Source organism: Protopterus annectens, chromosome 2.part1, assembly GCF_019279795.1.
Source record: "Protopterus annectens isolate FY-2018-M chromosome 2.part1, PAN1.0, whole genome shotgun sequence".
NCBI classification, from domain to species: domain Eukaryota; kingdom Metazoa; phylum Chordata; order Ceratodontiformes; family Protopteridae; genus Protopterus; species Protopterus annectens.
In genome coordinates, this window is record NC_056729.1 from 1,102,514,886 (window position 1) to 1,102,586,974 (window position 72,089).

Consider the following 72,089-nt stretch of genomic DNA (forward strand, 5'->3'; position numbering starts at 1 on the left):
CAGTCATCCCTCTGCACAAAGGTGAGCCATCTACAGATCCTGGAAACTGCAGACCCATAAGTCTCACTAGTCTCATATGCAAATCCCTGGAAAGAATTATCATGGAAATTATCAATAATGATATAGGAAACCTCCAGACACTGGACCCAACCCAATACGGTTTTGTCAAGGGCAGGTCATGCCTAATCAACCTGGTGGACTTCTTTGAGAAGCAATGGATGAGTGCAAAATGGTTCACACTGCCTAGACCTGGCCAAGGCATTTGACACAACACCCCACTCAGGCACAGCTGATAAACTCAAGAGGTTAGGTATAAACCCTTTTGTCACATGGTGGATAGCCAGCTAGCTCACAGACAGGACATAGAAATTTAGAATTGGGAAGTCCACCTCTATAAAGAAGCCAGTCGCAAGTGAAGTCCTTCAGGAATCAGTCCTAAGACCATTCCGTTTTGGTATTTAGTTCCCTAAAGTAATTTTTCCTATGATTATCTCTTTTAGGTATTTTTGTTACTTGATTACCCAAGATAAAAGTGAATATACATATATTTATAACTATAAATGTATTTACTGTCACTTCATTTACAGGTAATCTCTCTTTAATTTTTTGAGACTGTACAAAACAAAATAAAAGATTCTTGATACTGCTTGATTTTGTTTATGTTGTCCTAAGCTGGTCATATGGAATTCCTTGCAGTATCGATTGTAAAAGCATATCAACATCCGGCTTGCTATTGATCGTTGCAAACCTGGAACAAAAGAAAATCATATCATTCTCTTAGTTTTAACATCACAAGTTATTAACTTACGCTATTCTGCATTCATAGTTTTAATTTTGTTGATTCCATGCTTTCTGTCACATCTTTGTGCCATGATCATTGCTGTTTTAAAACAACAAAAGGTCCTTCACAGTTACAATCCTATGGCCCTTCCCTGTTAAAACTTTTAAGCATCAGCTTCTGTCCGTATTTTAACTGAACTGTCTGAGTAACATCAGGAGGCGATTTCAACATCTTATGCAGCAATTTACTCACACCTGCTAATGAATTCTGCCATTGTTTTAGTCAAGCATTATACTGAGCTATTGTCAGTGTAGGTCCACTGTGTTATAAGTTGGATCAAAAGGAAAATGTAATGATATTCTGTCTGTCATTGATTCCAAAGATGAAGTCCGCATCTTAGTACTAGGTGTTACTCTAATTGACCCCCTTTTTATGAAAGCTTTCTTTAGTCTTACCTTTATTATTATGTTTCTACATTTTACTATGCCATTATACGTTCATAGATTAGTACTAGGCTAACTGCCTTTGTTGACAGTTTTAAGCCTAGTGGATTACCCCATGTAAGAATCAAACCCTACACCTTGTGTCTGTAAGGTAAACACCTTAACCATTAGGCCAACCTCGTACCCCTAATTTTATAGATTAGTACTAGGCTAATTGCCCTTTTAGGGCATTTTAAGCCTAGCCAATAACCCTATATGAGGATCAAACCCTGCACCATGTGTTTGTAAGGTAAAAACCTTAACCATTATGCCAACCTCCCACCTAAATCATGGACCCCCAGATTAAAAGCCTGATGCTCTGTCAACTGAGCTATCCAGGCTAACTTAGACTGCAATTGGTAAGGTACATGAAGGTAAGGTACATGAAATCTTTGCTGAATATTAAGCAGGTTACACATTTCTTTCATTACCTGACTTTTGAATTGTGGCCCATTATCTGATTCTGTAATGTATGGCCATCCTCAATGAGAAAAAAAAAATGTGTGTCCACAAAGCTGTAGCTGAAGTCTTTACTGTAGAGTTCTTTGTAGGTATTGCTTCAGGCCATTTAGTAATGGTATTTACAACAACTAACAAATATCTGTACCCCACTTGCATATGCAATAGTCCTGCATAATCAATCTGTACACTGTACCAGGGTCCTACTGATGCTGGCACATGATGTAATTGTCTCTTTTTAATGAGATGATTCATTTGTAAACACACAGTTCACTCCATCACTATGCTTAAATATATGTATATTTATATACAATATTTGGATTCCAAAATGTATGTCTTACTATGGGTCTTATCTTTTTGTGACTCAATTGTCCCAGAATTTGATGGTTACATTTTAATACCTGTTTAGCGAAAGCAGTCAGTACATATGGTAAATGTTGTCTTTCTGGTGTCTCCAAAGTGTATACTTTAACATGATAGCATCTGTCCTAAAGGTACATTTAGTTATATCTTCTGCTGTTCCTTATGTATTCTGTATTTATCCTGCTTTATTCTTTGTTTGCTGGAATGTAGCTGCATATACTGGCATCTCTGAGATCCAAGGTATTTTTCTTTGTATGTTTTCCTTGCAGATGTGTCTAAATACAAAGGAATTTGTTCCTTAGCCACTTTTCTTGCAGCTGTCTGTGATAGCATTGGCTTTAAAATGTTCATTATGACCAATTGCCTGATAAGCGTTCACCTTACATAAGCTCTGTCTATCAAGAATGTCCTTGCCTAGCTGAAAATATGTTTTAGTACCTCTGTATGCTGTAGAGGCCTGTGGGAACCATTCACAAAACCTCTTCTAACTCAAACTGAAAGGTGAATTGTCAGTGGAGTAATGTATGAACTGTCACTGGTAATGTTAGCTTTACCCTCTGAGCTCTTAAGTGCGTACATAACTGCTTCTAGCTCTGCTCTTTGAGCTGACATGCTCCCTGGAAGTTTGATATAAAAATAAACTGTAAATCCAGTATTATACTGATCATTTTCCAAAATTCTAGCTCCATCTGCATAAATACATGGTGCTTTTGTACTGAAATAAGAAAAAAATTGAGATTTTGGAGCTTTCTTGATCTCATTTTTTACATTTATGAGGCGTGCCATGCAGCATTTGCTGTGATAAGTAGTGTTACTTACCTAGATCTACTGTTACCTTTCATTGTTCAAAGGTCAAAAGACACTTAGAAAAAAAACTAGTTTGACTAGCAGCTTTATGTTCTCTTGAGTACAATAGTGATGTGGAGTCTATATAATTACAAGTGTGAGCCAGAAATGTATAGTTTGTACTCACACTAGATCCAAGGATTTCAAATTTTGTTACAACATAAATAGGACATGTTGGTGAGGCAGATGTGTGTCTCAGAGGATCCCCATGCTCTTGAAAAGGCTTCCTCATCCACATGAAGCAGAGTTCATCCCTAAAAGTACAACCTTTACCAATGGATAGGAAATCAGAAGTTCACGCCAGGTCTAGCCCCCATGTCTCTGATAGACAGAGGCAGACAGTAACTATGCCCAAACTAACATACCCTCCCATAACCTTAAGAAAGTTCCTAACATACCTCCTCCTAATAAATGCCATGATACGCAGGGGCACAACTGGTTGGGGTTGCATGTCTAGGCTTATAAAGACCCTGGTGGTTGTTAGCATAGTATATACCTATGAACCTGTATCAACTTGAGGTACTGTAGTCTTCCATAAACCTAAACAAACCAATCCCCAGAACCCCAGCATTTCTTTTTGCTACTCTGAGAATTTGGCTCATGATCAAGCTCACTTACAAAATAGGCGCACACTTGAGAGTTTGTGTATGTCTAATTACTAGTCCATCACTGGCATTACTCTTACTACCTTGGTGATGAGCATCATGTGGAAAACTGCAGGTGCACTTATTTAATTCTATTGTTCAGCAGTACCACAGGGAAGCTTTTGGTTCACTTTGTGACCAACAAATGACTGGCAATAGGAGGGACCTCCATGAAACCCCAAGCATAAACAGGACCATCTTCATAAGGAAGTACACTTGAAGAGCAGCTTGAAGCCTCTTCCCCCTCTCTAGAAGGCAAGTCCATTGTTCATGTGGCTGTTTGGACCCTGCAAGTAGTGCAGCTGTTCTTTACTAGTGTCAGAGGTCAGAGTCTGTGCTAGTTCCTAGGTCAAAAAAAGAGGAAGTGCTTCACTGAGTCACATCTGAGAAGTGGGAATATATTCCAGAGTCCTTCTGTTGCATGATCCCTGGGATCTGTCCCTTTAGGCACTAATTCATGGATTGGGGATAAGTGGGACTGAGGTCTTCTCTCCTGGGATGACACCTTCAGCACAGTAGGTCTTAGTTAAGGAGAGTTTGTGGTTGTATTACATCACTCTTCTTGTTTCTAGGGTAAACTTCAAATGAATGTTTGATGTCTGGTGGCAGCTGGAATTGTGAGATTGTACCCTTGGGAGGTACAAGGTTTAATTCTCACCTTTGAAAGGCAAATTAGCTAAGCTTAAAATGGCCCACAAGGGCTGCTAGTCTAGTACTTATCTATGAACCTATGAACACTGAGTCTGTTGTAATGTCCAGGGAGAACTTTTAGTTTTATGACAGGCCATAATCCAGTCTTCTAAAACTTGATTTATTTATTTGTTTTATTTACATGTGAAGTCCATCTGGGAACTGAAATGTCTATTTTCAGCAGTGGCCCTGGGAGAAAGCTCCAAAAACAAGGACAGAAACACATTTTTGACAATTCAAATCAAAAACAGTCAACAAACGTTACTTGCAAAGTATTTCAAAGCAAACAGTCAACAAACAAGATTTACAAAGTGTATCACATTAAGGAATGTGTTTTCATGGTATTGTGATTAAAATCAAAACTACTATATTAATACACTTGTATAGTAATCATACTGGACAGAGTTAGGATTGCATACTTCAAACTGTAGGTGTGGTACAGTTGCATAGTTTATTAGTTGCCAGGTGATATTTTAGGGTAGATTTGAATTGTTGCAGGTTATTTAAAAACCTGATGTGGTTTGAAAGTTTGGTCCATGCCTTGGAGATGGCAACAGAGAATAGCAAGTCAATGTAATAATTATTTGATTTATTAGCAACAGTTAGTTTAAGCTCTGAGGATCTTAGGGTTATATTTGGTACATACCACTGGATAATATTTAACAGCAGGGGTATTCCAAGTGGATGATGAAGTATTTTGTGTGCTGTGGAAAGCTGGGAGAGGGTGATGTGTTGAGGAAGTTCAAACCAATTGAGAGTATTGAGCTCCATGCTGTGATGGGAGTGGTTTGGAGGCTGCAAGCAAATTTGTTAATTCTGCTGTAGGTACTTTCTAGTTTACACACTGTGTGTGCTTGTGCAGTCTAATCATAGCCGGCCTTAGGCATAGGCCAACTAGGCTGCTGCCTAGGGCGCCGGTCTACCAGGTTCACTTTTCCAGTATTTATTTGGTGTAGGTAGACCAGGATGGGGGCATTGGGTAATGTGGTGGGGGGCGCCATGGAGCCCCTTTGCCTAGGGCACCGGTTGACCTAGGGCCACTCCTGAGTCGAATATATGCACATGTACACATATGCACACAAACACAAACACTGTGTTTGTATCTCTGAGGTGTAGTTGTCATGCCATTCAAGTCTTTGTCATTCCACAATGATATTTTCAAGCATCTTTTTTTAGCCAATAAGAATGAAGTACTTCCCTTGCCGGGAAGTGGATATTTAAACAATGTATCTCACATCAGTAACATAATTCCTGATGAAGGATTCCTTTTAGCCCAAAAGCTCAAGTAATTGCAAAACCTATTTTGAAACAATAAAAAGTTTACATCATGTATATGTTCCATTGTCTTTGTATTCTCATATCTAGATTTTATATGTACCAACTATGACTTGCCAACAAATGATGAGGTTCAAAACTATGTTCACAAAGTATGAACTGGTTACAGACCAAGTTCCAACAATTTACTGATGAATATAGCTTTACCGTGTCAGTTCATCACTATTGTCAATTAAACAGATAGTGAGAGAGTTGTTTAAACAGTGAAAAAAGACTTAGAGACAATCAGATCCTCACAAACCTCTCATGTCATACAAGCTATTGCACACAGTGCTATAAAAGGAAGCCCATGCCCTCTAATGCATGAAAGACAGAAACTAACATACCAATGTTAGAATTCAAACTTCAGCCAAAAACTATTCCTTATAAGTCAATAAAATGAAATGGCCAAAATGCTAAAGCTTCGTACAAGAGATTCTACAACAAACACTATTCAACTCAGCCAGTACCACTCCTTCAGCAAGGCCAATCAGTGCACCTAAAGTTAAAAAGAGACAGGAAGTGGGAAGCAGCATCTGTTCTAGTAAAAAAAATGAACAAAGGTCATAAAGGTGCAAACCCACCTAAAGTTAAAAGGGGAGAAGAAGTGGGACCCAGCAGGTGTTCTAATGAAAAAAAATGATGAGCCAAGTTCATACAAGGTGCAAACCATAGTTAGATGCAATCAGAGTCATATTCATGATGGACATCAAGCTAGAGGATCAGCTTCTGCGACTAAGAAGTGTTTGAGCTGAGGATTACCAGGTCTACAGCTACACAGCGTAATCCTGTTTCCTCAAATCTGTTACCATTACACAATATCTGAGTCAAGTGGAAATGCCAAGTCCTCAATGTGTAAAGATCAACGATATGTGGATAAACCCTGTGTGACTGTTCCTGCCTTCTCCTGACTGTTTCAAAAAGTGATTCCAGAGAGAATGCAATTTGTTATAACGGTCTGTTTTCCTTTCATTGATCCCAGTTCCATCTGAGTGAAGCATAATAGAAGAGAAGTCAAGAATCCAATCAGATACCTTGATTGCAATTGAATAATTTGGACAAATAAGTGACAGTTTCAAATTTTTCCTTGTATAAGAAACTATTTCTGCAAAAAGTAGTGTCTTCCTCAAGTAAAGCTGTTTTGTAATTAGTAGTTAATAAAGCATGTATGAAAGAAAATAGCATTAATATAGTCAATAGCATTCCAGAATATTGAATATGTCCATTGTTTGTATATTTCCATAGTTCATATTACAGGGAGAATGTTTTCATTGGTCCATATTTCTATGTAATTAGTCAGAACTACTGTGTTATTGCTGACATGTCTGTATTTTTTGTTTGTGAAATGTATTGTTTTTCACCCAGGCTGAGCACAGGGTGAAATGTAAGCTAACAACCACTAGGCTAATGACCACTGGGGCCTTTTTAAACCTAGCAATGCATCCTAAATCTCTGACAAGTTTTGGTATCATTGATAAGTATAAGCAGGGGCTTGGGGGATGAAAACTGTACAAGAAGAGGCCTGGGGGATGAACCATTTACAGACTGCCTATGTCCATTAGAGATATAGCCACCAAGCCAGGTATGAATTTCCTGTTCCCCATTTAATTGTCAAAGTTACACATGAATTTGGGTTAGACAGGGACTCTGGTTCACATGGATGGAGAGCCTGTTTCAGAAAAGGGGTAGTCTCTGGGATACATACCTGTCTCTCCAGCAAGTCCTATTTATTATATTGCAGGCAAAGTTTAAGTCTATAGAATGGGTAAATCTAGCGCTGTTTGATTTGCAGATATGCAGAAGGTCCATCATGATCAGGGTCAGACAATACCTTGTATGCCAAGCATAGATATCCTCTCTGCACCCTGTGGGAGACAGAATACATGGATAGGTCTTTGAGGCAGTCTGCATAGGATGGGTTAGTTACACCTTGTATTCTTCTAGTGAGGAACCTCTGTGGATGTTCTAGTTGTTTAATGTGCCTGTTTAGGTGCATGTCACAAGGGGCATTGTACTCAGTCATTAATGTGACGAATGCTGAATACAGTTGAACAATGACCACACCATTGTTTATAAGCTGCACAGCATAGAATTGTTTCCTCGCTACTGTAGATATGTGATGGCCAAAGGCTAGATTATTGTCTACTTTTGTCCCCAAGTCCCTGACTATTGGGTTGACTCTTAGAGTTGAGTTACCAATATGATAGTACCAAGGGTGGATGATTTCCTGAAGGATACTTTATGCATTCTTGGCACTTAGTTTTAGTCCATGGCTCTAATCCAAGTTGTCTGTCAGCCCTTCCTGGAGAACATTAGTGTAAGTGGTGGATTTGATGAATGCTCCAAATTTGCCATGGTCTGCAAATTTGTTCAGCCAAAGACCCTTTATGTTGGCCTTGATTTCAGAGAAGTAGATGCCAAAAAGGAGTGGTCCTGGGACCAATCCTTGAGGGACTTTGCTTGTGACTGGCCTCTTTTTAAAAGAGGACTCCTCAATTCTAACTTCCTGGTCCTGTCTGTGAGCCAACTGTCTATCCACCAGGTGACACAATGGTTTATACCTAACCTCTTGAGTTTGTTAACAACAGCGAGTGGGTATTGTGTCATTTGCAGATAAAAAGCACTCAGACAGCTGCTGTTCACCCACAAACTCCTTTAATGACACAGCACACCACACCACATAGAAGATAACGCTGAACACAGTTCCCAGTACGTTTTCGTCCAAGACTTTCACAGAATGGTTACATGCATCACTCCCCCTATTTTATACAATAACCACTTCATCAATCAAGCAATAAAACAATTAAAGCCTAATTAACTCATTGGACATACCACAAATACAACCAAGAACTTGCAGTGAATAAAGTGCTTAAACTGAATAAAACTACTGTAAAAAACATTCCCTTGTATCACTACATGCCTTTAAAATCTAGTAGAAAATTAATACATGTAATAAAATATCTATTAAATTAAAAATGTGAATGCATATTAAAAGGTGAATGCATATAAAAGGCAATGCTTTTCTGCCATCTAGTGACCTAACAGTTTATTACATTAACACATTTATTAATTTAAAACTGTCAAATACTGAGGGATATATAAGGTTTAAATGTGAAAGATTATTTATATACATAATTAAATAAGGAAGGTGCTTAAACACCCTGTAACTTGGCCGCTCTTAATTTCAGTACAAGTGCAAGGGAGACTATCTCATTGAGCCCTGGACCAACTGCCTCAAGGATCAACTGCCAGTAAACTTCTCGATATTCAATTTGTGTCTCCCATGGTCACCCTCAAATATCCACCTGGACTTCTTCTAGCACAAAAAATAAAAACGTAGCCTCTTTACATGTCAGTGTATGCTTATATAGGACATTCCTATTATTGCCCTTTTTAATATCATAACTGTGCTCATATATTCGTCTTTTTAAACACCTTTCGGTCTTTCCTACATAAAAACCTCCATATTTTCCAGATGGGGCCAAGTAAACTAGCCCCTTAGAGTCACAGTTAGAATAACATTTTGCACTGATGCACCTATTCCTACTAGGAATGCAAACCTCTGATTTGTTAATAATAAAAGGGCATTGTGGGCAAGCATCACATTTATATGTCCCTTCCCTTCTAGATCTTTTTTATATGCCCCTCTTTTCCAAAATATTTGTAATGCTTTTACCTTTCCTAAAAACAAATTTTAGGGGATGGTTCAGTTCAATATGCAAATCTGATAACTTACTAAACCTATCCCACTCCTCCTTCAGAATCGTAGAAATGGTTCCTGCATCTCCACTATAATCCAACACAAAATGTTTTCAACCCTATCCTTGCCATCATTTACCTGTGGGTTAACACCTATCTCATTATTATCCCTCCCTAAAATGGGTGCAAACCTATCACTTTTGTTTTCTAGGATTTCATTAAAAATGTAATTAATTATTTTCTCTGGGTATCCCCTATCAAGGAACATACACTTCAATAGTTCACCTTCTTGTATAAAATCCATATCCTCTGATGTCATTCTACTACCCCTGATGTATTGACCTTTCACAATGCTCCTTTTTGTGTAAATGAGTGGGAGCTCGGAAAATGTAGAAAGAAATTAAAGTAGGTAGCTTTTCTATGTACTTTTGAAGTGAACCTATCACTGTCATAGTTCATCCCTATATTCACATCCAAGTAATCAATGGAACCCCATCCTATTTTATAGGTAAACCTTAAAAATTCTGTACTATTGGTAATATAGTTCAAACATTCACCAAATTTTTCCTCACTCTCTATCCAAAAAGGCAGATTGTTCCTGTACATTGCTTGATTTGTCAGTTGGTGGAGTGTGTTTGTGAGAGTGACTCCTTGAAGGCTTATATGAAGCTGAGGCACTAGAGTGCTTTTTGTATTACTGAAAGAATTTTGCTGTTTTATTAAATTTTGGCTTACACCTAGACGTATGTTGTTCTTGTAAATTGGTTCGAAGTGTTGTTTAAAGTAATGAACTATTAAAATTGTTTTTGCTGTGCTGCCATTTTGTTGTGCCTTACTGCAAATGCTGTTCATAGGTAGGTACTAGGATATTGGCCCTAGGGCCTATATAAGCCTAGCCAAAAAGGTACCTTGGATTTCGCCACCCAAGAAAATTATTTTCCTGTGTCCCTGTCGAGCAGAGCCCCAGAGGTGACCCCCGGGGTGAATTTCCTATTTCCCATCCAATCATCAAGATTTTTCATGAAGAGTGCTAATGAGGAGTTTTGTCTGATATAGATAGGTAGTTTGTTCCAGAGTATGGGAAGTCTCTGGGACAGGAATCTATCCCTCCAACATGTTCTGTTTATTGTTTTGACAAGGTTTAGGTCCCTAGAGCATGTAGCTTGGAGGGACTGGGATTTCTTTAAGTGGAGCATGTCCAACAGCTCTGGGTTTGACATAGCTTTGTATGTTAGGCAGAGATCGCCTCTGAGTAGGCGATATGCAACGGAGTAAAGCTGGAGTTTTCTGAGATGGTCTGTGTAGGGCATCTGTTTGAGGCTTGTAATCCTCTTTGTGAGGTATTGCTGTGGCCTTTCCAGTTGTTGCAGATGTCTTGTGAGGTACATACCAAAAGGGGAGTTGTACTTTATAATGCAGACGTGTGCCGCATGCGGCCCTCAGAGCTCTTCCATGCAGCCCCCAACCTCTAACTGCAACATCGATATATGCATGCCCCCAAAACACTTTTTTTTTGTTTTGTGTTGTTCACTCCCGTGACCTATAACTCTGTTGGTGTGCGCATGCACCAAAGCACCATTCTAGTTTGGATTTTTTTGTGCCAAAGAAGGATGTGTGTGTTCCCGCCATTATTTCGTGCCAAAGAATCAGTGCATGTGTGTTCTCACTGAAGAGGGACTCATGTATGGATTTGCCGTCATTGCCTTTGAAAGGGACAGCGCTTACCTGTATTAATAGGTAAGTACGGAGGGAGTGAATGAGTGAGTATATGCATGAAAGCAGAATGTTTGTGTATGTGAAAGTTGAAGAAGACTGTGTGTGTGTATGTGTGCATGACAGAGAGACAGAGAGATACATGCAAAGAGAGGCTAATGACGATCGATCTACCTACTGAACACAAATAAGTTAGGTCACAAATATATCATACATTAAAAGTATGCTTTCATTAAATTGTGGCTTTCCTGACAGAGAGAGTGTTGTATTAAATATGAAATCATACCTTTCAACTATATGGATTTTCGCTTCATCTTCCAATTTGTGTCTTTTGCTTAGGAAATAAAATTGGTCATCCAAGGTAATGCAGTTCCAGGGAGTAAGAATGAGACAGCAGCCTAGGGTTAATGGGTCAGTAGTGGATTGACTTTGTGGGACTGTAGCATATAAAGTTGCATTGTTTTTTTCTGACAAACAAAAAAGCACCCAGTACTGTTTTGTTATTAGTGGGTTTTAAGCAGTGGCAGATAGGAAAACAATAAGTATAGCTTTGGTGGATCATCAATACTAGCAAATCAGGTGGGCACAATGTCATTTTTTAAATGTTGCGGGTTTTAGTGTGTATGTGTGTGTTGGGAGGGCTGCAACAGTAGATGATTATTAAAGACAGGGACTTACAGACTGTGGAATATGTTTGTTTGTTTCAAAACCTGATACTTGGGTACTAGGCATGCCAAAAGTAGATTTTTTTTAAGACATAGCTTCTTGCCATTTGCAGTGGATGGATATTTATATTTAATGGACAATGCTAGCAGTATGAGTGTAGCCCTGTAGGGATCTGAAGGATGCCAAGTCTACCACTGCCAATGTTTTGTAAAGTGACCTGGAAATGGATATTGGGATGTTACTGAAAAATACAGTAAGTGATCTTAGAAATATAGTTTAAGTAAATAAAGTGCACTTGCAATTTGCAGGCCATAATTTAATTTAGTTCAGGTAGTCCAGATCCTGGTAGATTGTATCCTATTAGATTTAATTAGGGAGAGCTATCATTCCTGGGAAATAAGCAGCCCTAGTTTCAGTGAAAGCTCTGTGGATGTTTGCAGGTAGGAAGTTGCAGGATATGGATGCAATGTGTTTTATTTATTATTTTTAATGCATTTGTCATTTCAAAGCATGGTTTTCTTTGTTGGAAAGGAAGGCAGGACTGAATGAGCCATATCATGTTTAACTGACAATAATGGGATATAAAGATTATAAGTGATGTATAATATTTGCAGCTACAGTTGTTTCAATGGTGTCTGCGATGCATAACTATTTTGGGACTTGTGTCCCACTTTTATTTTTCTCTTTCTCCAGATTTCTTGCTCTAAGGTTGAGAGGTACAGTTCCATGCTAAATCAGAAGGTTGTATTTACCTTGGAAGACTTTTCAGCATAAATACGAGAAACAGAGCCTTTTTGATATCTTTGCTTATTTCCAGTATAAACTGCCACATAACCTTGCAAATAACCTTCTTACTAAGCTACTTTAGTTCTTTTGGAATTGACAAGTATGCTTCACTGGTTCGGACATAAGCACAGAGTGCTAATGTGACAGCTCAGTAAACTGTCCGTCTGTGAATAACTTCTGCACAAATTAAAATGTCCGACTGTCAAATGGCTTTAGATTGGAGGGAAGTTATATGTTTACTCCAGTATGTAGTATGATCTTAGAGAGTTTATGGATTTCTTATTGATTTACTTTTTGCTGAGCAGTTGTTTGCTAATTTATTGATGGTCCTTTTGGTGGTGGGAAATTGGATGGATGAGTCCACCTCTAGTATGATTTTTTTCAGATATTTTTACTTTCAGACAATTTCATTCAGTGAATCTGTGCCATGTGATTACTAAGGTTGCGTATTTTAGAAGTAGGGGCTCCTTTTGTGAATGTGTGTGAAAGAGAGAGAAAATATGTATACGGAATATATTTTTGTAAATGGAATTCTTAGTTAAATAGGCCCCTCTTCTTGGGCAAGTAGACTTGAGTAACCAATATTAGATTTTAGCCATCCAGCTAGGAAAGTTTAGTATGTGGATTTTTCATCTGGTATGATGAAGACTATGCTACTTACTCAAGGAGTACATTTATAGTTATCCATCCAGTTGTCGTGTTGCTGAACTACATTGTTTGATAATAAGAGGAGCTTTTTACAGAAGTTGAAGTTTTTGTATCAAGAACCTGCCCATACAGAGCAGCTTGTTTATGTTGCAGTGAAGGTTGTGGTCTTTGTAGTGAGAGTTTCAAGTATAACCAGTATTTCTGAGGTGGAGGAAGTCTCTTAAGGCAGGATCTTTCTTAGCCTGGAAAGCAAGCCAGTGATGAAATGTATAGGGGCCAGTGAGAGACAGAGGAAAGCAAGAAGCTTTTTAGTCTGTTTGGATAACTAAGTGAACTTAGTCCTTTGACCTTTTTTGTCAGAAATGGTTGTAGTCTTTCTTTTGGCAGGGTGTTTTGCTGAGGCACATGCCAAAAGGGGCTTTGCACTCAGTAATGGCTCTTATAAAGGAAGAATACAGGGATGTTATGACCACTTTGTCCCTGAATGAGATACTCTTACTAATGAGGTGGGCCATGTAAAAAGCTTTCCATACAATGGAGACAACATGGTGGTCAAAAGTCGGGTTTCTATCCACCTGGGTGCCCAAGCATCTCATGACTGATTGTGTGCTTACAACATTGTTATTAATGTGATAATTTGTGGGGACATCACTCTTCCCAAACGGGATGATGATGTATTTTTGGCATTTAGCTTGAGGCTATGTTTCTGGCACCAGTCATTTGTTTCAATGAGACCCTCTTGTAGCTTACTTAGAAATATTTTATTAATTCAGTAATGTGAATTCTTTACTTTATTGCATATTTATTGGCTTACTTTTGTGGATTATAGTATTGTAGGACTGCTAATGTTGACATTTTATGTAGCTGGACTGCTGGAGTGGTTTTCCCAGTGAGAAATGCTAGTGCTGTAGTGAATATCTGTTTATTTGTAAAAAAAATATATATATATATATATATATATATATATATATATATATATATATATATATATATATATATATATTAACTAAGATGTTAGAGTTAACTGTTAGATTAGAAAATTCAAATTAGAATTTTAAGGCAAATATTAGGCATTTATTACATTTATTCATTGTTCAAATGCATCTACAGTACATTCAGGAGGTCGACTTTGGTCGCCCCGTGGCAGTGAAAGAGTTAACTATATGATATATTTTATATGCAGCCCCAAGACAATTTCTGTTCACTCAATGCAGCCCCGGCAAGCCAAAAGGTTGGACACCCCTGCTATAATGGGTCTAATGAGTGATGAGTAGAGGGGAACAGTGACCTCTTTTTTCCTGGATGAGAAACCTTTTGTGATGAGGTGTGACATGTAGAAGGATTTCCTGACTACTGTGGCGATGTGATTATCAAAGGAGAGAGTACTGTCCACCTGTGTCCCAAGGTCTCTTATCACACTTTCGGTGTTAAGTAGACTACCACCTATGTGGTAGCTCATGGGTACAGAGTTTTTACCAAAGGGGATGACAATGCACTTTTTGGCATTGAGCTTGAGGCCATGGCTTTGACACCAGGCATCTGTCTCAGTGAGGCCCTTTTGTAGGATGTCCATATAGTTAGGAGTTTTGATTATGGCTCCTAGTTTGCAACCATCTGTGAACTTTGTTAGCCAAAGACCTTCTGTGTTAGCCTGTACCAACCAGGAGAAGGCCCAGGACTGAACCCTGTGATACTCCACTTGTCACTGGTCTAAAGTCAGATTTGGAGTCTGCTAGTTTCACAGTGTAGGTTCTGTCAGTGAGCCAGTTGGCAACCCATCTTGTGACATAGAGACTTATACCTAGTTTAGTTAGTTTATCTATAATTCCAGAGTAGGGGATGGTGTCAAAAGCCTTAGCGAGATCTAGATAGGCTGTGTGAACCACCTTACCCTCGTCTATGGCTTTGGTGACTGCTTCAAAGAAGTCTATCCACAAACCCGAACTGGGTGGGGTCCAGAGTTTGGAGATTACCAATGTCTTTGTTTATAAGTTCCATGATGATATGTTCCATGGCCTTGCAGACCAGGCTTGTTAGGCTAATGGGGCGGTAGTTTCCGGGGTTCGTGGTGGCTCCCCCTTTGTGGAGTGGGATAACCATTGTTGTGCACCAATCAGTGGGCACAAAGCCTGAAGTGAGGCTATGATTGAACATTGTGCTTAGGTGGGGTGCCAGTTCATTCTGTAGTTCATGTAGAACGCAGCCTGGGATGTTATCAGGTCTCGTGGATGCTGTGTTCTTGGCTTTGGAGAGTGTGTTTTTTACCTGTGTAGCCATGATTACAGGAACTTTGCATTCTTCCGGTACAGAGATGGGCCTTTTAAGGGGCGAGAGAGGGGTAAAGTTAGCAATGAACCTATCTGCCAGTATGTTGGCAATATCAGTTGGTTCTGTATATTTAGTGCCATTGTGCTGTAACTCAGAGCAGATCTGAGTGTTGCCATTGAGAGTCTTGACATAGCTATAGAATGCTTTGTGGTTGTCTTTAGAATCAGTGGTGATTTTGTTTTCGTAACTAGCTTTGGAGGATTTTATGAGGGATCTCAGCTTCTTACTGAGGCTGACCAGGGAGTTCCTCCAATCATGGGATTTTACTCTTTTTTGCAACAGTTTCTTTCTTCTGTTGTAGAATTTGTTTGTGGCAGGGGACCACCAGATTGGCTTCCTTTTCTCAGAGGATAGCATCTTGGTTCTGTTAGGGATAGCAAGATCCATGCACTCGTGTAAGTGCTTATAAAGTGCATTTGTGTAGGATTCAGCAGTCATACCTCTATTGTCCATCTGCATGGGTGTTGTGAAGTTTGCCACTTCTGTCTTAAGAAACGTGAAGTTGGCTTTGGAGAAATGTTTTACGGTGGTTTCCCTAATGGGGGGTGGGGAAGGGATGTGGAAGTCTAGAGTGATTAGCTTGTGGTCGGATCTGACCAATGAGGAATTTACCTCTGGTGTGGAACACCGGTCGCCCATGTTGGTAATGACCAGGTCTAGGATATTGCTGCCCCTGATGGGGGATGTGGATGAGCTGATCCAAGGCATTGGAATTTATGAATTCCAGAAAACATTGAGCAAAAGAGTTGGTACATGAGTACTTTCCCCAGTTAATTGTGGGGTAGTTGAAATCACCCATTATGAGGGTGTTGTGTTGTACCCTAATATATCCCAGTGTATCAAGAAATGAGGAGTGGGAATCCTGGGGCATGGTGGGGGATCTGTAGCAAGTTACAATTTGGATTGCGGTCTTGCCCAGAGTTCCACTTGGATAATCACGGATGCATTATGCTGAGCAACTAGCCTGGAGGTGTGGATATCCTTAATGAATATGGACACGCCTCCACCTTTAGTGTTTCGGACCAGGTTAGGTGGCCAAAAGGTGTGGTATGAATTATAGCCTGATAATGCAGGGGTGCTCTCTGGAGCCTTAAACCAGGTCTCTGTCACTGCACAGATGTCGATGTTCTCCATTTTAGGGAGTGCCTGGAGTGAATGCATTTTGAGGTTTGGACTTCTAGTATTGAGTAGCATTACCCTCAAATTTTGCTTGCTTGTACCTGTTACGGTGGTGAATTTGTCATTTGAACCTTTCCTAAAAAAGGCACTATAGGGGTGGCAAGAGCCTTAGTCAGTATCTGGAATCCCAAAGGCAACAGGTGCAGTCATCTCTGGCAAAGCATCGTGGTCTGTTGATTATGTCATCCCAGGCAGACAGATACTGGATCCCCTTAGAATGACACCAGAAGCTTAGCCAATTGTTGAAGTCAATCATTTTGTCCTTGTACTGTGGTATCATTCTGGGTGATGGCAGGATGCTACTCAGGGCTAGGGTGATACCTGCCTGGGCTATAAGATCGGAGAGCTCCTCCATGTCTCTTTTCATGTAGTCCAAGGAGGTACGTCTCAGGTCATTCACACCAGCATGGACAATGTCAGAGTCATATTTGTACTTGTTGTGGAGTGACCTGAGTGAGTACATTATGTGGCAGATCCTGTCACCCGGCAGGCAGCTGACAGTAACTTTCTCCTTGTTTAGCCTGGTGAGTGGAACATCAGTGTGCCTGACTATAGAGTCACTTATGACTAGAGTGTTGGGTACATTGTTATGCCTTATCTGCTGTGGTTGAGTGGCACGCTAAGTTCGTGTACTATGTGTCATATGGGTTGTGTTGGGGAATGGAGGTTGCTTGCGTTTCTGCTTTGGAGGTCTCTGTTGCTTGAGCAGATTTCTATTGAGAGCCTCTGCGAATGTAAGTGTGTGTTTTTTGTTTCTATGTGTCTGTTTTGATGGTGTAGGTTTTGAGGGACTATGTGATGAGTGTGGTGTGGCGCAAGTGTTTACCTTCCCCTCTTGACTGTCTAGTCCAGTCTTGGGTGAAGAGAGCTTTGCTTCCAGTTTGGCTATATAAGTTCATTTCTCACAGGTTGTAGTGTTGGCTGGTAGAAGGAGAGGGTTGTCTGTGTACATGAGGCAATTGCTGCATTGCCCCAAGATGCCCAGATTCATCAGGTAGACAGGAGAAAACACCAGGAGCTGACCCTTAGACATGCCTGGATAGGTGCTTATTTATTAAGTACTAAAAATTGTTTTCCTCTAGACAAGTGAGGAAAGTTGAGTGTTGTAGTAATTTGTAGCTTATTTATTGCTTACAACTAGTTCTGAACAAGTGCTGAGCTCAAAGAAACAGATTTGAGTGCTAAAACTAAAAACTGGCTAGTTTTAAGGGAAAATTTAAAGAGCAGACTTTATGGTGCCGGGAATAGTTTAACCCAATGCATAAAGTGTATTTTTTTATATAACAGTAGCAAATGAGCAAACTGATTTAAACCAATTAACCAATAAAAAGCTAAAAACTGAGCCCCGTTCCAGCAGTCTTCAGTCAGACAAGTTCTAACTGCACACTCCTGCCACTAGGGTGCATGGGAACCTTCTCCAAAAAAAGATGGTCTGGATTAGTGCTCAAGTTATACAACCAAATCTAGATTCAGCAAGTCTGAATTTAGTCTATGCTACAGCAAACAAGGCATACCAATTTCAGAAAGAAACAGTTCAAATAAGCAGGCACAATGAGCTTTTAACCAGAAACTCCCAGCTCAGAAGGTCAGAATCTACCCTCTCCTCCCACAAGAGTGCAAACCACACCTTCTTAATGTAAAATAACTGGCCCAAAGCCCAATTGCTTAAAGCAGAACTAATACACTTTTAGAATAACAGATACTAAGCCTTCAATCAGCTACTCCCAACTTAGAAGGATGTAAGCTCCCTGCCCTGCTACAACAGTGCAGACCACAAACCTTCTTAATGTAAAACAACTAGTCTGAAGCCCAAGTGCTTCAACCAAAGGTTTAGAATAACAGTTACAATTTAATCAGGCTACTAACAAGCAGTAATAAATGCAGCAGAATAAATGCAATTAAGTACTTTTAAGAACAAGCAGCAAAAGCAAAATAAAGTAAGAACGTAGGAAGAAACACAAATACAGTAAAAGCAGATGAATAAAGTGCATTTTTTTATATAACAATAGAAAACAAGCAAACTGATTTAAACAAATTACCCAATTAACCAGCAAAAAAGCTCAACACTGAGCCCTGTTCCAGCAGTTTTCAATCAGACAAGTTTTAACTGCATAATCCTGCAACTAGGGTGCAGGGGAACCTTCTCCAAAAAAGATGGCCTGGATTAGTGCTCAAGTTATATAAACAAAGCTAGATTCAGGATGTCTGAATCTAGTCTATGCTACAGCAAACAAGGCACACCAATTTCAGAAAGAAACAGTTCAAATAAGCCTTTAACCAGAAATTCCCAGCTCAGAAGGGTAGAATATAGCCTCTCCTCCCACAAGAGTGTAGACAACAAACCTTCTTAATGTAAAACAACTGGTCTGAAGCCCAAGTGCTTAAACCAAAAGGCTTAGAGTAACAGTTACAATTTAATCAATGGAACAGAATAAATACAATTGAGTACTTTTAAAAAGAGGCAAAAGCAAAATAAAGTGCAATTTTTCTTTTTTTTAGTAAAGTGCAAGGAGAGAGGAAGAAGGAGCAGAAGAAAAATTCAAGGTTAAGAACCTAAGTGGGTTGGCCTTCTCAACTATTCTCTCTGTATTAAGTAGAGTGAACACCAGACTGGGAGGGGTGTCCCAGATCAGATTTACAGTAGGGGCAGGCAACTGCAAAGCCACCAATTATAACACCACAAGAATAGGGTGGGGGGGACACTTTCAGGACAGATGAGAACAGAAAACAATGCCAGAAAATATATAAAACAATTCAGTCAGGCAAAATTAAGACAATGCATAACAATGAAAGGTTAAAATGCCAAGAAATATACTTATCAATCAGCAATATATTTCCAGATTGTTTGAGAATCACAGACCAGCCAGACACCAGGAGTTTTCAACAGTGTATGCAGGAATTTACAAACAGTTGTATCCTGATGTTATTGAACACTGTCTTCAACATGACCGGGTAATCAGAGGAGTGTATCATATAGATAGACAGATAGATAGATAGACTGTCAATCTTGTGATTAAGGCTATGAGATGCTAATGGGCTTCATTCTGTAATCCAGGGTGCGATTCTTTCAACTAGCTGTTACAAAAGAAGTCATTTTATCAAAGAGCACTCTTTGGTCACCATTGAAAGGAGGCATCTGCCTAGTGGGTTTACATGGTTAACAAATGAATAAAGTGAAAAATAAATGAAAACAGAGCTGCAGCTTTGGTCATTTCAAAGTACATAATCAATAAGCATGGTTTTAAAAAGAGATGGTGCTTGGACAAACCCACAAAGACATGGGAAGAACATGTATGAAGTGCACAAACAATAACAGAGGAACGGAGTGAAATGAAAAGCTTAACCACCGAGACACCATTGCTGCCCAATATTTATTGACAAATTCACCCCACCTAATTTTTAATATATTTTATTGATTTTCTTAGAATAATAACTTTCAACAATAATTTAGACATTAAAAAAGGGAAATTCTGAAGCAGTATCCATTCAGCGGCAGTGCGCGGTACTCGATGCTGGGCTGCAACCCGCTAGTTACAAAAGAAAATTAAAAAAGAAAAATACATAGTATTAAATTCAGAAAACAGACCATTGTTTTTAAATTAAAAACAATAGGTGACTTCCTGACTGATTCTGAGCAGATCAGAGTTGCAAAAAATTGTCTTAATTCATTTGAGCCTATAGAGACTTTTTTGTTTTCTTCCAGTTAACACCCATAGCTCCTTATGGTGTCCAGACCTTTTCTGACTCTGCCTTTTTAACTAATTGTCTTAATAGCTAATAATAGGCAGTATTAGAAAGGGTAGGGATTTATTAACAAAATGACACTAAGATTGTTAATGTACGATGTCTTACAGTAGAGAAATTAATGACTGTGTTCCACTTATTCATAATCTTATATTCATATTTTCATAATTAAAAGACTTACATGCTGTTGATGGTTATGGTGTGAAATGTCATGGTAGGAGACAGGAAAATTCATCGTCAATATACACTGATGTCACTCTATACTGGAGATATTACAAGTTGTTTGTTAGCAATTATGAAAATAAGCAATATTTCCATATGTTCATATTACTTCAAAAAAACAAGTTATTTACAAACTATTCCATGGCATCAGGTAATACCCTAGATGCTGTTGAAGAAAACTGAAATTAATATTTGCATCATAAGTTGCACATCTTGAGAGACATTCAGCATTTATTTTACTGAATATATAATTATGCATATGCTTTCATATTTCTATATACAACTCAAACATTTACTCGGGGGGGGGGGTTCTTGCTATCAATAGTAGTCTATCAGTATATGTCTAAGTTGTGCATTTTCCAAGATATGACAATTTGTAAAAGTTAAGCAAATAATATAATTCTGGGTTTGTGTGCATTATAATGTTACACTATTTATGGAAAGACTATGAATGCACTGACTTTTATCACTGTAAAGAGTACTTCTAACTGATAACATTGCTATATGTGCAGTTTTAATAGCTTTTATCATTCACAAAGTATTTACATTTGTTTATCTTATGTTTTATTTTTTTCAGAAAGTGCTCTGGAATACAAGGATATGTGTAGGCTGTTACAGGTGAAAAATTCTATACTGCTTAAGTTATTAATGTGTTAATCTTCAAGGTAGTGTGACTTTGGTATTACTAAATTTAGTCGGACCAGTCCTTATAACTGCTGAATGTGTCACCTGGCTGCTACATGAAGCAGCGAGGAGCCCTTTCTTTTGGCTTAAACCACCTCAGGTGACAGAGACAGCCTGAAACTAAGTGTTCACCTAATGTTGTTAATCTTCTTCCCATTCATCACTGATGGGTTCAGTTACGAGCCCTCATAACCGAGTCGGCCTAATACCAAGTTCGCATACACCAAAAACTCTCGAGCTAAGCTGCTACCCACAGTGCCCTTCTCCCAGTTACCTCAGATCTCATTTGCCGCACAGCCATATAGCAGTATTTCACCAAGCTCTCCAGCCAAGTGTCATATTTTATAAATAATTGTGTGTTTTTTGAACTTTTTTCCTAATCTAACTCTTTTTTACTCTCTTATCTATCTAGCTCTACCCGTTGGGTATTTCTTATACTATCGTTGGTATGCCCTCTCCTACCCTTGTGGTATCGTTGGTATTTTCTTCCTCTCTTTTCTTCACTTTATTTAGTCAGTAGTGTGTGTGTTTTTTCGTGTGTATGGAAATATCTGATAAAAAAGGGACTTCGGGGAATGGCAAATTCCCTAAAAGTGACTCGCACGATGATTGTGTGTATTGTCTGGGGGTTTCTCACCTCTCTGTGAAATCTCCTTGCCAGATTTGCCTAAGTTTTAGTCAGCGGACGCTGAACGAAAGAAAAAAATAAACCGATTTTGAAAGGCCTGTTAGTCTCACTTTTCTCAGAGGCCCTTTCTGTGTCGGAGGTCTAAACCCCTCCAGTGAAGGACAAAAAACATCCCCATTCAGATCTCTCTTCACCGGCCGGTGATAGGGGCAAGTCTCATAAACACAAGCCCCATAAATCTTCAATGGAGCATAGAATTGCTTCATCAGCTCCGACTACGACTATTGCTTCTATTCCGAGCTCTGCTCCAGTTGCCACTTTATCCAGTGTCACAGATATTACAGAAACTTCGAAGTTGGAGCCACCTTTGGCACTGACCTCTATGACACCAGCCCTATCTACAGTGTCAACTACGGCTCCGACCTTACTTTCTACAATAGTTTCAGCACCGCGAAGGTGGTTCCAACAATTTCTTTGGAACCGATAATTACCTCGACTCCGAGTGCCTCTTCAGCACCAAGTCCCTTCTCAATGTCACTGATTCCTCTATTATCTGTCTCCAAGTTAGAGACTACGGTGCCAATAACTCAAACACCACAGACCCGGTACTCCCCTTCATTAGACCCGTTCTTAAGCCAGACGTACAGCCACTTTCTGGACTGGTCTAACTCCCCTTCAGGAGTGTCCATGAGGTCCACCAGGAGTCTTTCTGAATTCGATGTAGTGCACCTGCTGGATCAGCTGCTGACAGCCAAAGGGATAACAAATGTTCCTAAGGCTCATCCCACTTCGGGGTTTGGGTCTATTGCTCCTAGGACTCCCACTTATACTCCTCCTTTGGGTCTGTCAGTTCCGAAGCCCATTGCTCTGATGTCCTTGGTGGAAACCCATTCCTCAGCACTGACAGTGACCCTCACTGAGGCTTTGAGGCCACCAGAACCATCCCTTCCTCAGCCTCACGGTTGGGGGGGCAGAGCCCTTGGTTCTGAGCATGGTTCCAAGTTTTTTATCAGTTCCATCCTCAGATCTGGGGATAACACCTTGCCCCGATCTTGCTTGAGGCTCCATCCCCTGGAGTGGGTCTGACTGAGTGGGGTGTGACCCCCAGTTCCAAGATTGCCCTGCTTGGTTCCAGGCTCCCATTCCTCTTCGGGTGGGCCTGATTTCCGGGTGATGGAGAGGGTGCTTGCTTCTGAAAGTGCTCCTCCTACATCAGAACTTCTTCCTGCTCCCTCTGAGCTACAGCTACCATGGGCCACCTCCCCAGGACACCAAGAGCAGAAGCCTCAGGAAACCCCAGTTCAGGTTACTCTTCCTTCCGAGTCTTCCTCAGACATCCCCACTGAAAAACCTCCTCGGAAGAAGGCTTGTAAGAGGAAACACCTGGACTCTCCTGAGGAGTCTCTCACAGAGGATACAGACTACAATGATGGGGAGGGATCCCCATGATCACCCCCTAATGAGGTCTCCTTTGGAGACTTCCTGGAAATATTGAAATAGAGGGGTGGCTGGAAGGAGTCAGTCTTCCTGCAGGCTTTCCGCTCTTGGCTTTGTACTTCTTGAGTGACCCCACCTGCTAATGACTTAGTCCAGCTCATCATGCAGCATGCATGGAAGAACCCTGATTCTATTGAGGCCATTCCCCAGAGACCAGATAAGATTCTTTCCCCATAAGCGGAGCACCCCCACTGGTCTAGAGGCTTGCCAGTTGACTCTATGGTGGTGGCGGCGGCCACTAAAAAGGATTTAGTGGAAGAAAAGTCCTACTGTTCACCCACCCAACAGACAGTCCCAGGCTATGGGCAGACTAGGGAAGCAAGATTTTGCTTCAGCGAGGTCCCTGAACTACTTGGCACATTTTACGAGACTCCAAAGAGATCTGATTTCAGAACTTTCTGGAGCCCTCACAGGTCAAGTTTCTGACGGGGCACGAGACAAGGCTGCCTCTCAACTTGTCACCCTTGAGTCTATCTCCAACTCGTCCATGAGGCTGCTCTCCCATGCAACCGAAGGGGCGGCTAGAGCTGCGGGTGCAGGCATAGTCATGAGGCGTCATGCCTGGATGCTCATCTGTGACCTCGCGGATTCCTTCAAGTCCTCCTTTTTGAACACCCCTATTGAACCATCTTCCTTGTTTGGTTCTAAAGTAAAGGACATACTGGCCAGGTGTAAGCAGGACCATTGGCTACATTTTTCCAAGCTCCAACGTTCTTTTTCCAGGAACCAGAGGAGTGGGAAAATATGGCGAAAAAAATCTCAAGGTTCTTTCCGCAACGCATGTGGTGAGGATTCCCCTAGAGGCAGAGGGGGTTCCAGTGATGGAAGATGCCCCTTTAGGGGCAGAGGGGGTCCCCAAAATCAAGATTCCAGGGATTCTTTCTCCAGGCGGTCTTATCAATGCTCCTGAAAAGTTGCCCAATTGCTTTCCTCTGGAAGCAGTTGGGGCTCGTTTTTCTCTGCACCAAACTGCCTGGCACTTTATTACAAAAGATCGGTGGGTGCAGAGAATAATCTCCAGAGGCTATTACATCCCTCTAACATCATGTCCAAAACCTACAAAGAACCTTCCTGATGTTCCACCCAGTCAAAGGGAAGAAGCAGCTTCAGAGACAAGAAAGCTGTGTCAAAAAAAAAGAGTCATCCAACTAGTCCCCCCAGACCAATGCGGATCTGTTTTTTACTCAAGATTCTTTTTGGTGCCAAAAAAAGACTGGGGACTGGAGACCCATTCTGGATCTCAGCCAACTAAACAAGTCAGTGGTTCAAACCAAATTCTGCATGGTCACTATTCAATCCATTCTCCCTTTTTTACAGGAGGATGTTTGGATGTGCTCAATAGACCTCTGAGATGCGTATTACCACATCAAAATGGACAAATGCTCCAGAAGTCTCCTTCGCTTCCAGCTAGAAACCAATCATTACCAGTTCAGAGCCCTGCTTTTTGGTCTCTCGACGGCCCCCAGGGTGTTCATGAAATGCCTAGCAGTGGTGACAGCTCATCTGAGACTTCAAAGATTCCAGGTGTTTCCATATTTGGATGATTGGCTCCTTTCCACCCCCACCAAGCATCTTCTGACCATGGCCCTCCATTACACACTCTCACTAGCAGAGTCTCTAGGCATCACAGTTCATTGGGAGAAATCCAATCTACAACCTACCCAACAACTGGAATTTATAGGGGCAGTTTTCAATACTCGAACATGCCTGGTATATCTACCAGCTCACAGGCTTCAGAGGTTAAGATTGCAAGTACGAATGATACTCTGTCAAAGAAAGGTGTCAGCAAGAGAAGTTCTCCTGGCTCTGGGGTCCATGGCTGTGGCCATTCTGATTGTTCCTCTGACAAGATTACACATGAGACTGTTACAATGGCTCCTATTGTCCCAATGGTTGGCAAATCTTCACCCCTTAAACTCACAGATCCTCATTACCAACTCTTGCAGGCAAGATCTCCTCTGGTGGATGAGGCCAGAAGAAAACCTTTGGTGTCACCCCTTCCAGACTCCTCAACCCAATGCCATGGTGACCACAGATGCTTCTCTGATAGGGTGGGGGGGCCATTTTCAGGGGAAAGACAGTCCAAGGCACATGGTCCAGCTTAGAGGCCAACCTGCATATCAATTTTCTGGAGTTGAGAGCGGTGCTGTTGGCGTTGCAGGCATTACATCCACTCCTTCCATCGGGAACAATTGCGATTTAGTCAGACAATATGTCAGTAGTCTGGTACATAAACAAACAAGGAGGAACCAAATCCTACCCCCTGTGTCGAGAGGCCATGAGAATTTGGCACTGGGCGATAGCTTCCAACTGCTTTCTTATAGCAACGCATATCCCAGGGAGCACCAAAGTGATTACGGACAGGCTGAGCAGATGCATCCTCCTTCCAAGTGGTCTCTCAAGCCAAACGTGACGGCAGAAATTTTCAGCCGATGGGGCCAGCCTTGCTGCGATCTCTTCACTTCCCTGCAACAAATGCAGCAGCTTCTTTGCCATCTTTCCCTCAGAAGGTGAGTCCCCGAGAGAAGCTCTGACTCACGATTGGCCCACGGGTCTCCTCTATGCTTATCTTCCAATTCCTTTGACACCCCTATTTTTGTAGAAAGCAATTCAGTTGGGATGCAAGGTGATCCTCATTGCCCCATTCTGGCCTCGACAAGTGTGGTTCCCCTTCCTCCGGCCTCACCTGTTACAACCTCCATGGATCCTGGACACTCATCCAGACTTAATTGCTCACCTTCAAGAGTTGACTCTCCCAAATCTGTCCACTCTCAAGCTGACAGCTTGGTTTCTCCACTTCTGTTAGTCGCCAGACAGGAAACCCTCTCCTCATCTGTTCGCGATATTATTCTGGCCTCCCATAAAACATCCACCAGAAAACTTTACAGAGATAAGTGGAAAAGGTTTGCTCTCTGGTCTAAAGAACAGATGCTAGACCCCCTCTAAGCTCCAGTCTCTGTTATACCTTTCTGAGTTTGTTGAGAATGGAGCATCAGCTTCTACCATTCGAGTCCACTTAGCAGCTATTTCCAATTTTCATAACAGTTTAGAAGGCATTCCACTTCAGCCTATGCAAGACCTTTCTCAAAGGAGTGTTTCATAGCAGACCTCCAATTAGGCGTCCTTTAGAGGCATGGAATCTCTCCCTGGTACTACAGTCTCTCTCTTTACCCCTTTTGAGCCTGCTGCAAAATGTGATCTCAAATTTCTGTCATGGAAATCTCTATTTTTGGTGGCTGTCACATCAGCTTCATGGATATCAGAATTACAAGCCTTATGCATCAAGAGCCCATATTTAATTTTTCATAAAGACAGAGTATCTCTACGTACTAATCTATCTTTTCTCTCCAAAGTGATTTCTGATTTCTCTGTGAACCAGTCCATTGAACTCCCAGTGTTTTTCCCAAATTATTCCAATAAAGGAGAATACTGTCCACATTCATCGGATGTACATAGACAACTGCATTTTTACTTGGATAGGACTAAATCTATCCGTAAGCCAGATCAACTTTTCATTTCCTTCTCTGGAGCAAAAATGGGATATGCTGTATCAAAAGTCACTTTATCAAAATGTCTCAGAGATTGTATTGCTTTTTCATATTCACATGCAAATGAGCCTAAACCTGTCAATATCAAAGCGCATTCAACGAGAGCCATAGCAACTTCTGTTGCTTTTCACTCCAGAGCCTCAATGGATGACATTTGCGCAGCTGCCATTTGGGCTAAACCTCACACTTTCATCAAACATTACAAGTTGGATATGGTCTCCAGGGGAAGAGTGGCCTTTGGCTCAATGGTACATAGGAATGTTCTTCCATAAGGGCCACCCCAGGTTTTCAAGTAGCTTGGGATTCTGTCCCATCAGTGATGAATGGGAAGGAAATTAAGAACATCAGATAAAGAAGTTATGTCTTACCATAACGTTCCATCTGTGTTGTTGATCTTCTTCCATTCATCACATCCCACCCTCCATCCCCCACCAAAGGCTCCTGGTAGATCTTATGGGTCCTTGTGGTGTTTTCATGGTTTTTGCGCAGAAATGGCCTCTGCTTTTACTTCTATATGTTTCATGCAAACTCGATCTGAGGTAACTGGGAGAAGAGCATTGTGGGCAGCAGCTTAGCTCGAGAGCTTTTGGTGTATGCGAGCTTGGTATTAGGCCAACTCGGTTCCGAGGGCTCGGAACTAAACCAATCAGTGATGAATGGAAGAAGATCAGCAACACAGATGGAACGTTATGGGAAGACATAACTTCTTTTTTTTTTCAGTCTATCAGTTTCTCTCCCCCCTGGCTTTTTCTCTAAATATACCATAAGCCTGTCTTTCCTCTCACTTCATATTGCAATTACTGTTGGTATTATACTTGCTTACCTTTAATTTCTCTATAAACTGACTAAAATTTCTCTAACTATTAAATCATTGTCATATAACTTGTATCTGTTCTTAACCAAAGGTTTTGCATTATGTCTAATTTGATGCAATTATTTAAACTGTAGTTGTTTTGTATTTTTTTTTAATGTAAAATTATTATTCTTAAAATGTTCTGTAATACTTTGGAGCTTTTCTCCCTGGACCTCCACTGAAAATAGGCTACTATCCAGTTGGACTTTCCGATACTCAAATGTCAATACATAAATAAATAAAGAAATATACTTATAATATTGCTTTGCATCAGCATGCTTTTTTAAAGGTGATTATGTCTGAAACGCAGAGTCTGTCACTATTTAGTAACTGCAGTCCTCAATGATTTGCCAGAACAATGCAAATTTTGTAGGAAAACAGTACAAAGTATGAGGCAAAATCAGGGACACTTGAGATCTTCTATGTCCCCTATACCTTTCAACTTCTATGCTCAAGAATTCTGGACAAAGGCAACACTAATGAAGGGACAAAGGCCCAATATTAGACAGTTCTAAATATAAACAAAATACATTTTTTTAAAAATTAATAAAGCAGGAGGTTTCCACCAATATACATTTCTAGAATAATAAGTATGCAACTATAATGTCTGGCATTAATAGTTGTGTGTGTGTGTGTGTGTGTGTGTGTGTGTGTGTGTGTGTGTGTGTGTGTGAGACAGACTGTGATCATGTGTATATGTCTGTGTATATGTAGCAGGGTTAAAATTACTGTAGCCAATTATTTTATTCAATTCTGATATCTAAGGTCTATACAATCAATAACTGCTTTAACTGCTGGGTAAGTGACTGTCTGGGGAAGAAAGTGACTGACATTTTCCCAGTTGTTTAAGTTAAGCAGTCATTGTTCCAGCTTTGGAGAGGTAGTGTGCATTTGTGTGAAGCCAGTAGAATACTTTACTGGTTCTATTTAAACACAATCAGATATCAAAGGTGCACAGTTAGTAAAGTAGCTGTAACTGATGAGTAAAGACATTACCCATGATGAAAATTACTGCATATGTAGAATGGGTTGCAGTTTATCTAAACGTAACATGTTGGCCATAATTTTTTTTTTAATTTTTCATCACAGATATCAGCATTTGTGCCTTCATTGAAGGCTGGGCGTCGGGCTGGCACCTCGGCACTGTAAAAATCAATTGCCAATCATTAGCAGACCGGAATTCCGCTGTGGTGACCCCTAACTGGGAAAAGCCAAAAGAAGAAGAACAACAAACAACATCACAGATATCAGCATCGCAGTCAATAAGTGCCTGTCTGTGGCAATCTGGGCAGGATGCATTTGATAGCAATGAAAAAACAAAGCATGACCAGAAGCAAATCCTGAGCAACAAGTGAAAAAGAAAGGCTCTGAAAAAAACGGCACATGTCACATTATTGAATGTAACAAAGCAAATAAATACAAGCACTTTCACACTCAACCCGCGGTGGTGGTGCTGCGGTATTGTTGTCACCTCACAGTAAGACACTGTCTGGTTCGATTCTCAGCTAGAGCGTCTTCTGCGTGGAGACATGCGTGAATGGGCGTACTTTTGTTGAAGGTTGTGCATCAGGGCTGGTAACTCGGCACGTAAAAATCAACTACCAATCATTAGCGGACCAGAGTACCGCTGTGGCGACCCCTAACAGGGAAAAGCCGAAAGACACAAACTTTCACACTCAAGGTGTTTTTTCAAGAACTTGAAAAAAAGAACCTTTAGTATGAAAGAACCTGTATTTATTTGTTTTGTTATATTTAATATTGTGCCTTCTGTCATGGTTTCTAGATCCATGTTTATGGTTTACTTGTGTGACAGCAACTGATCATTAGTAGAATGTCATAAAGACTAATGCTGCTATCCACTAATGCTTGGTTCTCTGGTTGAGTTTGTTATCTGTTATGCTTTGTTATGAGTCTGCATCTACTTTTTGTCTTTGTGTGGGTTTTATCCCTGTGTTTTGGTTTCTGTTCCCAGACCTTCAGCTGTATGACAAATGCATCTACTGTAGCTATTTGTGCTTTTACTTTCATCCCACTCTAACATCAGAGAGGTAGACAGAAAGTAACTATCTTTTCTGGAGGAGTAAGAAGGCAGGTTGTTATTCCCAGATAATTTGTGTATATATATATATATATATATATATATATATATATATATATATATATATATATATATATATATATATATATATATATATATATATATATATATATATATATCCTTGCAAAAATGTGTCTTTTCAGTTTATTGGGGAACACTGTTTTGTCAGATTTGAACATTAAACTTTAGATACAACTAATTTTTCCTTTAAAGAATACACAAGAATAAATTTCTTTGTTTTTTTTTTCAGGCCATAATTAAAACAAAAAGGTGCAAAAATAAAAAAAGCTGAAAGATCCACCTCAGAGCATATAGAATCCTACGACTTCTGAGGGCCTATTGGTCCCATAACCCCTCCAAATTATTACAGTGGAGTCTTGGCCAATTAAGCTGTATTAAATGCATGAGGGGGAGGTAAAAAAGTAAGACTAATTATGAAAATAAAAAAACAAGAAAGAAGTAATCTATCTGAATGGTGTGGGGCCAGGATGCGGATAAAACAGGGGAGAGGCTCTGGGCAGTCAGAAGGGGACTAAGGTGAACAGGGCCCCTATGGAGTCTAGGGCTCCATTTCACTCAAGGGTGGCCTTCTTGACTGCAGTCAGATATCTGAGGTGTATATATATTCAGCACAGTGGCTATAATGAGTATGTACATACTGAAGTAGTCTGTACATGAAAGCAAATGACTCCATCTGTTGTTTGATCACAGGAAATGGCCATTGACCTGCTCTAACAGCCCCATCCCATTCCAGTTACCCCACTTTTTCAGTTGCTTCCTGCAGCTCCCCTTGCTTTGAGGCCATCAGCTATTATTGTATCTAATGCATAGATAAATGCAGAGAAAGTTGCTCACACCCTTCAGAAGGACAACAAAATGACTTCCTGAATCTGAGATGATAACCATTATCCAGGCTGTAACTAAAATCAGAATGTAGGATGTGAGAATGTGAGATATAATATCTTCTGAATGACTAGGTCTTTCTGTATAATATTCACTGAAGTATGTAAAAGGGGGTTGGGAGTTTGTATAATGGTTAAGGTTTTAACCTCATAGACGCAAGGTACAGGGTTTGAGTCACACCTTTAAGAGAAAAATTACTTACCTATGAACCTATAAATGCATCACATTCAGAACTTTGTTTCTGTCTTCTTCACCAACCTCCCAGACAAGAACATAAACTGAATGTTTATCAATGTTATTAGTACGTTGACTGTACAGCATCTTTCATAGTCATTTTCTGTCAGCCTTTCCATAATGCAAAACGTTGATTGTCAGTATTGTAGTGTTACCACTAATGCAACCGTTTTTTTTTTTTTTTTTTTTTGGCAGGGGTGATACTGTGCTGCCTACATACTAGCCAATGCCTTGTACTTGCTTTCTGTACTTGATTCTGCACCATGCAGTTTGTCTCTTTGCTTTCACTGCTGACTGCCACAGCTGGACAATCTATACCCGATCAAGAAAATGAAACAATTAACTATTTTCTGTTCTCACTCTTTAAGCATGCCTTTCAGTCTTGGCTTTGTAAATCACAATATAGTCATTAGTTCTGTCAGAATTAGCCATCATGCAGGGTTAATCAGGCTATCATGTTAGTCTAATAAACTTATTTTAAATATCCATTTCTGATCATTTAATAAACCACTATTGATATATAATAATAACGAGGGCCATCAAAAGCCATCAGAGAAATATTAAACCAATGTTCCTTCATATCACTTTTGGAAGGCACTGAAGAAAGAGCGTACTACTTGTATAATGTACATCTTTTACCATGTCTTTAGATTCATTCATTATGCCAGCCCTGAGCTATTCATGGTACATTAGTTAACACAGTTTAGCACTGGCCTAACAGTTTGTATATCACTTCCACTAATAAAATCACATTACCTGATATACTCCTAGGTACCTAATTATAAAAGGAAATAATACCTTAATATAAGGGACATGATCATTCTTTAAACCACACACATACTTTTGTAAAGGAAGACAGAAATGTAATAGGCAAGTACAGTTTATTGTGCCATTTTAATTTTTTTAACAATGATGCTCAGTACAGTCTTCCTATTTGCTAAGCTTCTTACTAAACAGAGGATGTGGGTGTTATGTTTGGCAAGACATTAAAATGTGAAAATGCACCATTGTTATCCCCCTGGGCTTATAGTGACTAGTAGTGGGTTGATTTGTTATCTATCTCCTTTTCAGTTGAACTGGAATAATTTCCCTGTAGGACTAAATCTTTACTAGCCAGCATCTTATGACTCCACTGTGTTACAGAACTGCAGAAACAGCAACACTCAAAGGTTTACACAGCTTCAGAGTGTGAAGGAACCATCACTGTTTTGTGTTCTACAAAGCCTTTTTTGCAAACTCTCTACAGATACAGGATGCCCATGCAACAGTGAAGATTTTAGCAAATTAAAAAAAGAGTTATGCAACTAAAATATTTTCATTTCCATCTACACATTTTCAATTTTCTTCTTTTATAGTATAAAGATGTGGGTGCCTATGTGCCAAGGAATACAAATTTATCTTCTGTAATAACTAGTAATAAAATGGCATCATTTCTCCTCATTTGGAATGACAGAAAAAAATAACCTATAGCATAGGCAGCAAGAAGCAGAGGCCCATTATTTTGTTACTGGATCTTCAATGTCGCAAAAAATGTATCCACTAAAAGTTAAAAAACTGCTACACCAAAGTCTCTAGAAAAGCCTCAGTCTGAATTCAAAAGGATAGTGCAGTTATGATGATTTTCCACTTTGAAGTTTCTTTTAAGAGAAGTATGGCACAAACACTGTAGAAGTCCTATCCCAATGGTTAAAAAGAAATGATCAGTAAAAATTAGCAAACAGTACTACATCTAATTCTTGTAACAAAGGTTTCTGTAGCTAGCAATTAGCTCCCCACACAGATACACACATACATACACACACACTCACCTGTATACCTGCGTACTGCAAACTGCTACTTATGCAAACAGCCAACAGTAAGTCACTTGTAGCAGTTACACAGACTTTGTAGACTGAGTAGTAACAAAATTGGTTTACCTCTTAAATCATAGCTTGCAACACAGTATTTTATATGGAAGCAATTAGAGATATGCTATGTAAGCATTGACTACTTCACGCAGGTAAGTACATATTTACTTATTATAAATGTATTATTTAGCACAGCAAATAAGACATCTAATGCTCATGAAATTCTGAGAATTGCGTTGAATAAATATTACAAGTTGCAGGAGAAGAGGTAACAGATGTGAAAAATTACATAAGTAGCAAAAAGGTTTGGTGGCAATCAGCAAGGAGTAATATATGTGCGTTATCATTCCAGTAAAGGAGGTAGTATAATGTTAACTGACATTCAGCACTGTGTGAAATCTGTACATTGTAATTTTAACAGGAACGTTAGAAAGCAGAGAGTGAGAATTTTGCCATGCAGACAGATGATATTTTGAGAAGTAATCAGAATATTGTGTGATATTATAGAGAATAATTTAGCAGAGCATTCAGAAGCAAGATTAGGAATGTATTTAAGGGGAGTGTCCTTGAGGGGGGAGATGGAGAAAGTATGGAAGAGTATGAAATGATACTCTATAGGAGGGGAATGTATGAAGAGTTAGAATGAGAAAGAACAGCTGAGTAAGTAAACTTACCATAATAGTAGATGTTTGACTGATCACTGCTGCAGTAGCTTTAACATTATGGGTTATATTCTGCATAGGATATTAACAGCCAGCCAGCTTACAAAGCTACAGGGCACCTTCCATACACCCAAACTATTAGACATCTCAAGCTGAGGTGAGTAAAAAGTTAGGTCTGGGTGCCAAGCCCTTAAGAGCTTACATGCCAACTGAGAAAAGGAGGCTAAGCTCTAAGAGGACATTGCTAGGAAAAGAAAAAAATCCATGTCCACACCCTGGCATAAAAACACACACAAAAAACAAGGGGGTGGGGTGCAGGGAGGGAGAGGCAACTATAGCAATGATCATTCGAACACCGACTGTTATGGTAAATTTACTTACACAACTGTACTATGTTCATTATATTGATCACTGTGGCAGTAGGCTTAGCTAGAGGGGTATATTACCATAGCTTAGAATACTTGGAAAGTGGAAGGGGAAGAGGCCAAGAGCCCCTGAAGAATGGCCCTAGCAAAGCCTGTCCTGGACCTGGAAAAGGAATCTGGTTTGTAGTGCTATTAAAAGTATGCACAGCAGACCACGTTGCTGTTGCTAGAATACTTCTAAGAGTCTAACTCTCAAAAAGTCAAAGAGGAAGCCAAGGTCCTGGTGGAGTGAGCCTTGATCATAAATGGAATAGTTTTGTTGTGGTGGGAATATCAAAAGGTAATAGCCTGAGACAACCATTTGGAAATAGTCTGCTTTGACACAGGTTGTCCCTTCTTCTTACCTTCACAAGAAATTAACAACTGATCAGAAGTTCTGATAGATTTTGTTTTGTCAAGCTATTACCAGAGTTATCTGTGGACATCCAAGGTATGAAGTCTCCTTTCTCCCTCATTTTTGGAATCAGAAAAGAAGACAGGGAAATGGATAGATTGGCTAAAGTAAACTCAAATACCACTTTAGGCATAAAAGGATTAGTTCTCAAAGCAACCCTATCACTGTGAAACAGAACGCAAGGTTGACATACCATAAGAACTTGTAACTCAGATGGTCATCTTGCAGAGGTCAGAGAAATCAACAAAACTGTTTTCCATGTTAAGAACCTCAAGTCAGACAGATTAACTGGTTCATATGGAGCACGTGTTAAGTTTTTCCAACACAAAATTTAGATTCCAAGGAGCCGGCAGTTTCCAGGGAGGCTTCTTATGTAAAACTCCTTACAAAAACATTTTCACATGAGATTATTTTCAAAAAGAAGACTCTGTCACTGGGCGGATATGATGAAATTGCTGACAAATAAACCTTGACAGGGGAGTAAGACAAGACACAGGTTACTAATTCACACACAAACACTGTAAAACCAGAGAAACACTAGCCCTAAACTGGTGCTGGTTGTTTGGTTGGTACAAACTAGAAAACCTTTTCCACCTGCTAATATATGATTTTTTACTAGCAGGCTTTCATGCTTCCATTAATACCTGCTGCAGGGTATTGAGAACCTATTATACAGACAGTGAGTTGTAGTTGTTTGTGGTTGGGATGTATCAAACACCCCTAATCTTGTGTGAATAAATTCAGTATGTGAGGAAGCTTGTGGTAATTGTTCCAGCCTACCTCAAAAAGAAGGGACAGCCCTGTTGTTTGGACTAGAAGGAAGTCACTACAATTATCTTTGTGAGTCTTTCTTAATCTTTAGACATACCCTGGAAAACAGTGGAAAGGGTGGAAAAGCATACAGGAACATTCTTATCCCAGAGAAAAAAAAGGACAGCTGTCCTTAGGGCTTCTTGAATGAAGTCCTGGAACATAATTGTTTCCAGCTGATTGTTTAGACAAGTGGCAAAAAGGACTAGCTGGGGAATTTCCCACAGAAGGATAAAATCTTGGAAGACCCCCTGATTCAATTTCCATTCCTGAGGGTCTGATTTGATTCTGCTCAGCTTGTCTGCCACACAGTTTTTGCTCTGATACAATGTAGGATGCCTGTAGAGTGAGACTGTGCTGTAAAGCTATATCCTATGCTAAACATGGCTAGTCTGCATAGGGGGTAAGATTTGTTTCTTTGTTGCTTGATTGCTTACAGAGAATACCACAGTGATGTGGTACATAAGCACTTGAGGTTTCAGGGACAACAGATGCTTCAGAGAGTTGAGAGCATTTATAAGACCTAGTATCTCTTTTATGTTTCTGTGTTTTGGTCTGTCTTTCTTGTCCCATAGAGCCTATACTTTTATGCACATTAACACTGCTCCCCAAGTAAAGTTTGTGGTGTGGTGACTGAATGCTTTGGTGCAGGAAGAGAGAAGAGAAGACATGGATTCTGAGAAATCTGATGTCTCTACCAACTGATTTCCCCTTTTAACAAATCCCAGAACAGGAATTTGAAAGGACAATGCATGCTGATGTTGGGGCCGATTATATCTTTCTCATGAGGAGCCTTACAAGAGGTATGATGAGAATCATGGAAGTCAGAGCCAGAATCCTGAGGTTTCCCACACAAATATTTATTTATTTAACATTTGTTAACTGGGGGAATTCCAACTTGGAATCAGCCAATTTCCAGTGGAGGCCCGGAGAGAAGTGCTCCAGACGCATGTCTTTATAACGGAGGAAATCAGAGCACCTGGAGGAAACCCACATGAACACAGGGAAGACATGCAGACTCCACACAAAACGCATCCAGCCAAGAATCAAACTGAAGAACCTCTTGCTGTGAGATGTCAATGCTAACCGCTGCACCACTGCACCGTCCAAAGTCCAAATACCAAAGTCTGAGTGGAAATCCCCTGAAATAGATTAAATATGTATCTATTGTTTTCCTGTGGAAGAAAATCTCTTTGTACTGAGGTGTCTAGCAGGCACCTCAGAAGCACAATCCTGTGAAACAGAGTAAAAACAAGATTTTTTGAATGCTTTCTTGGAACTCCAGCCTGTGTAGGAGATCTCTTATCTAGGAGACAGATTCCCGATACTTTCAAATAGACTCTGAAAGATTAGCAAATCATCTAAATACAAAAGTATGTGGACACCCTGTACCCTGAAATTGGCCATTACAGGAGCTAGACTCTTTGTGAACACCCTTGGAACAGTGGAGAACCAAAAATGGTAAAGATAGAGAACTGATAATGTGATCCAGACACACAAAACCTTACAAAATAGCTGATATCTGGATGAACAGAAATGTGATGATATGAATCTTTTAAATCTATGGTTTCTAGAAAACTCAAATCAGAAATTGGGGGTAACGTGCTGTGAAAGCATTTTTATGAACGTGGGCACTATCACAAACTGATTCAGGAAAGAAAGCTTTAGAACTGGTCACCAAGAGTTTTCTTTTTTGTCACTGAAAGCATACTTTTCCTACATGAGGAGGAGGAACAGCTGCTTCAACCCCATGTGACAGCATATGTTGTAAGACAGGAGGAAAGAGAAGGCCTTGGTCTGGTGGATGTGGAGGAATCCCACAGAAAGGAGGAACTTCCTCCCACTGTCATCTGTTTACTAGATGAATCACCTTCAGCACCCATTGTCTGAAACAAACTGCCAAAGGAAGAGATGGAGATTCAGACTTTCTGTAAGGGGCAGGGGACTGCCAAGGTGGGGTGATAAGGTCCCTTATAAAGTAATTCTGTCTTATTTGACTGTTCTTTGTTCTGGGGAATTCTTGCTTTCTTTTTGGAGCCTATTTTATTTTCTTTCTTGCCAATTTTAGATAAAGGACCCTTGATTCCCTTCATGAATTTAGAGAAGGAGAGTTGAAACATTTGAGATATTTCCTGAATCAGGTTACCTCTCTCATAACCTGTACAACAGAGGGTTCAACAGTTAAATCTCTGCCCAAGAAAGAATTCAAAATAACATCTTCTGTGAGGTCCTGAGAATGCAGCCAGGCAAACCTCTTAAAACTGTGGTAGTGTTAGTGACCCATAAAGAAGCATCTAGAGTCACATTTCAAAAAATGAGTAGTCACTTGAGAAACAAACAAAGAAAAAACTAAACTACACAATGCAGATTTTCCTCACAAGAGGAAACTGACGCCAAAATATTCATAGATTAATACTAAGCTAACTGCCCTTCCATTTTAAGCCTAACTAATTATCCCTTTTGAGACTCAAACCCTGCACCTTGTGTTTATAAGGCAAACACCTTAACCATTACACCACCCTCCCATTCCTCATATATTCACAGTTAGGATAACATATGAGCCTGACAGTTTAGAATGCTAAAAATCAAAGTTGCAGAAGCTTATGTTTTCCAAACTTATCAAAAACGTTACCATTATCAGAAGAAGAAAGATTAGAATTAAAATGTTTGGCAACAGCTGGGTTTACTACAGCTGCTGGGTCAGGTCTGGGATTAGTGTATAAAAACCTGAAAAGACTGAGGAATTTTATATAATATACCGGCTTTCTAATGGGCAGCAAGCTGACTATCAGGGAAACCACAGGCTGTAACAAACACATCCGCCGATGCTGATGTGGGGGTCTGGAAATTCCATTCGTAGCAAATCATAATATTTTTAAGGGACTGACAAACCTCAGTATTCTCCCATAGGAAAACTCTATCCTCTCATATAATTAACTCAATCGTTAGGTTTCTTTTCTCCCTACAGTATGGTTCCAGCATTGTGCATGTACCAGAAACCTGCTTGTACTTGTTAAAACTTTTATTTCCTGTGGAACTGTTTCCACTGTTTTTATTGCTGAAGGGAGGAGAACTTAACATTCCTCTTTTATAGCAAAACAAAACAATTATATCAGTCAGGGGTTTAAAGGCAATTGCCAACTCTTCTGATAAATTTACATAAGCAGCAACACAGTATCAAAATGCTAAGCTTTAAATGTCATTTATAATAGTTTATGTGTTAAAATAACTTAAATATAGTATCAAAGATTTCTGTGACATTTAGAGAAAAGTCAGTAAATATTTTTCTTGTAAAGTATAAATGCATTTACCATTTTCAAGCCCCCCCCCCACGCCAAAACTGTAGAAAGAGTCAGGTGGCAACCCTATCAACTAGGTGCACTGATGCTGTTCATAAAAAAGGTCTTTTAGCTTTCTGTGACATCTTTCCAGAGGGGGATGCATATCTGGTACATGCAGATCCACTGTAAGAGATTCCCAGTCAGTCCTTACCAGGGTTGCCAGATTTCTGACTGGCCAGGTAGGGACAAAGTGAACGCTAAAAAAAAAAAAAAGGTTTTCCTCGTCTTTAATGTGGAACATCAGAGTTCTGCATTAAACAAAAGTAGCAAAGTAGCTCTGTGTTTATTTTTTATTTGATTGGCCCAGGCTAATCAAAAATAAATAAACACAGAGCTACTTCTGTTTAATGTGGAACACCACAGTTCCGCATTAAACAGAAGTAGCTCTGTTTTGCGATTTTTTGATTGGCCCATATACCGGGTATACGGGCCAATCAAAAATTGCTAAAAACGGAGCTACTTCTGTTTAATGCGGAACATCGCAGTTCCGCATTAAACAGAAGTAGCTCTGTTTTGCGATTTTTTGATTGGCCCTTATACCAGCATATGGGCCAATCAAAAATCGCTAAAAACGGAGCTACTTCTGTTTAATGTGGAACATCGCAGTTCCGCATTAAACACAAGAAGCTCCATGTTTAGCAATTTTTGATTGGCCCGTATGCCGGTATACGGGCCAATCAAAAAAAAAAAAAAACAAAGCGGAAGCTGCCCAGGATTTAAACCAGCAGTGCGGGACTCTGGATCAGGCTGCTGATCTCGGGACAGTCCCGCCCAAATAGGGACGTCTGGCAACCCTGGTCTTTACGTTGTCAGAGTTGTTGTTGTGTCTTTCGGCTTATCCCAGTTAGGGGTCACCACAGTGGAACTCCGGTCCGCTAATGTTTGGTAGTAGATTTTTACGTGCCGAGTTACCAGCCCTGACGCACAACCTTCAACGAAGGCATGCCCATTCACACATGCCTCCACACAGAAGACACTCTAGCTGAGAATCAAACGGGACAACGTCTTACTGTGAGGCGACAATGCTGCCGCAGCACCACTACCGCGTGCAACCATAATAAACAGCTGAATTTAATTTAACATACATTTACTATGTGCCCTTGCATTACAAACACTAAGAAAAGGAAATCAGAAGTACTTAACTGTGTTTAAATGCATACACACACAAACACACAAACACACAAACACACACACACACACACACACACACACACACACACACACACACACACACGCTTTCGTACACATGTACTGTATATACATACATATATACAGAAACACATACACACACACACTATACATATTTTATATATATATATATATATATATATATATATATATACACACACACACACACACACACACACACATGTGCGTGTGCGCAATATGTGTGCATACAATGAATTATTTATAATAAACAACATAGTATAGTTAAGCATTATTAATGCAAACATTGTAGTAAATGTTGCTCAATGATTTACTTGGTCATTGTCATACATTGGCTATGTGTTCCACATGCAATGTTGGTCAATGTCTTTATGTCAGTATTTTTTTCTTTGTATTGATAAGTGCATTTAATAACTGTTATGATCTTTGCCAGTGTAGCCTAAGTTGTGGTTGAAAAGGGTCCTGGGACCAGTTAACTTTCCTGGTTACCAAAGTATAAATAAATATGAAATAGAAAAAAGGAGGGGGAACATGACAGAAATAATTGAGGAACTAGTAAAGCACATTTTAATCATTCATGAGAGAGAAAAATCCTCCCACTGAAGGCATTGGGAAGTAATAGACTAAGTTTAGAGTCCTACTACTTGTCACTTGTAAATGTACAGCAAGGATCATTTACTGCAGTTAGTGTTTTCACACCTCAGCATGAGCGTGTGGGGGAGGGTTTATCAAGTTTATTAGGACTACAAAAGACTCCTCTTACAAAAACTGTTTTTATCTGCTTTCTTTTGCTGCAAGTAGCTAACAGCTATTTATAGCATAGAACAAGTTCTAGCAGACACATAAATGAGTGCAGTCAGGTAAACATAGAAGCAGCTCTGTTACAGAAGGTGTGTTTAGAGGACAGTGCTTCACAGTCCTGCCATTATGTTTTAATGGCATGAGAAAACACCACCACTTCCTTATGTCTGGCATGAGTCATATAAAGAGGACTTGAAATGTATTCTGGGAAGAAGGAAAGAAAGCAAGAAAATAAGATCACGTTACCAAGGCAGGCTCCATCATCCACCATTTTGAGAGAAACACATTAAAATTGTAAAAGAAGCACTTGGAGTGATTTTGAAGCATTAAAATAGCTCAAAAACAAAGATACAATGAAAAAAATATGTTTTTTTGAGTTCTAATGTGGAGTTCCTGGAAACAGTCTCACAGGAAGAGAATCCCATACAGGCAGAAGCAGATACCACACTCTACTCAGAATCTGAATCAGAAACATAAGGAGAGAAAAAAACTGAATCTGTCCCTTTACAATCCCCTTCAGATTCCAATATCCTTAAACCTCATCAATGAAAGCGGAATCCCATTTTGTTTTAACAGAAATCACCTTACAAGAAGGACCACAAGCCTCAGAATTGCTAGCACCTGCTTCCCCAAGGATGGGCACAATATTCAGGCTAAGCAGGGATATATTATCTGCCCCTTCTCCCATGACCAACAAAAGTAGTTCAACACTGAGTGGACCCTCATAGCCACAGAGAATGTGGCTAACCCCCGGTTCATGATAGTTGCATGGACTATACCTGAGGGATCCAAAGAAAAAGATGAGTGGTTTGAGGAACTAGCTTTGGCCACAGCAGAGTCACCCACTTGTAGCTAAAGCAAATTACCAGCCTTCTATTTTGGCAAAGGCTGCTTAACAATCTTTTTTCTTTTTGTGGCTGGAAGAAGGTCTGACCAAGGGACCAGTAGTTTCTTCCATGTTCAAGCTGAAAATTGTTCCCGTTTCCCAGGGAAGCTAATCAGCAATAGTTAGAAAATCAGGAAGGTAGTAAAAAAGTAACTTTTTCCTGGAAAAAAAAACAGTATAAAATACTTCAAAAACATTCCCATCCCCTAAAAGGAAAATAAACACAGATTCTCTATATAAAAGGTAGCGTTAAACAGCTTTTAATAACATTTTAACACAAGTAATAATGTGCGTTCCCATTTAAAAGTACATAAAAGTCAACAGACAACCAAGGAAATACTTTTTCCTAGCTTAAAAGTACTTGTTTAATATGAAGGCTTTCCCCTGAAAGAACTTAACTGCCCAGCAATAGAACAGTATTAGCCAACTTTTTTTTAACAAAAAACATCTTTATTACATTATCACATATGACATAGGCAATCTTACATTTATATAGATGAAAAACAAACATTGACACCACTTTGGTTGCAAATATTATGCATCACAGACACCACTGAAACAACTGTAGTTGCAAACATTATACATCACTTATAAACTAACCAGTCTGTCAGTTAAGCATTATACAGCTCATTCACATCCTGCCTTCTTTTAAACCTCGTTCCTTCTCTGCATATATTGTTCCCACAATTCCCATTTTTTTCTATGTGGTTTGCTCCTTCCCTTTTCTAACGATCCCAATTCCAGTTGTTTTATCTCTGCTCCTAGATTCACTACTTCTAGTAAAGTTGGTTTAGACTTTGATTTTCATTTTCTAGTAATTGCTTTTTGGCAGCCACCATAGTTAGACTCAGCAAGGCTTTACCATGTCTAGGCAATTCCGATTATATATTGTAGCTAAAAAAAAAAAAAAATTCCCCAGTTAATCCAATCTGCTCACCCAGCATTCCCGACAGAGCGGTCTGCAAGGAATCTCTAGTCTATTACAGCAAAACACACAAACTGGTAAGCAAACGAACAGAACCACGGAAACCTTGCACGAGCACACCAGGAAAGTAGTTGAAACAAACAGTGAAACTGTTAAACCAAAGAAGTCGCCTTAACGTCACTTTATTCAAAACGTTTTCGCCTTGCTAAATAGCTTGGCTTCATCAGAGGAAAGTAGAACCAATTCTCAAAATACAACTTTTAAATAAAAAAGGAAGTGATGTCATTACAATACATCTTCTCTTAAAAACGTATCGCCCAAAAAACAATTAATCAGGAATGTTACATAAAAATACTTGAATTACAAAAACATTCAAGTAATAATAATAATAATAACTCATAACAGGGAAAATTTTGTTTAAAAATACATAATGTATATCTTAAAATTATAGGAAAAGATTTTACTATTAATGTGTACAAAACCTTAAACCTACAAAGGTTATGAAACACATGCATATTTACTAGTATGTACATAAAAGTAGAACCACCTTTCAAATAAAATAGTCAATATTATTATTAACGCAGGTAACTTCTTAATTTTAAAATTGGCATGATATTACAGTTATCATTCAGTCCTGGCCAATGAAAGGCATCAGTTCTGAATTGCCACTCCAATTCTTTGATTTCTAAAAGGAGTGTAAAAGGGCCACCCCTAATTGATGCATTAACTTGGTCTATAGCCATGAAGGAGAAACTATGCCCTTCATATTCAATCAGATGTCTAGCAAGCGCGTTGTTTTCATTTCTCTTATTCATGGCATAAATGTGCTCATATATTCTGTCTCTAAATCTGCGGTCCGTCTTTCCAATATAGAAAGACGGACAGCAGTTGCAATAAGCAACATACACGACAGATCTGCTTTCACAATTAAGGGGGTACCTGATATTGTACTTCTTGTCCCTTAGTTTAAAGGTCTGGCCAGATTTTATTTTGTTACACCTATTGCAGAAACCGCAAGGGTACATACCCAACCTTTTGTTAAAAAATTTTCCCGAACTGTTCTTTTGTAATAGTTCCTTTAAGTTTGCATTCCTTTTGAATACAAATTTCGGAACTTGGCCAAATTTCTTCATTAAATTTGGATTACTCGAAATAAAAACCCAATTTTTCTGGATAATAGCAATAATTTCTTTAGTGTCAAAACTAAAAGTAGTGACATAGCATAAAGCTGGGTCAAAAACAGTTGTTATTCTTGAATCATCACAGATGACTTGTGTGGCTGAACACTGAGTAGGTTGGGGTTCAGCATCTTGCTGTAATGGATTATTGGACACCTGATTAATTATAATTGCTTTGTAGAAACTATTACTCCTTTTTAAAGATACTTCTTTAAGAATCTCATATACAAATTTAGAAGGATAACTATGTTTTAAAAATAATTCTGCAAGAAAATCACATTCTTTATAGAAAGAATCCAACGTACTGCACATTCTCGCTGCTCTAACAAATTGTCCTTTGACAATGGCTTTTTTCTGCCTGTAAGGGTGGTGGCTAGAGTAATGCAAGAAAGAATTGCAGTACGTGGATTTTCTATGTATTTTTGAAGTGAAAGTACTTGTGTTAAAATCCTTTTCTAACTTCACATCTAAGTAATCTATACTCGATGTAGAAAAGTGTAAGTGAAATTCAAAAGTCTACAGTTTTGTTAATAGATGCAATGAAGGAGTCAGCTTGTTTACTGTCACCATCAAATAAGATAAAAATATCATCTAAAAATCGTGTAGTATTTAACTGGTTTCGAAAGCTCAGGTGAAGAAAAGATGAAATGTTTCTCCCAATAACCCATTACAAAATTGGCTACAGAGGCTCCACAAGGGGAGCCCATGGCCACTCCCTGTTTTTGTAAGTAGTATTTTTTGTCGAAAATGAAGTAATTCGTAGATAACACTATGTCAAGGATTTCTGTAATTACATCAATTTCGATTTTTGGGGCTCCAATTTCAGTCAATAGAAGAGTCAACCAATCAAGGGCTTCTTGATGGGGTATAGAAGTGTATAAGTCAACCACATCAACAGTGAGAAAATTAATCTCACTGTTGAAGGGCTGACTACCCATGGCCTCCAAAAAGGACCATGAGTCCTTACAAATACCTGGTAAATGAATGATGTATTTGGATAACAATTTGTCAACAAGTTTTGCGCTTGGGTAGGTCAATGAGGACCTACCATCAATTAAGGCCCTCATTGGTGGACTGACCAAGTCCTTATGTATTTTTGGTATGCCGAACATGACAGGTAGTTTTGGTAATGTCATGTCTATATAATTATAAGTCTCCAAGTCAATTTTTCCTTCTAGAAATAAATCACGGAAATAACCCCTTGTTCTTTTTTGGGTAACTTGGATCTCATTATAGGAGACTTCGGCATACGCAGTAGTATTTAATACAGAAAACATTTTTTCTTTATACATAAGGTCATTGAACACTACAAGACCACCTCCCTTGTCCGGTTTTATAATTCTAACAGGTGTTTTACATAAATTAGTTAACAATTCAGATTGAACTTTACTAGTATTAAACACTATATTGGACCCTTTCAGAGGTCTATTATTGAACAAGTGCCTCAAATCCACCTCGCATGCCTGCTCAAACGGAATCAGAGATGGATGAAGAGGCGGGTTAAAAACACTAGGTGATTTCAAAGATGCAACAGGAAGAGAACCAAGAGGTTCATTGTTGTAAAACAGTTTCAAATTGAGTTTCCTAATAAAACATTTCAGATTTATCATTTCTTTTGAAACGTCTGCAAACTTACTAGGAACAAAAGTGTAGCCGTAAGATAATAACTCAATAAGTTCGTTTGAGAATTCAAATTCCGTAAAATTGTAAATTTTAAAGTCACCATTCTTGTTCAATAAAATGTTTGGGACCTGTTGAACATGGGGTTCTTGATTGGTACTCGCAATCTCCAGTGGGCAGTCGAAGAATCCTCATTAGAACAGGGAGGAAGTCATTTCAATTCCGTCTCCTGTTGTTCGAGAACGTGGGTTGCGTTGCTCTAAAAAGTGTTGTTGTTATTATTGTTGTTTTATTATTGTTACCCTTTTTGTTGTTTTCACTTGCATTTTTAATTCTATTACTGCGCCTTAGACCAGCATTAGAATTGATAACAGGAACCTGTTGGAAACCATCTTCGTCATTGTCCACCTCGATGTCATCGTAGGTTTCAGTATCTAGGTTATTAGCAGTCCCATTAGGTAATGGAATATTGTGGTCAGAAAAACAAAGTTTGGGGTAGGCAGTATCATTTTGGTAAGCCTGCCTGTCCCTTACCAGTTTTTTAGCTTTGTTGAATTTAAGTTTTACAAGCAAAGCCTCAATACTGGTTAATGTCCGGTCATAGTCTATTTTAAAGGCATGAAAGTTTAAGTCTTCTTTAAGCTGTCTGTCCAGCAAGTCAATGTCTTTCAGTAATGTGCCAATATGAAGCTCATAATGTTTTATTATAAGTTGTAAAAGTTGGAATCCTTGTGTCTGGAACAGGTCTTTAAGCTCAGTAAAAAATAATTCAGTGTTTATAAGACCTGATGGTGCAAATGAATTGCGAAGGCCTTTAGGAATGAGCCCTTCTTGAATGCATTGCTTAAAATACGAAGATTCTAATTGTAGTTTTTTTAATTTAAGGACACTGCTATCAAATGCTTTCAGTTTATCTGCAATGCTACTGGTGGAACCAGGAGCATGAACTGTCCCGATTAGTAAGCTGTAAAGAAGCAAAATTAAAAGCTTCGGTATTTACAAGCCAAGCAGTGGTATCTGAAAGAAAACTTACTTTATCAGGCACACTAACGGGTGGTACCCTTCTTCTCTGCGATAATGCATTGCCAAGATCTCCCAATTCTCCGTTAGATACAGTTCCAAATGGTTGTGTAGTACGAGCTGCCTCTCTATGCTGGCCGATTGAGTTAAAAGAGGTTCTACTAGGTCCACTTACATTAGATGTAAGTTGAAACGGTTGTGCTGCTGGAATGGAATCATCTCCGGAAGCGGTCGTCGGAACAGATGAAATACGTAAAGTATTTTGATCAGACGAGCCGTTGTTATAATTGGGATCCTTTCTTTCCACAGCATCCAGTCTAGCATTAAGTCTGTCTAATTTCTCAGACAGACCTGCTAGAAGTATAGAAAAATTACCAGTAGTCTCCGGAATATCCGTTCTGTGCTGGTTGGATGTTTCGTTCGAAAACAGAGTTGGAGTGCTAGGGCTGACAGGTATCTCCGTGGCCATCTCAAAACAAGTAGATTACAGCAAAACACACAAACTGGTAAGCAAACGAACAGAACCACGGAAACCTTGCACGAGCACACCAGGAAAGTAGTTGAAACAAACAGTGAAACTGTTAAACCAAAGAAGTCGCCTTAACGTCACTTTATTCAAAACGTTTTCGCCTTGCTAAATAGCTTGGCTTCATCAGAGGAAAGTAGAACCAATTCTCAAAATACAACTTTTAAATAAAAAAGGAAGTGATGTCATTACAATACATCTTCTCTTAAAAACGTATCGCCCAAAAAAACAATTAATCAGGAATGTTACATAAAAATACTTGAATTACAAAAACATTCAAGTAATGATAATAATAATAACTCATAAAACAACGCGCTTGCTAGACATCTGATTGAATATGAAGGGCATAGTTTCTCCTTCATGGCTATAGACCAAGTTAATGCATCAATTAGGGGTGGCCCTTTTACACTCCTTTTAGAAATCAAAGAATTGGAGTGGCAATTCAGAACTGATGCCTTTCATTGGCCAGGACTGAATGATAACTGTAATATCATGCCAATTTTAAAATTAAGAAGTTACCTGCGTTAATAATAATATTGACTATTTTATTTGAAAGGTGGTTCTACTTTTATGTACATACTAGTAAATATGCATGTGTTTCATAACCTTTGTAGGTTTAAGGTTTTGTACACATTAATAGTAAAATCTTTTTCCTATAATTTTAAGATATACATTATGTATTTTTAAACAAAATTTTCCCTGTTATGAGTTATTATTATTATTATTACTTGAATGTTTTTGTAATTCAAGTATTTTTATGTAACATTCCTGATTAATTGTTTTTTGGGCGTCGTTTTTAAGAGAAGATGTATTGCAATGACATCACTTCCTTTTTTATTTAAAAGTTGTATTTTGAGAATTGGTTCTACTTTCCTCTGATGAAGCCAAGCTATTTAGCAAGGCGAAAACGTTTTGAATAAAGTGACGTTAAGGCGACTTCTTTGGTTTAACAGTTTCACTGTTTGTTTCAACTACTTTCGTGGTGTGCTCGTGCAAGGTTTCCGTGGTTCTGTTCGTTTGCTTACCAGTTTGTGTGTTTTGCTGTAATCTACTTGTTTTGAGATGGCCACGGAGATACCTGTCAGCCCTAGCACTCCAACTCTGTTTTCGAACGAAACATCCAACCAGCACAGAACGGATATTCCGGAGACAGCTGGTAATTTTTCTATACTTCTAGCAGGTCTGTCTGAGAAATTAGACAGACTTAATGCTAGACTGGATGCTGTGGAAAGAAAGGATCCCAATTATAACAACGGCTCGTCTGATCAAAATACTTTACGTATTTCATCTGTTCCGACGACCGCTTCCGGAGATGATTCCATTCCAGCAGCACAACCGTTTCAACTTACATCTAATGTAAGTGGACCTAGTAGAACCTCTTTTAACTCAATCGGCCAGCATAGAGAGGCAGCTCGTACTACACAACCATTTGGAACTGTATCTAACGGAGAATTGGGAGATCTTGGCAATGCATTATCGCAGAGAAGAAGGGTACCACCCGTTAGTGTGCCTGATAAAGTAAGTTTTCTTTCAGATACCACTGCTTGGCTTGTAAATACCGAAGCTTTTAATTTTGCTTCTTTACAGCTTACTAATACGGGGACAGTTCATGCTCCTGGTTCCACCAGTAGCATTGCAGATAAACTGAAAGCATTTGATAGCAGTGTCCTTAAATTAAAAAAACTACAATTAGAATCTTCGTATTTTAAGCAATGCATTCAAGAAGGGCTCATTCCTAAAGGCCTTCGCAATTCATTTGCACCATCAGGTCTTATAAACACTGAATTATTTTTTACTGAGCTTAAAGACCTGTTCCAGACACAAGGATTCCAACTTTTACAACTTATAATAAAACATTATGAGCTTCATATTGGCACATTACTGAAAGACATTGACTTGCTGGACAGACAGCTTAAAGAAGACTTAAACTTTCATGCCTTTAAAATAGACTATGACCGGACATTAACCAGTATTGAGGCTTTGCTTGTAAAACTTAAATTCAACAAAGCTAAAAAACTGGTAAGGGACAGGCAGGCTTACCAAAATGATACTGCCTACCCCAAACTTTGTTTTTCTGACCACAATATTCCATTACCTAATGGGACTGCTAATAACCTAGATACTGAAACCTACGATGACATCGAGGTGGACAATGACGAAGATGGTTTCCAACAGGTTCCTGTTATCAATTCTAATGCTGGTCTAAGGCGCAGTAATAGAATTAAAAATGCAAGTGAAAACAACAAAAAGGGTAACAATAATAAAAACAACAATAATAACAACAACACTTTTTTAGAGCAACGCAACCCACGTTCTCGGAACAACAGGAGACGGAATTGGAAATGACTTCCCTCCCTGTTCTAATGAGGGATTCTTCGACTGCCCACTCGGAGATTGCGAGTACCAATCAAGAACCCCATGTTCAACAGGTCCCAAACATTTTATTGAACAAGAATGGTGACTTTAAAATTTACAATTTTACGGAATTTGAATTCTCAAACGAACTTATTGAGTTATTATCTTACGGCTACACTTTTGTTCCTAGTAAGTTTGCAGACGTTTCAAAAGAAATGATAAATCTGAAATGTTTTATTAGGAAACTCAATTTGAAACTGTTTTACAACAATGAACCTCTTGGTTCTCTTCCTGTTGCATCTTTGAAATCACCTAGTGTTTTTAACCCGCCTCTTCATCCATCTCTGATTCCGTTTGAGCAGGCATGCGAGGTGGATTTGAGGCACTTGTTCAATAATAGACCTCTGAAAGGGTCCAATATAGTGTTTAATACTAGTAAAGTTCAATCTGAATTGTTAACTAATTTATGTAAAACACCTGTTAGAATTATAAAACCGGACAAGGGAGGTGGTCTTGTATTGTTCAATGACCTTATGTATAAAGAAAAAATGTTTTCTGTATTAAATACTACTGCGTATGCCGAAGTCTCCTATAATGAGATCCAAGTTACCCAAAAAAGAACAAGGGGTTATTTCCGTGATTTATTTCTAGAAGGAAAAATTGACTTGGAGACTTATAATTATATAGACATGACATTACCAAAACTACCTGTCATGTTCGGCATACCAAAAATACATAAGGACTTGGTCAGTCCACCAATGAGGGCCTTAATTGATGGTAGGTCCTCATTGACCTACCCAAGCGCAAAACTTGTTGACAAATTGTTATCCAAATACATCATTCATTTACCAGGTATTTGTAAGGACTCATGGTCCTTTTTGGAGGCCATGGGTAGTCAGCCCTTCAACAGTGAGATTAATTTTCTCACTGTTGATGTGGTTGACTTATACACTTCTATACCCCATCAAGAAGCCCTTGAATGGTTGACTCTTCTATTGTCTGAAATTGGAGCCCCAAAAATCGAAATTGATGTAATTACAGAAATCCTTGACATAGTGTTATCTACGAATTACTTCATTTTCGACAAAAAATACTACTTACAAAAACAGGGAGTGGCCATGGGCTCCCCTTGTGGAGCCTCTGTAGCCAATTTTGTAATGGGTCATTGGGAGAAACATTTCATCTTTTCTTCACCTGAGCTTTCGAAACCAGTTAAATACTACACGAGATTTTTAGATGATATTTTTATCTTATTTGATGGTGACAGTAAACAAGCTGACTCCTTCATTGCATCTATTAACAAAACTGTAGACTTTTTGAATTTCACTTACACTTTTTCTACATCGAGTATAGATTACTTAGATGTGAAGTTAGAAAAGGATTTTAACACAAGTACTTTCACTTCAAAAATACATAGAAAATCCACGTACTGCAATTCTTTCTTGCATTACTCTAGCCACCACCCTTACAGGCAGAAAAAAGCCATTGTCAAAGGACAATTTGTTAGAGCAGCGAGAATGTGCAGTACGTTGGATTCTTTCTATAAAGAATGTGATTTTCTTGCAGAATTATTTTTAAAACGTAGTTATCCTTCTAAATTTGTATATGAGATTCTTAAAGAAGTATCTTTAAAAAGGAGTAATGGTTTCTACAAAGCAATTATAATTAATCAGGTGTCCAATAATCCATTACAGCAAGATGCTGAACCCCAACCTACTCAGTGTTCAGCCACACAAGTCATCTGTGATGATTCAAGAATAACAACTGTTTTTGACCCAGCTTTATGCTATGTCACTACTTTTAGTTTTGACACTAAAGAAATTATTGCTATTATCCAGAAAAATTGGGTTTTTATTTCGAGTAATCCAAATTTAATGAAGAAATTTGGCCAAGTTCCGAAATTTGTATTCAAAAGGAATGCAAACTTAAAGGAACTATTACAAAAGAACAGTTCGGAAAAATTTTTTAAGAAAAGGTTGGGTATGTACCCTTGCGGTTTCTGCAATAGGTGTAACAAAATAAAATCCGGCCAGACCTTTAAACTAAGGGACAAGAAGTACAATATCAGGTACCCCCTTAATTGTGAAAGCAGATCTGTCGTGTATGTTGCTTATTGCAACTGCTGTCCGTCTTTCTATATTGGAAAGACGGACCGCAGATTTAGAGACAGAATATATGAGCACATTTATGCCATGAATAAGAGAAATGAAAACAACGCGCTTGCTAGACATCTGATTGAATATGAAGGGCATAGTTTCTCCTTCATGGCTATAGACCAAGTTAATGCATCAATTAGGGGTGGCCCTTTTACACTCCTTTTAGAAATCAAAGAATTGGAGTGGCAATTCAGAACTGATGCCTTTCATTGGCCAGGACTGAATGATAACTGTAATATCATGCCAATTTTAAAATTAAGAAGTTACCTGCGTTAATAATAATATTGACTATTTTATTTGAAAGGTGGTTCTACTTTTATGTACATACTAGTAAATATGCATGTGTTTCATAACCTTTGTAGGTTTAAGGTTTTGTACACATTAATAGTAAAATCTTTTTCCTATAATTTTAAGATATACATTATGTATTTTTAAACAAAATTTTCCCTGTTATGAGTTATTATTATTATTATTACTTGAATGTTTTTGTAATTCAAGTATTTTTATGTAACATTCCTGATTAATTGTTTTTTGGGCGATACGTTTTTAAGAGAAGATGTATTGTAATGACATCACTTCCTTTTTTATTTAAAAGTTGTATTTTGAGAATTGGTTCTACTTTCCTCTGATGAAGCCAAGCTATTTAGCAAGGCGAAAACGTTTTGAATAAAGTGACGTTAAGGCGACTTCTTTGGTTTAACAGTTTCACTGTTTGTTTCAACTACTTTCCTGGTGTGCTCGTGCTAGGAATCTCTAGTCTGCCAACTCACTATACTCCCAAAAAATATGTTCCCAACTGTCTCTTTCTTTCCCATCACATCTCCAACATTTGCTATCCACCTGAGGAAAAATTCTTTGGAGTCTAATTGGGGTATAAAAAAATACCTATGTAAACACTTCTAGGCAAAGATCCTAAATCTTCTAGACTTTGTGCATATTTGGGAGATATACATATGTCCCCTCATTGTCTCTTTGTGAATTCCTTATCTAATCTCTCTTCCCAATCCTATCTAAGCTCCTCTGATTGATTCTTATAGTTCTCATGCAATATTTTATATGCTCCACTAATTATTCCTTTTTCATGGCAGCTTCTGTTCTAGATTCTATTAAAAACTCTACCACTGCTGGTCTTTCATTTAAGACCCCCCCCCCTTTCTTTCTCTTTCCTATTCTCGGTTATCAATCCTTGATAGGGAAGGCAATCTGTAACCTGCAAAGCAAATAAATTCTTGGTATCTTCATATTATATTACCTTTCTCTTTCTAGTTATTTGCTCTAAATACCTAGGTTCCTTTGCCAGTTTTCTCCAATAAATTTCAGCCCCCACTTGCATATTGTCTGCATCCGTAACTGCAGTTACCCTATCGGCAGAATCTTTTTTTCTCCATTCCAGTGTTGGTTTCGTTCTTAAAATATTCCCTGCTATTTTACAAATATAATATTCTGTATGGCTGATGTCATTTTCTTTAAGAGTCTGCATCCAAAAACCCAGTCTCTCCTTGTTTCTTGAGCTTTCCTTCTGTATCATCATCGCCATCCCTTTCCACTTTGAATTATAGTTTTCTGCTTGTATTATGTATAAGAGCCTTAACTGCACTGCATTAAAAAAATACCCCTCAAATTGGGTAATCCTAGTCAGCCTTGTTCTATTGGAAGAATCAGCTTATCCAACTTGACCCTTGCCATCTTCCCCTCCCAGATAAATGCCTTCAGCTCTTTTTCAATTGCTATCCACAGCTTTTCCTCTGGTTGATAAAAATATGCCTGACTTGTGTATAAGATTAAAGGGACTAAAACATTTTAATTCGTTGTATCTTACTATCCATACCCATATATCAAAGCCTCCAGTTTCTCAATTTTTGCATTATCTTCTGTTTAGTCTCTTCCCACATATCATTGGCTGCCACAACAGAGTCACTTCTAATCCATACTCCTAAATGCTTCAATTTATCATATCCCCATAAATACAGATATTGTTGGACCAATTAATGTGTGGGTACATAATTTACCAATATCTGTTTTAGCTTCATTAATTTTGTATCCTGAAAAGATTTGAAACACTCTTAAAATGTTCCACAAAACTGTAATGTCCTTTTCTGGTTTTGTCATGTATAAAATAATATCATCTGCAAATAGAGCCAGCTTTTCTTAACTGCCATACAAATTATATCCTTGAATTTCTGAGTCTCTTATTTTCTTTGTCAATGGTTCTAAATAGACACTCCTGCCTGGTTCCTCTACTCAAGCAGAAATTATCAGAGAGGACCTCACCCACTTTAACTTTTGCCACTGATCCTCTCATATATCCCCCTAATCAATCTTATAATTGTATCAGGGAAAGCAAATACTTCCATTGCCCTGCACATGAAGTCCCAGTCTACTCTGTCAAATGCTTTCTCTGCATCAAGACCCACCAGTAACAGTGGTATTTTTTTTTACATTCTGCTTCTCTCTGGATCATCAATGTTCTGTTAACACTGTCAAATGTTTGCCTCCCCTCCAAAAAAACACAGTGATCCATATCTATTAATTTTGGTATCACTTTTGACATTCTTGTAGCCATTCTAGACATAAATGCTTTATAATCATGGTTTAGTATTGAAATGAGCCTGTATGAAGCTGGATCTTTTGAATCTTTACCATCTTTAGGTATTACAACTACCACCACTTTCTTCCAGGATGCTGGCACTTCTCCCTTAAAATACTGTTGAACAAAACCTTCCAGATCTTTATCAGTTTTTCCCTCCAAGCTTCTAAACTTCTACAGGAATACCATCTATTCCTGTGGACTTTCCTGTAGATTGGTTAAACATAAACATTTTTATCTTGTCTCCTCCTATCTTAACCATTAGTAATTGAACATCATCTACCTTGGCATATTTAATTATTCCATAAACATTTCCATTTGTACCTTTTAGAATTATTATCAAAAAACATCTGCTTAACAGCAATCTTTCTAAACTCATGCATATTATTGAGGTAATCCCTTATTTTCTGTTTGGCATTCTGTAGTTGCTCCTTTTCTTGTTCTGAGATATTCCCCCTATTTTGAAAATACTTTAACATTTGTCAGTCCCTCTAAATAATTCTTCTTACTGCTTAACCATGTCTCCCTTTCCTTTATTTCTACCCTAGCTTTAAACTCCACTTTAATTTTATCCCAATCCCTAGCTATATTCTCAGAAAAAAAGTTCTACCTTCTGTAATAGCTCCTGGATTATTTCCAAAACCCATTCCTGAAATTTCTCTTTTCAGCAGATAGGTGGGAAAGTGCCAATGTCACATTTTTATTTCATTACCTTGAGTTTTTATTTTAGTTGTTATTGGCGCATGATTTGAAATAGTTATTGGGTGCTTTTCAAGACCTTCAACTAAATGCACATGTTCCTGTGAGATATAAATTCTATCTAGTCTAGCCAGTTTTTGTATCTTGGAGAACAATATGTAAATTTACTCTGAATTCCTACTACTGAATTCATATCTTCCATGCCAAACATTTTCATAAATGTCTTCAAAAATCTACCCACCTTTGTTATACTGCCCTCAGACATATCTTCACTATTGCAAAACAAATTCCAGGCCCCATCTATAAGTAATATTCCTTGCTGAAAGATAATTATTTCTCCAAGAACTTTCTTAAGCTCCACTATAGCAGTTTTAGGTGGAATATAGATGCATGCCAGTATAATCTTTCTCGTTTGCCAGTAGCCCCTTAGTACTACATATCTTCCATTACAGTCTTTTAAATCTTCTATCAATATTGGAGTTCCTCTTGCAATTAATACAAAGTACTCCTCTTTTCCTTTGCCCCAGATATTCCACTGAATAACCATACTGAAAACCTTTCTTTATTAAATTCACATGTTCAGTTCTTTCCAGGTGTGTCTCCTGTAGTACAGCTATTTGCATTATACATTTTTAATATAGTTCGCTACTCTTTCTTTTTTGTACTTATCTGTAAAGACCATTCAGATTGAAAGACATTACAGAAAGCATAATTTTTTATATTGTTATTATTACCACCTTTTATGTACAGCTGCTTTTTTGTTAAACATCTAGTTCCAACTTTTATATTACGTGCATATATTGTTTGGCAGGTTGATCTTTTTTCCATTTGAACCTATGTCACAACTTACAGAACATTTTGTTTTATTGAAAGCCCTCAAAAAAAACTCCCCCAATACCCCCCTAAAATCTATTTATTTAATAATAACATAAAACTATGTACATCTTCAAATATTGAAGTTTTTGTTTCCTAATAAGAAAAAAAGTTCCAAATTGATAGCCACACAGACCGGCTAGGGCTAACCAAAAAGAAAGGTTAGTCATGCTAAGATACAGTAAGTGCTATCTTGTTTTGTTGTATCTTTATAGCTCTCCTTGGTGAGAAAACACTTGAATGCTTTCAGTAAACACTTTCTCCAAGCCATTTCTCTTTATCAGATTGTCTTCTAGTGACATGCAAACCAGACACAAACCTGATAAGGATACCTTGTTTACCAGGAAAAAAAGTATAATATTCAATATTCTTTTCCATTTACATGCTTTATAATAAACGTATTACTGGATAAAACCTAAGGTCTTAACCAAGTCAGTTCCCTATGTAAGCATTGGTAAAAGTACACCGATTTTTCTTTTGTTATAATTTCTTAACCAGACCTCTCCCCCCCCCCCAACACACTTTTTACATTGTAGTACCTACATTACTTAAAACTGAACAAAGAAACAGAGAGAAGGGAGAAAAAGAAAAAAAAGCACCCACTTCCAGTTACATTAAAAAAGGAGAAAACTTTACTTCAAGTGCTAATTGGTTTTGTCTGATCTTTATAGCTCTCCCAGATAGAACCCCCCCCCCCCCGAATGCTTTCAGAGAACATTATGTCCTAGCCAATTTGTCTTCTTTTTTTTTTCTCAGCAACTCTCCAACAGACTATAGCCAGTTTCTCTTTATCAGATTATCTCCGTGGAGACATGAGAACCAGGCAGCCAGTTTCTCTTTATCTGACTGTTGCCATGGAAACATGAAGACCAGCTGCAGAACTGTTACTGAACATACAGGTATTTTCTAGAAAAAAACCTCATAATATAAAGTGTTATACAAACACTACATAATATTCAATGTTATTTTCATTTATTAGCTCTCTCTTAAAACTTATTATTAAAGCAATCTAAGGTCTGTAATGCAGTGATTCACTGATGCAAGGATGAGAAAAAGCACATTAATTTTTCCTTTTTTTTCTTTTGACATTGCAGTGCCTACATTTCTTCTTAAAACTGAACAAGAAGAAAGAGAGAAGGAAGAAAGAAAAGAAAAAAATGGTCAGCAGTACCTGTTTACAATCCCCATTACACTGAAAAAAATGACTTTATAGCATGTAAAGAAAACCACATGCCACAAAATTAGTACTATTTAGGAAAAAAATCTTTACTTACAGTTAACTTTCTCCCTCCTCTTCCCCCTCCCCAAAGCACTTTTCTGAGCATTAATGACATGAAGTAGGGCATATGCTTTCGAGTCCCCCATAAGTCCAACAAATTCTGAAAAACTCCAATATTTCCAGATGTTATTGTTCTGTCATATTTCATAAATATAATCATTGCATTGTAACCCCATATTAAGTTACTGATGTTATCACTGTTCATCACCAAAGTCCTGTCTCTGCTTTATCTCCAACATATTGTCGATTATTCTAGTCAACTCCAGTGTTCCCTTCCTTCTTTCCAACATTTTCCATTGAAAATTTTGAAAAGGTTTCACAGGTACAGTCCCTCTCTATCTTTATCATTACCAGAAGAACAGGAAACAGAATCTCATTCTGTTTCACATCTTACTCTTTGTTAGACAAACTTTTGCATTTCCTCCTTAGCATGTACTTCAGCAAAAAATGATTTTGTCCATCCAGGGAAGAATACCTTGAAGACAGCTGGGTACAGCAGTTTGAATCTCTCACCTGCATCTTGACATTCAATGAATAGTGGAATAAATTTGCTTCTCTTCTGTCTGGCATACAATCAGTAATCATTCTTCACAAACACTCTGCTGTCTCACACTTTTAGTACTTCATCCTTCTGCCACAGTTTTGTCAGAATTAACTCCTTCTGCTGGTAAGATTGCATCTTTAGTATTAAAATTCTAGACTGCTTACTTATAGTCAATTTTGGAGCATAGACATGATGTGACCTTTCAACTAACAACTCCTGTTGTGGAATACTAGTCCAGCTGCTTATTTGTGCTTTCATAAAATTAATACAGTCTGTTCCTTCCAACTTCTCTGGTGTAGCTGAAAATCCCAGGTTTTCCCTATGTGCTATGTCCTCTAATTCTATTATTTTTGAAACATCTCTTCCTGAGCAGTCTCGTATTCAGCCAGCCTTTTCTTCATTTCGACCTCTGATTTTTGTAGCTTTATCTCATCTGAACATCTGTTTAAAGCTTCTTCAAATTTTTCCAGACCTTTGTTGTTTGTGTTGATATACCCCATCAGTGTTTTGTTTATTTTAACCAGGTTTGTATGCAGTTGTCATGTCTGAAAGCTGCATTGATTTATGCTGAACAGCTGCAGAACTTTCCCCAGTCAGTATTTCTTCCCCACTGTTTGTAGCAGTTTTTTCCAGGTATTATGTATTTCTTTATTTCTGGCATCCAGGCAGTGCATTTACTATCCAGTTACTGAAATTTACCTTTAAACACAAGTCTACTGGCCTTCTCTGCTGAGTTTCTGTTTTCACACTGGGAGAGCTAGAAACAAATTGCCATTCAATGTGCAGCCATCTTGGAAATAGCATTATCCAACTGTTGATCCTCAAAAGCCAGCATAGGAACACTCTTCTTAGTGGTAGGAAAGCTCTGAAAGCCCTGGCACTCAAGTCTGACCTTTTAATTAGCTCAGTGCAAGCTGACTAATGGTTTGGGTGTGTGGAAGGTGTCCTGAATCTTTGGAAGCTGGCTTGTTATTTCCTATGCAGGATTTAACCCATGTAGCCAAGGTACTGCAGCAGTGATCAACATGAAGAACATAAGGATGTTATATAGCAGGAGAGTATATGGAAGAGTTGGAGGAAGACAAAAAAAAGGATATGTGATGTGGAGTGGTGATAATATGGATTTGATTGCAGGATGGAATATGTAATAGAAGGTAGCAATAAGTACATTAGGAGCTGGGGTAGTCTATCCAGGGGATGTGCAAGAGCAGAGCCATGAGCTGGTAAAGTGTCGTTTTAATAGTGGTTCAAATCTTTATAAGTTAGACTGTTGTCTAATGGTGGTGGGAATAGAATTTCAGATCTTGGAAACAATGCTGGAGAACATGGACTGTCCATCCCATTTATTAGTGGAAGTTTGCCCATGGAGCAAAAAGGTATGTTACAGAAGTAAGGTTCTGCTATGTTTAGTAAGGCAGGGCAGTTTTGAATCTTATAAAATCTTTTATGGATGATTGCCAACTGGGTTATAGAAAGGTAGTGTAGAGGTTCTTGCTGGTGTAGTTATTTTATGTCCAGAGAGTGGAGAGATTTAGCAGCAAGGCTTGCAGTGAATCTTTTTATCTTGTTGTATCATTGTTCAGGTTTTTGTTTGCAGTGATGACAGAAGGTTAGTAAAAATGGGGGTGGCATATAATAATGAGGGAAGAAAAATGTGGAGGTTATAGTTTTTTGGGTATTTTTAGTTAAGAAGCATTTGCTATGATATAGTAGACCTAGTTTATGGTGTGTTTTGATAGTTTGGCTTATATGGATGTCAGACTTTAAATGCTCATCTATAATGATTCCATGTAATTTTGCATGAGTGATAAGTTCATGTAGCAGTGTGAACATTGGCTCTAGGCGATAGTCACTATTGATGTGATACCCCAAACCCATGAGCAAAATGGTAAAAAAGGGTATTAATGCTGATGCTGCTGAGTTCAGTGGTTGTTTTGTTTGATGAAGTGATACAGGATTTGTTTTTTATGGTAGAGAGAGAGTTTTAGATGTGAAAAGCAGGAGCTTGGTTTTCTTGGCATTTAACAGAAGGGGAGATTTATTGAGCCAAGACTCAAAAAGGGGGGAATGCTTTTTTGAGTCATTTCCTGAAGTTCTGTAAGTGATTTAGTTATGCAAGTGTGTGTGGTGTTGTCATATATTGAACGTGTGACACATTATTGGTTCCTGTGTGTAGATCATTAATAAAAATGTTGAAGAATATGGGACCTAATATTGAGTAATGTGGGACACTGACTGAGACAAGCAAGTCTGGGGATTGTGCATTCTGCCAGTTTACTGCATCATGGTCTATTTGAGAGGTAATAGTGGAACGAGATTGTGGAGTTGCTGAGGTTCAGAGAGGATAGATGAATAAAAAATATCTGGTGAGATACAGTGTGAAATGTTTTAGATAGCTATAGGAATAGTGAGGAAACAAGGTTTCCAGAGTCTTTTATGGACATTGATAAGGTTGGTAAAATGAAATAGTGCTGTAGTAGTGCTATGATATGGTCTAAAGCCATGCTGGGCTGAGGACAGGAGGCTGTTGTCCGTTAACATTGAACACATTTTGAATATTTTTGATAAAGGAAGAAAAACACCTACACGGTGACATTTGTTGAATTCAGTGGTCTCATCTGTTGTGTAGAGAAATGATTAGAGATTTTTTACCAGATGTGGATATCTAGTTTTCTTGGACAGATCTGTTTCTCAAGCTAGAGATGCAGTAGGACAGAGAATCAGCAGTCATACAAATATATTCAGGAGAAGGCTGTTAGCAGCAGCTATAAGGGGTTTCAGCTATAGAAGCCGCTTTTTGATGGTGGATGTGGGGACAGGACTGAAATGGAATTAAGGGATTTATGCGAGTAGTTGAAAGGGATGGAGTGGAGTAAGCAGATGGTAATTAGTGAGAGAAGTAACCAATTGTTTGAAGTCTGACTTAAATTGTTTGGAAATAGAATATGTTTGGTTGGAAGTGGTAGAGGATGGTTGGGCTGGGCAGCCTACGTTAAGTAGATTGTGAATAGAGGACCAGAAATGGTTTGGGTTCTTGATGTGGGGGTATTGCAGTATGGTGTAGTATTTTTTATCTGATCTAATATTTTTTGGGGGGAGGGGAGTACAGTTACATAGCATTCAAAATTATTGAAGGTTGAACCGTTGTTTTGTTCTGAAGCCATGTCTTCCAGTGTTTGTCTATAAATCTCATTAGTTGCTTTGTGATTTAAGAAAGCCATGGGGAAGGATTGCATTTCACTCCTCTGTGCCTGGTTGGGGCCACTTGGTTTAGAATACTGAGGAGGGGCTCATTAAAATATGCAACTGCTTAATCCAGGGGAACAGCTTATATATTTATGCATTTATTTTTATTTTATTTTATTTATCCTTTGTTGACCAGGTTAGTCCCACTACACTAGTAGCCACTTTTCAGGGGAGACCTGAGGCATATTGATACTTCTATGGTAAATTTGTCCAGGGCATTGGGGAACTTCTACTCTTTTCAATAGGTGCTGTGGGATCTTCTATATCCACTTGAGCTACCATCAACTCAATCAGATGGAAACTTGGTTTAACATCTTATCTGAAGGATGACACACTCTGGAGTGCAACACCTCCACCACCACTTTATATTGCACTGTCAGCAATCAATCTACCTGGTGTGGTAATAGAACCCACAGCCTACTGTACACCAAAGGTGAGTGTACTATCTCTTATGTCACTAACAATTAATGAATATCGTTTGCTGAGTTTTACTGAATTAATGAAAGTATGTTTGTTAAATTTAGATTAAGTATTGGACTGTGATGTAATGGTGAATTTTTGGAGAGTGAATGGGTAATCTTCTAACAAAAGTTAAGAGATAGTCACTCACAAAGTTAGACAGAGTCCTGGAGGAGATTATTTTTTTGGATCACTTGTGAAGTTCTAATCAAGGGTGGAGATCTGCTGTAGAAATTGTTATATCTGGTAGGAGTGGTGATAATCTGTGTGAAAGTATACAGGTTAATAGCAGAAGTGGGACTGATAGAAGAGATAGGTTCGCAGTTTAATTTTAAAACACCTAAAATGATATTATTGATCGAAGTTGGTGGAATATCAGGATAAACTTTTCCCTGTAGTTGCATTGTTATTGCCTGGGGGAATATACAGAGGAACTAGGAAGAGTCTTTTGTGATCACTATTTTTTTTTAGGAGAGAAACATCTTGTTCAGAATTGTTGAGGGAAGGTAAGCAGAGTGGACATGGTGACAGTATGGTTGACATTGTATAGTACAACTAAGCTCCCATTTTGTGTGTGATCTGTTTTGTCTCACTATATTATAGCGGAGAAAGCATTTCTTCATTCTTAATATTAGGTTTTAAACAAACTTTGGCTAGAACTAAACATTGGAGGTGTGGAGGGCAATCCATGTGTGCAGCTCTGGAACTTTGTTACACATGCTTTGGCAGTTGATATGCTGAAAGATTAGTTTAGAAGCAGTGTGAAAGTCTAGGTTATTGTTGTTTGACTGCAGGAAGGTAGCAGGGGGCTGTGTGGAGGGGCCAGGATTTGGGTGTGCATCTCCAGAGAGGGTTAGGGGTTGGGTGGTGGATAGACAGAGAAAAGGAGGATTAGGTTTGTATGTGTATTTAATTTCAAATGAAGTAAAATGGGAGTGTTTAGATCGTACACAATTTTGTGCAGTAGAGTGTGGGAGAAATAAGAGTAGAGTATTACTAGATTGGCAGAAATGGTCTTGTGAGTAAGTAAGTGTCCTGGAATGAAGGATATGGGTTTTGCATAAGGGGGATTGGAATGTGGTAAGGTGGGATAAGAAGAGGATGAAAGTGAGCAGTATAGAATGGCAAGTACCAAATATAAGCAAGTGGAGAGACAGAGTGGGTACAGTTAAGAGTGACAGCTGCAATTGTTTGTATGTAAAAGTAGGATATTAAAGGAGGGATTGTTTATTTTTATTTTTACTACTGAGTTATAGATAGTGATGAAATGTGGAGGATACGAGATATTTGGGAGTTGTATTTGTGGATTGGGAATATAGTGATAAAAGTATAGTAGTTACATGGGCAGCAGTAGGGGAGAGATGTTACGGAAGTGAAAAGGTGGGTGGAGGGGAATAGCTATATGGTTGAATGAGTACATGGTAGGTGGGAATTAGGAAGAGAGTGGTTAGTAGGGATAGTAGGGGTTTAGAGGCACTATGATTTTGGTGAAGGGAGAATAGCAGAGTATTTAGTAGAGTGCAGCACTGACAGTGTCAATGAGCCTTAGTGATGCAAGGTGAGAAGATGAATGTTACTAGATGAGAGAAAGGAAATGTCAAGTTACTGGTAGCTGAATGAGTGTATGCTAGGTGGGAAGTAAGTACAGAGTGGATGATACAGGAAGCACAGATTAGAGGTACTAGGATAGTAGTGAAGGGAGAAGAAGAGCAGATTAATTAGTAAAGTGCTGAAGAGAGAGTGCCAGTGAGCTGTACTGATGCAGGGTGGGAGGAAGAATGTTATTGGTTGAGAGAAAGGAAATGTGAAGTTATTGGTGAAGATTACTTATGGTCTATATGATACAGCTGTAGAAAAGGGCGAGGTGGGTAGTTTTGGGGGTAGAGTATACCCACCCAGAATGGAACGTATTACAAAAACTATTTGTTGAAGAGAATTATGTAATAGCTGGGATAGATTATATCACCACATGGGTGAAATCAATGCCACTTATTCAACTGCAAACAGTTAATGCAGTGTAGGAACAACAGCCAGTCAATGGACATGCAGACTAAGAAGAACAAAAAAAGAGAGTGAGTGGAACTGACCAGTAAGCTTTAGCAGTCAAGTGTACAGGCTGGCTGGTAGACTAAAGGGTAGTTTTAAGGGCATATAGCAGGAGGTACAGTAATAGTAGCTGGAAAAGGAGGAAATAAGGCAGAAAGATATGAATAGGGAATGAGCAGCAAGACTGGGGATGGAAAGGGGGTGCGATGATGTAAGAAAGTAAAGACAAAGAATGAAATGACAGCTGCAAGTATAGCTATCCAATATACTGCAATTACTTTAGTAGCTTAGGAAATCAACAAACCCATACACAAATACTGTAATTATTTTTATTATAATTAGCAGTCAACCCACACAAATATAATGCAATAATTTTCAGTATGTGTAGCAGTGAAACCCAACATTACAGTAAGACAGTATCTATCCACAGCTTTAAAAAGCTACTAATAATTCAGGTCAGCAGTCCCTATAAAATCAACAGCACTACTGAAATATGATTGTGAATTGATTCATATGCATGAGTCACACATTTGCCATTATAACACATCAGTGTTTAAACAGCAAATACATGTTATTCTGCCCTAAACAATTGGATGCAATGCACCAATACTATGTACAGAATCAAGCACTCAATTGCCTCGCATATATGGAAGACATTTATTGCAAGCTCTTGATATTACATTTAACATATACCTGTTCTGCAAAACAACATGCTAGAGGTCCGGTCAGGGGAGTCCCTATCAGGAGCAGTAGAAGAAAACAGAAAACTTTTGGGAGTAGAGTTTTATTCAGAAGGAAGAAACAATGGTGGGCAGAAGTGATTCAGAGAGAAGTGAATGAGGTAGTGGGGATGGGTGGTGTGAGATCACGGGAGAGTTTGTGAATGGGAGGACTGATGCAAAGACAAACCTCACAGAAGAGAGGAGAAAAATACAGGGTGGGAAAGGTGACAGTGGCCTCACAGAACAGAAGGTATTACAAAAATTATCTGTTCAGGAGAAAGTACAGTTGTGTACACTTACCATAAATGTAGATGTTCGAGTGTATTCACTGTTGCAGTCATCACACTTGGGTTATCTGCCTGCAGGTAGCCCTCAGTCGGCCCGAATACCAGAGACTTAGTATTCCTGCGTCGGACGCTGTCACTTCTTACATGACGTCAGGTTGTCAGGGTTATAAAAACAGGCAGCCGACTCCATTACACCAGTGTTTCTTGCCCCAAATGTCAGAAGCCTCCAAATAGGGAGCTAGTATATGGTGGGGAAAACACCACCAGTAAAAAGTAAATACCAATACCAGTAGGAATAGCCATAGAGAGGAGAGATAAGAGATAGAGAAAACCAGGGGGCCGAAGGGAGGGAAACCAGGACTGCAACACTGAATACACTCGAACATCTACATTTATGGTAAGTGTACACAACTGTACTATGTTCTTCGTGTTTCACCGTTGCAGTCATCACACTTGGGTTGATTCTCAAAGCTGAGGATGGGTGGAGGCAGTCAAGAAGAGTTAGGACTGGCTAGTAGGCCTTGCAAGACTACTGTAGCAAATCCTGCCCTGGATTTGGAAAGGATAGGCAGGTAGTAATGCTTGGTGAAGGTGTGTACAGAATTCCACGGAGCAGCTTCCAGTATGTCCCTTGTAGGGACTCCCCTGAGAAATGTTGTAGAGGTAGATGTAGCTCTAGTGGAATGTGTTTTGACCCCCTGAGGGGTTGGTTTTCCAAGGTGCTTGTAGCAGAAATGGATGCAGTGTGCTATCCATTTGGAAATGGTTCATTTTGAAATGGCCTTGCCCTCTGCCCCTGTTGCAAAGCTGACTAGCAGCTGGTCAGATTTTCTGAAAGGCGTAGTCCTATCAAGGTAGAACCTGAGCTGTCTGTACAAGTCCAAAGAGTGCAGGATCCCTTCCCCTTTATTTTGAGGATTAGGGAAGAAGGTTGGCAAATGGATGGATTGGCTGAGAGTCACACTGGACACCACTTTAGGCATAAAAGAAGGGTTAGTTCTGAGGGAAACCCTGTCAGCATAGAAAATAATGAAGGGTTCCACAACCATTACTGCTTGTAACTCAGAAACTCTTCTAGCTGAAGTGATGGCTAGAAGCAAGGCTGTTTTCCAAGAGAGGAATTTTAACTCTGCTGAAGCAGCAGGTTCAAAAGGGGGAAGTGTGAGCTTTTCCAGAACAAGGTTAAGGTCCCAAGTGGGGGTGGGTGCTCTCCTTGGTGGCCTTAAGTTGTTTGCCCCTCTCAGGAACTGTTTGATGAGAGAGTGAGAGAATAGAGGTGGCTCAGTATTGTAATGAGCTGAAATGGCAGAGGCATGGACCTTAACTGAGGAGAAGGATAGGCCTCTGTGTAGTAGTTCTCCTAGGTAATCCATGATTAGAGGTAAGGAGGGCAGTGCTGTGTCCTTTCCTTTAGATTGAATCCATGAACAATACCTTTTCCACTTTTCAGCATAGGATTTCCTAGTACTGGACCTTCTGGCTTCAAGGATGACGTCCAGCACCTGCTTCCTTAGGGTTGCTGGTGGGGTATTTAAGGAATAAGCCAGGCTGCAAAATTTAGGGTTTGCAATTGTGGATGTAAAATCTGTCCCTCCTGCTGAGAAAGCAGGGTTGGGGTCTGGTGTAGGTGCCAGGGTGGCACCATTGTCAGGCTGTGCAGGAGTGGGTACCAGTGCTGGTGTGGCCGGTCCGGGGCAATCAGAATTGTCCTTGGCCTGTCTTGTTTTATCTTGAGTAATACTCTTGAGATAAGGGGCAGAGGGGGAAAGGCATAGACTGAGAGGTCTTCCCATTGAAAGGATAGGTTATCCTCCTTCCAGGCCCTGCTGTGAGGGTTCCTGATGCAGAATTTGCTTAACTGGTGGTTGTCGGGGGAGGCAAAGAGATCCACCTCTGGGGTCCCCCATTTCTGGATCAGAAGGTTGAAGGTGCTGGGCTCCAATTTCCACTTATGTGGGTCTAGGATATTTCTGTCGTCTGCCAGTGAATTTTGTTTGCCTGGCAGGAATTGAGCTTGTAGATTAACTTGGTTGTCCAAGGCCGTGCTCCACAGGGCCATGGCTAACCTGCAGAGTGGGTAAGAATGGGTTCCCCCCTGTTTGTTGATGTATCACATAACTGTGGAGTTGTCTGTTTTTACCAGCAGTTGTCCTGGAAAGAGTAGGTATCTGAAAGCTGTCAAGGCATTCTGTACAGCTAGCATCTCTTTTTGATTGATGTGCAGGAGAATTTGCCTTGGGCTCCAGTGAACCTGAATACATTTTCCCACCATGTGAGCCCCCCATGCATAATCTGATGTGTCTGTGGTTAGGGTCTGGGCAGCATGGGGTTAAGTAAAATGCAGTCCCTTGTTGTGGCTGCATGCTTCTGCCCACCAAAGGAACTCTGTCCTTAGACAAGGTATGATAGGAATGACCGTTTCCAGGTCCTGAGAATGTTGGCACCAAAGACTTTTTAAGTACAACTGAAATTTCCTCATATGCAGTCTTGTATATGGAATTAGCAGAATACATAAGGCCATAAACCCTAGGACTTGCAGTATTTTTCTTGCAGATAGCTGGGTTCTGGTGGCCATTTGTTTGAAGTAGTCTGTCAGACAGACCTGTTTTTCTGAAGTGAGGAATGCCATCTGGGAAGTTGTGTCCAAGCCTGCTCCCAGGAATACAATCTTTTGACTGGGTACCAGTTGTGATTTCTTTTCATTGATGGTGTACCCCAATGAAGTTAGAAGGCTTTTTACAAATGTCAGGTGCTGAAGCAGCAACTCCTGACTGTCTGCCTGAATCAGGCAGTCATCCAAGTACGGCTAAATTTGGATATTTCTCTGCCTGCAGTATGCAATGGCTGGAGCCAGGCATTTTGTGAATACCCTGGGTGCAGTAGATAAGCCAAAGGGAAATGCAGAGAGCTGATAATGGATAGATCCTGCCCTGAAACGTAGATATTTTCTGCATGACTCCCTTATGGGGATGTGCAGATAGGCTTCTTTTAAGTCTAGGGTGATTAACCAGGCATCCTTGGCTAACACAGGGAGAAACTGTTGCAGGGCAAGCATTATGAATTTTGGTACCACCCGGAAGGTGTTGAGAATTGTAAGATCCAGGACTGAGCATCAAGAGCCCTCTTTCCTGGGTACCAGGAATAGTCTGGAGTAGAATCCTTGACCCCTCTGTTCTATGGAAAAGGCTGAATAGCTCTGATATTGAGAAGGGAGGTAAAGTGTCTGGAGTAAGACTGGATTCTATGAAAACATCATCCAGGACAGGGGGTATAGCTAAAGGCCTGTGCTGAGGCAACACTAAAAATTCTCCGAGTCTCTTTTTGGACTGAGGATAGTCTTGGCATTCCCAATGAAAATGCTCTCTTAAAGTATGCAAGGTTTCACCAAAAGAGAAATCCTCTGGAGGGGAGGCAGAGAAATGGATTCCTCTGCATCTGAATCCTCCTAGGTGGATAAGGGCATGTCTTCATAATCAGAAAGGTCATAATCATCGGACTCCTGGTCTGTAGAACCTGAAGGGGACTGGAGTCTTTGTCTCTTAGCTGGGGAAGGCTGACTTCCCCAAATCAGCATAATAAGGTCTTCAGCCATTCTAAGCATTTGTTTTTGTAGCATGGGTGCCTGAGCATGCGCTTTGGTCATTGGTTTTCTAGGTGTAGCGCGTACTCTGGGCCTAAGAAACTCGGTAGTTTGGGCTAAAAAAGTCGTTGTGGGTTTGATTTGAACATCGGTAGGATAAAAACTCCCTCAGAAGCCAGTGCCTGCACAGTGGCTCTGGGCACATCTAAGGTAGAGACATCCGCTGGTTCCATAGTTAAAGAAGCATCTCGCGGCATACCAGACTCTGAATGGGTCTCAGCAGAGGCCTGCAAATCAACAGAAATGGGCATCAGGGGCTGCAAAGGCACCTCACTGAGTACCGGCGGACTGGCGACTAACTTAACGGAAGTGTCATCGGCAGTTTTGGACCTATGCGGTGGTCTGTCTCTGTCTTTATCTTTACATTTTTTCGGAAGATCGGTAGTCAGATGGCTTACCAAAGCCATATCAGAATACGGAGATCGAGAGCAGAAGAATTTAGCGACAAAGATAGCCTGACAATGAATGGTTTGGGTGTTAAACAAGGTACAAAATCGACAGCGAGAACATCGTGGTCTGGGCCTAAACAGGTGACGCAGTAAGAATAAAAATGTCTGTGAGGTATTTGCTTTCCACAGGCAAGACAATTGCTAACTTTTTCTGACATCGGTTAGAGCAAGAAAAAAGGATCCCCAACGGGGATCAGTAATTCCCACCTACACAAACCTATGAACCTATAGAAAGGAAATTCACCCCGGGGATCACATCAGTCGCCCTGTTAGACAGGGGTCCAGGGAAGTAAATAGTGTGGGAAGAAATATCGAGGGAATTGTTATGGCTAGGCTTGTATAGGCCCTAGGGCCGATAGCCTAGTACCAACCTATGAACCTTAGCTTTAGAAGACTTCAGGATTATTCAACTCGAAAACGAAAAATTCAGGTAGCGGCTGACCAGCACTTGCGAACTGCTTCTGCTTCGGGCTCCTACTCGGCAAGAAAGACTGGTGTAATGACGGCGGCTGCCTGTTTTTATACCCCTGACGTCATGGAAGAAGCAACAGCACCCGACACAAAAATACTAAGTCTCTGGTATTTGGGCCGACTGAGGGCTACCTGCAGGCAGATAACCCAAGTGTGATGACTGCAACAGTGAAACATGAAGAACATCTGTCGTGTCAGATAAAAAAATAAAAATTGTTAGCTGCAGTGATAAATCTGGGGATGAGAGAACCAAATATGTAAAGAATGTTTTGGGGGGGGGGGGTAAAGCAGTTATAGGAAGACTGAGCTAGAGGTCATAACGGAAGAGAAATGTAGAAGAAACCCTGTGCACAAGTGGCATAAAGACTATGTTTGGGAGGGGAGAGTAAAGAAACTTGTGAGCAAAGTTTGAATCCTGTGTACAGAAAGCCTAGGGAAGCACCAATGTGCTGCTGAAGGGAGTAACATCTTTAAGTGACTAGACAACAAATAATTTGAGATGGCCAAAAGTGAGTTTGTGAATGGAGACCCCCATTACAGCACTAACCATGATTTTACAGACATCTGTAGGAAAGGTAGTTTGCTTACACAATTTACAAATGCTTGAGGGAGCCCAGTGATGGCACTCTAATGTTTGCTAACTTACAGGGATACTCACACTTGCAGGATTCATCTTCCAGCAATGTTGTTTTAGTTGGAATAAAACTGGTAGTGTAGTTGCACTCTGTGACCAATTTATAAATGCTTGAGGGAGCCCAGCGGTAGTATGCAGATGTTTGCTATCTTGCAGGAGTGCCTGTGCTTGGAGCATTCATTCTTTACTTGGACAGAAATTGGTAGTGCAACTGTGGGCTATGTCTGTCCTAAAGAGTTATATGTTGGAGGTGAGGGGAGGTCTTATCAGAAGGAGTGGAAGATGGATCATAGACTGTCTGTTCCACTGGAATACTACCCCACATACACAAACTATTGCTACTTTTAGAGGAGAATGTGGCACATGTAACACACAAATAAAAGCAGAACTCTAAAACTGAAGAACAAACAACATATACAGAGAATTCGCGGAATGCTTAATTTAGATTCTTTTTAATTTAAAACAGTTCCTTTGCAAGTACATCTTCTACTAGAAGGCACTTGGCAGGTCAAAAGCTGCATCAAGTTAGCTGCTATTACTGAGGCAAATGTCTTATTAGCTTCATTGTTTGCATTTGTCAATTGACTGCAGAACCAATGGAGCCAACAATAAATGGATTTAGCATTCCATGGGTAACATTCCTTATCTGTAAAAGGAGGAATCACAAGAGGGAATCAGTAATTCTCACCTACACAAAGTTTACGTATAACACTGTAGGTAAAACAAATGAATCTTAGATGAATAGACAGGGTATTTGTTCCTTGTAGTATTATTACAATGATGATTGTTCTTAGGAAAACAATAAAATGGCAGGCCTCATTAACAATTACTTGAAGCAAATGATTATTAGTAGCTGTCAGAAGTTATTAAAGTTAATCCACTTTTAATTTATAGTGCAAATTAAAAGTTAACTGTTGAGGTTAAGAATGCAGAAATGGAATAAACAGTACTATGATAAGAGGGTGTTAGAGACAGCCTATGTATGAATAAAAGTGCTGGGCCTAACCAAAACCTAAAATTTTTCAAATATTTTATATATTTTTACTCACATAATGAGATGATGATTTTTCCATTATAGACTTTATTTAATGTATTTTACTACAAAATCATACAAAATCATATGCAGGCTGTTTGAAAGGCATTCAGCAATCTCTATTGACAAAAATTGAACAATGCTACAATAAGATAACTAAATTCACCACTAACCAATCTGCTAAATCTCACCCCTGATTAGTCTTACAACAGTTACTATGGCAACTTTCACACTAGCTCTCTATCACCCAGTTAGCAAGTGTTAATAATAATCTACAAACCTCAAAACTGTCCTGCAGTCCAATCCTTAGTGGAACCTTACCACCACACAATAACAATGCCCTACAGGCAGTCTCTATTAACTATAACTAAAACCCAAAACTCTGTTGGACTGTCCTTGTACAGAATTATACCTCCAAAATCTGGAATTCTGTCCCTGACACCATTAGCAATAAAAAAACCTATACAGATTCAAAAATGTACTAACCAACACTTTGAAAACATTTGGTTGTGCTTTTGCATCTGCCAGACTAGACTACTTTGGTCTTTATGCATCCATACTACCCCTATATACCTAAAAAAAAGCAAATTCTGAATATAAATTTCCTACGGTCTTTTATCCTTTTGCCCTTACTGCAATTTCTACTGTCTCTTCTTTCCAACTGACAAGTTTTTCCCTCCAGCAAAATTCCAACTCGTACTCACTACCTTCTACATCTAGTTCAACTTCACTACAACCTTCTTTTTCTTTGTATGACCTAACAAATATACACATCTACAACCCCCTCTGCTATATGCCTCCCCCATTTTTACAAACCGTAGAAAATCAGACTTAAACAAATTAGAGGCCTGCTACAATAAAATAGCTAGGTTTGCCACAAACCACTCAAACAGATCACACCACTGCTTAGCACTCCAGCAACTAAAATGGATCGAATTTCCAAATATTTTATCTCTTAACCAACTTACTGTTGTCCACGCCATTATTCACCAACCAGACAACTTCTCTGCCCTCAGAAACTTGGTGCAGCCTTCCCTCAACAACAGAGCATTGCACTCATTCAAAAAAAAATATCTACTAAAAGTTTCTAAATCCAATAATCGTTTTGGGGATTCTCTGTTTTCCAGACAATATTAAGTATGAGGAGTGAGTGTTATTATGGGAACTCCATCCCCTGCACATACACAACACTACTAACCTTCCCAAGTTCAAACTTCTCAAGGAACACCTAACTAAAACTGGCTTTACTCCTTCACCACCCCATGATGATTCAATCATAACTCTATAAAATAACACTCACTCCTCATACCTAATCCTACTTCTTCTCACCAAACCTTGTCTTCTCTCATATAGAGAAAGAGCTGGTTTCCAGTCATTGTTTTTTAAGCATATTTCACAAACAACAATGGCATCAATCTTGTGGGAATGTGGCAAATTTTCCAATAAAAAAAAACTTTATTATTAATGCTCCTAGCATTAACAACCATCAGAGACTCATCAAATGTTGCTATCTGTGAACAGTTACATTTTCGACCTGGGAACAATCCTGCTTTGTGTTTGTCAAATATTGCAAAATATCTGCTGCAAAGATTCTCTTCCCTGATCTTGACAAGTGCACACCATCCTGTCTGAACATGCATGCCCAAAATTAAGCTTGGATGATCTACACGTTTCCATTTTTTTTTAAATGGGACATTTTTTTTTTATTTAACAGTAACATAACTGTCCTTTCTACATGGGATTTCAGAAAAATATGTCCTAACATATATAAAGCTACTCTATCTGAGAGGGCTGTAAGTTGCCTACTAATGGTCAAACAGTCGTCGCGGATGAGATCATTTGTACTGACAAGAATAAAACCAGATCTGTACTTCCTTGCATTAAAGCATTCTAAGGCCTGCCTCACATCTTCTATTTTATTGCTCCTGGCAAGCATAACACTATTCAAAGTTCACTATCTTCACTGCAAATGTAAGTATCAGTTCCTCTAATAAATGA